This window comes from Arachis hypogaea, chromosome 13 (genome assembly GCF_003086295.3).
Source record: "Arachis hypogaea cultivar Tifrunner chromosome 13, arahy.Tifrunner.gnm2.J5K5, whole genome shotgun sequence".
NCBI lineage: Eukaryota > Viridiplantae > Streptophyta > Magnoliopsida > Fabales > Fabaceae > Arachis > Arachis hypogaea.
Window position 1 is genome coordinate 125,011,579 of NC_092048.1, and position 72,089 is coordinate 125,083,667.

At 33.3% G+C, this 72,089-nt stretch overlaps 5 protein-coding genes and 1 non-coding gene across 9 annotated transcripts in view; 5 read left to right on the forward strand and 1 right to left on the reverse strand.

Moving 5' to 3' along the window:
- The first annotated feature begins 7,778 nt into the window (after positions 1-7,778).
- On the forward strand, positions 7,779-7,886 carry LOC112738873 (small nucleolar RNA R71). The gene has a single exon (XR_003169825.1). It is a non-coding gene; the product is annotated as a small nucleolar RNA R71 (small nucleolar RNA).
- A 24,543-nt stretch (positions 7,887-32,429) lies between these two features.
- LOC112733163 (probable mannitol dehydrogenase 1) lies at positions 32,430-36,315 on the forward strand. Its single transcript, XM_025782033.3, has 5 exons — positions 32,430-33,105; positions 33,279-33,392; positions 35,020-35,530; positions 35,631-35,784; positions 35,877-36,315. The coding sequence occupies exons 1-5, from the start codon at positions 33,029-33,031 to the stop codon at positions 36,083-36,085; spliced, it is 1,065 nt and encodes a 354-aa protein (XP_025637818.1). The 5' UTR covers positions 32,430-33,028; the 3' UTR covers positions 36,086-36,315.
- A 1,077-nt stretch (positions 36,316-37,392) lies between these two features.
- On the forward strand, positions 37,393-38,391 carry LOC112733164 (citrate-binding protein). Its single transcript, XM_025782034.2, has 2 exons — positions 37,393-37,838; positions 37,906-38,391. Exons 1-2 carry the CDS (start codon positions 37,581-37,583, stop codon positions 38,284-38,286), a joined length of 639 nt encoding a protein of 212 aa, XP_025637819.1. The 5' UTR covers positions 37,393-37,580; the 3' UTR covers positions 38,287-38,391.
- Positions 38,392-38,448: 57 nt separating this feature from the next.
- LOC140177712 (egg cell-secreted protein 1.4-like) lies at positions 38,449-38,805 on the reverse strand. The gene has a single exon (XM_072210860.1). The coding sequence runs from the start codon at positions 38,803-38,805 to the stop codon at positions 38,449-38,451; it is 357 nt and encodes a 118-aa protein (XP_072066961.1).
- A 2,563-nt stretch (positions 38,806-41,368) lies between these two features.
- LOC112733165 (uncharacterized) lies at positions 41,369-45,425 on the forward strand. 3 transcript variants are annotated; one of them, XM_025782036.2, is made up of 9 exons: positions 41,369-41,771; positions 42,509-42,782; positions 42,856-42,958; positions 43,055-43,162; positions 43,246-43,355; positions 43,461-43,568; positions 43,648-43,693; positions 43,944-44,075; positions 44,852-45,425. In XM_025782036.2, the coding sequence occupies exons 2-9, from the start codon at positions 42,574-42,576 to the stop codon at positions 44,933-44,935; spliced, it is 900 nt and encodes a 299-aa protein (XP_025637821.1). In that variant the 5' UTR covers positions 41,369-41,771; positions 42,509-42,573; the 3' UTR covers positions 44,936-45,425. The 3 variants fall into 3 exon arrangements, with proteins under 3 accessions (XP_025637821.1, XP_025637820.1, XP_025637822.1); XM_025782035.2 differs by having other exon boundaries at positions 41,371-41,771; positions 42,499-42,782; XM_025782037.2 differs by having other exon boundaries at positions 41,409-41,771; positions 42,438-42,782.
- A 26,658-nt stretch (positions 45,426-72,083) lies between these two features.
- Positions 72,084-72,089, forward strand: part of LOC112733168 (cellulose synthase A catalytic subunit 2 [UDP-forming]) — a 6,661-nt gene continuing 6,655 nt past the window's right edge. For both annotated transcript variants that reach the window (XM_025782039.3, XM_025782040.2), the window contains exon 1: positions 72,084-72,089. This exon is cut by the window's right edge and continues 749 nt beyond it. The gene's annotated coding sequence lies outside the window, so the exon portion shown is untranslated.

A 72,089-nucleotide genomic window follows, 5' to 3' on the forward strand; every position in this document is an offset into this window, starting at 1 on the left:
TATTTCCGTCGCTGCTCTGTCGCTGCTCTGTCACTGTCGCTGCTCTATCGCGCTCTGTCGCAAGCGAATCGATGGAATTCAACCCAATCCCAATCGGTTCCTGCTCCAAAGAGAACCAGAGCATCTACCAGCAATTGTTTAAATTACGCTGATTCAGGTATGCATTGTTTAAATTACGCCGATAAACCTTAGGGCTCAATTTTTCTACGCCAGTTTTAGCTAGGTTTATCATACTCTGCTTTTGTGGCTCAATTGTTTAATGATTCCAACTATTGCCATGCTTGTTGGTTCTTATGCTCCCATTGTTCTATTGTTTAGGCAATTTGCAAGATAGAATCAGTTATACACTATACACTAAAAGAGTTTTGATTTCAATGCTTAAACTACTTTAACTGTAGTAGGCAGATAGAATTTCTCTTCCTCTTTTGAATATTATCCGAATCTGGAAAGTGGAAGCTTGGTTCTTTTACTTGTCATAAGAAACATATCAGAGACTCAAGCTAGTTCTTTCTTTTTGCTGCTTTTCAAAGATTCTATCTCTGAATGTGCAAAGCAGGACAAGATGGAAAGTAGAGGGAGCAAAGCAATGGCTGCACAGAAAAATGGGCATTGATCGAATCAAGAAAGGAAAATGGCTTTGATACAAGATGTATGTGATAATTTATTAGTGAAATAAATTTTCAGTACATAGAGTAAATTAATGTTTTCAAACTTGACAGGTTGATAAATTGAAGAGAAAGTTGAGACATGAAGAGAATGTGCATAGTATACTTAATACTTGCTTTCTTTCTTGTCAGGTCTTAAAAAAAAAAACTCACTCTTACGAAGAAAGTATAATTAGGAATTTAGGATGGATGAATTAAGTTTTAACTAAAAAAATAATTTTGTGCGGTTACTAGGATCAATACATGGTGTTTATTATTATTCTATCAAATATTCAGGAACAAAGTCGAAGTGGCTGCGCTAGAACAGAAAAGGCTAGGCATTGGCGATGGATCAGTTGGGATGTTTGGTGCACGAAATTGTGATGTCCAGGCTCGAACAATCCCTGGCAACGTGAGCAACTTGGTACGCGTAATCGTAATTACACTTTAATTATGTAAAATTCATGGCTCTTTCTTTCCCCGGCAACGGCGCCAAAAACTTGGTGCACGAAATTGTGATGTCCAGGCTCAAACTATTCCTGGCACGTGAGCAACTCGGTACGCGTAATCGTGATTACGCGTTCATAATTTGTCACAACTTCGATACAACTAACCAGCAAGTGCACTGGGTCGTCCAAGTAATACCTTACGTGAGTAAGGGTCGAATCCCACGGAGATTGTTAGTATGAAGCAAGCTATGGTCACCTTGTAAATCTCAGTCAGGCAGATATAAAGTGATAATGGTGTTTTCGAATATTATATAATAAAATAGGGATAGAGATACTTATGTAAATCATTGGTAGGAATTTCAGATAAGCGAATGGAGATGCTTTTCGTTCCTCTGAACCTCTGCTTTCCTGCTATCTTCATCCAATCAGTCTCACTCCTTTCCATGGCTGGCTTTATGTGATACATCACCACTGTCAATGGCTACTTTCGGTCATCTCTCGGGAAAATGATCCAATGCCTTGTCACGGCACGGCTAATCGTCTGGAGGCATCACCCTTGCCAATGGCTTCATCTTATCCTCTCAGTGAATAATATGCTCACGCACCCTGTCACGGCACGGCTATTCATCTGTCGGTTCTCGATTATGCTGGAATAGGATTTACTATCCTTTTGCGTCTGTCACTAACGCCCTGCAATCGCGAGTTAGGAGCTCGTCACAGTCATTCAATCATTGAATCCTACTCGGAATACCACAGACAAGGTTTAGACTTTCCGGATTCTCTTGAATGCCGCCATCATTCTAGCTTACGCCACGAAGATTCCGGTTAAGAGATCTAAGAGATATTCATTCTAGCTTATTTCATGTAGAACGGAAGTGTTTGTCAGGCACGTGTTCATAGGGGAGATGGTGATGAGCGTCACACATAATCATCACCTTCATCACGTTCTTGGGTGCGAATGGATATCTTAGAAGTGAAATAAGATTAATTGAATAGAAAACAGTAGTACTTGCATTAATCTTTGAGGAACAGCAGAGCTCCACACCTTAATCTATGGAGTGTAGAAACTCTACCGTTAAAAATACATAAGTGAAAGGTCCAGGCATGGCCGAGATGGCCAGCCCCCAAAACGTGATCAAAGAATCATAAGGTAATCCAAAGATGATCAAAAGATACCTAATACAATAGTAAAATGTCCTATTTATAATAAACTAGCTACTAGGGTTTACATGAGTAAGTAATTGATGCATAAATCCACTTCCTGGGCCCACTTGGTGTGTGTTTGGGCTGAGCCTGAGTGTTGCACGTGTAGAGGTCCTTCTTGGAGTTGAACGCCAGCTTTTGTGCCAGTTTGGGCGTTCAACTCTGGTTTTGGCTCCTTTTCTGGCGCTGGACGCCAGATTTGGGTAGAAAGCTGGCGTTGAACGCCAGTTTACGTCGTCTATTCTTGGCCAAAGTATGGACTATTATATATTGCTGGAAAGCCCTGGATGTCTACTTTCCAACGCAATTGGAAGCGCGCCATTTCGAGTTCTGTAGCTCCAGAAAATCCACTTTGAGTGCAGGGAGGTCAGAATCCAACAGCATCAGCAGTCCTTCTTCAACTTCTGAATCTGATTTTTGCTCAAGTCCCTCAATTTCAGCCAGAAAATACCTGAAATCACAGAAAAACACACAAACTCATAGTAAAGTCCAGAAATGTGAATTTAACATAAAAACTAATAAAAACATCCCTAAAAGTAACTAGATCCTACTAAAAACATACTAAAAACAATGCCAAAAAGCGTATAATTTATCCGCTCATCACAACACCAAACTTAAATTGTTGCTTGTCCCCAAGCAACTGAAAATCAAATAGGATAAAAAGAAGAGAATATACTATAAATTCCAAACTATCAATGAAACAGAGCTTCAATCATATGAGCGGGACTTATAGCTTTTTGCCTCTTGAATAGTTTTGGCATCTCACTTTATCCATTGAGGTTCAGAATGATTGGCATCTATAGGAACTTCAGATTTCGAATAGTGTTATTGACTCTCCTAGTTCGGTATGATGATTCTTGAACACAGCTTCTTTATGAGTCTTGGCCGTGGCCCTAAGCACTTTGTTTTCCAGTATTACCACCGGATACATAAATGCCACAGACACATAATTGGGTGAACCTTTTCAGATTGTGACTCAGCTTTGCTAAAGTCTCCAATTAGAGGTGTCCAGGGTTCTTAAGCACACTCTCTTTTTTTTTTTTTTTGCTTTGGACCTTGACTTTAACCGCTCAGTCTCAAGTTTTCACTTGACACCTACACGCCACAAGCACATGGTTAGGGACAGCTTGGTTTAGCCGCTTAGACCAGAATTTTATTCCTTTAGGCCCTCCTATCCACTGATGCTCAAAGCCTTGGGGTCCTTTTTTATTTGCCCTTGCCTTTTGGTTTTAAGGGTTATTGGCTTTTTGCTCTTGCCTCTTGGTTTTAAGAGCTTTTGGCTTTTTCTGCTTGCTTTTTCTTTCTATATATTTTTTTTGACTTTTTTTTTCTTCTGCAAGCTTTGTTCTTTGCTGCTTTTTCTTGCTTCAAGAATCATTTTTATGATTTTTCAGATTATCAAGTAACATGTCTCCTAGTCATCATTCTTTCAAGAGCCAACATATTTAACATTCTTAAACAACAACTTCAAAAGACATATGCACTGTTCAAGCATACATTCAGAAAACAAGAAGCATTGTCACCACATCAATATAATTAAGCTAAGTTCAAGGATAAATTCGAAACTCATGTACTTCTTGTTCTTTTGAATTAAAATATTTTTTTCATTTAAGAGAGGTGATGGATTCATAGGACATTCATAGCTTTAAGACATAGTTACTACTACTAATGATCATGTAATGAAGACACAAACATAGATAAGCACATAACATAGAAAACGAAAAACAGAGAAAGTAAGAGCAAGGAATGAATCCACCTTAGTGATGGTGGCGTTTCCTTCTTGAGGAACCAATGATGTCCTTGAGCTCTTCTATGTCTCTTCCTTGTCTTTGTTGCTCCTCCCTCATTGCTTTTTGATCTTCTCTTATTTCATGAAGCATGATGGAGTGCTCTTGATGTTCCACCCTTAGTTGTCCCATATTGGAACTCAATTCTCCTAGAGAGGTGTTGATTTGCTCCCAATAGTTTTGTGGAGGAAAGTGCATTTGAGGCATCTCCGGGATCTCATGGTGATGAGCTTCATATGCCTCTTGAGCTCCATGAATGGGCTCTCTTGCTTGCTCCATCTTTTTCTTAGTGATGGGCTTGTCCTCTTTAATGAGGATATCTCCCTCTATGTCAATCCCAGCTGAATTGCATAGATGGCAAATGAGGTGAGGGAAGGCTAACCTTGCCATAGTGGAGGACTTGTCAGCCACCTTGTAGAGTTCTTGAGGTATAATCTCATGAACTTCCACCTCTTCCCCAATCATGATGCTATGGATCATGATGGCCCGGTCTATAGTAACTTCAGACCGGTTGCTAGTGGGAATGATTGAGCATTGAATGAACTCCAACCATCCTCTAGCTACAGGCTTGAGGTCCAATCTTCTTAGTTGAACCGGCTTGCCTTTGGAGTCAACCTTCCATTGAGCTCCTTCTACACATATGTCCATAAGGACTTGGTCCAACCTTTGATCAAAGTTGACTCTCCTTGTGTGGGGGCATGCGTTCTCTTCCATGTATGGCAAGTTGAACGCCAACCTCACATTTTCCGGACTAAAATCTAAGTATTTCCCCCGAACCATTGTAACTTAGTTCTTTGGATCCGGGTTCTTACTTTGATCATGGTTCTTGGTGATCCATGCATTGGCATAGAATTCTTGAACCATTAGGATGCCGACTTGTTGGATGGGATTTGTTAGAACTTCCCAACCTCTTCTTTGAATTTCATGTCGGATCTCCAGATACTCATTTCTTTTGAGTTTGAAAGGGACCTTAGGGATCACCTTCTTCTTGGCCACAACATCATAGAAGTGGTCTTGATGGGCTTTGGAGATGAACCTTTCCATCTCCCATGACTCGGATGTGGAAGCTTTTGTCTTCCCTTTCCCTCTTCTTAGAGGATTCTCCGGTCTTAGATGCCATCAATGGTAATGGAAAAACAAAAAAGCTATGCTTTTACCACACCAAACTTAGAATATTGCTCGCCCTCGAGCAATAAACAAAAGAATAGAAGAAGAAGAAGAAGAAGAAATATGGAGAGGGAGATGTGGTTTCGGCCAAGAGGAGTGTAGAGGGGTGTGTTGTGTGAATTTGATGAAGAATGGAGGTCTTTATATAGGGAAGGGAGGGGGGGTTAAGGTTCGGCTATATGGGTGGGTTTGGGTGGGAAATTGGTTTTGAATTTTGAAGGTAGGTGGAGTTTATAAGGTAGGTTTATGGGGAAGAGTGGATGGATGTGAGTGGTGAAGAGGTGATGGGGAAGAGAGATTGAGGTGATTGGTGAAGGGTTTTTGGGGAAGAGTGTTTATGGGGTTGTGTGAAAGAGAGTGGTGAGAAGAAGTGAGTGGAGGTAGGTGGGGATCTTGTGGGGTCCACAGATCCTGAGTGGATTCTGTGGGGTCCACAGATCCTGAGGTGTTCAAGGATTTACATCCCTGCACCCATTAGGCATGTAAAAATGCCTTTGTACCCAACTCTGGGCGTTCAGCGCCAGGTTGGTGGCCATTTTGGGCGTTCAACGCCCATTTGTGTGCCATTTCTGGCGTTGAACGCCAGAACCATGCCTGTTCTGGCGTTCAGCGCCCAGAAGCTACCCATTTTGGGCGTTCAGCGCCAGAACCATGCTCTGTTCTGGCGCTGAACGCCAAACAGATGCTCCTCCAGGGTGTGATTTTTCTTCTGCTGTTTTTGATTCCGTTTTCAATTTTTATATTTATTTTGTGACTCCACATGATCATGAACCTAAGAAAATATGAAAAACAATAAGAATTAGATAAACATTGGGTTGCCTCCCAACAAGCGCTTCTTTAATGTCAATAGCTTGACAGTGGGCTCTCATGGAGCCTCATAGCTGTGCAGAGCTTTGTTGAGACTCTCCAACACCAAACTTAGAGTTTGGTTGTGGCCTCCCAACACCAAACTTAGAGTTTGACTGTGGGGGCTCTGGTTGACTCTGCTTTGAGAGAAGCTTTTCATGCTTCCTCTCCATGGTTGCAGAGGGAAATCCTTGAGTTTTAAACACAAGGGAGTCCTCATTCCATTGAAGGACTATTTCACCTCTGTCAACATCAATCACAGCTCTTGCTGTGACCAAGAAAGGTCTTCCTAGGATGATGGTTTCATTCTCCTCCTTTCCAGTATCCAGGACTATGAAATCAGCAGGGATGTAAAGGCCCTCAACCTTTACTAAAACGTCCTCTACTTGTCCATATGCCTGTTTTCTTGAATTATCTACCATCTCTAATGAGATTCTAGCAGCTTGCACCCCATAGATTCCCAGTTTCTCTATTACAGAGAGGGGCATGAGGTTTATTCCTGAACCAAGGTCACACAGAGCCTTAAAGATCATGGTGCCTATGGTACAAGGTATTATGAACTTTCCAGGATCCTGTCTCTTCTGAGGCAATGTCAGTTGATCCAGATCACTTAGTTCATTGATGAACAAGGGAGGTTCAACTTCTCAAGTATCAATGCCAAATAATTTGGCATTCAGCTTCATGATTGCACCAAGAAACTTGGCAGTTTGCTCTTCAGTAACATCCTCATTCTCTTCAGAAGAGGAATACTCATCAGAGCTCATGAAGGGCATAAGGAGGTTCAATGGAATCTCTATGGTCTCTAGATGAGCCTCAGAGTCCTTTGGTTCCTCAGAGGGAAGCTCCTTATTGATCACTGGACGTCCCAGGAGGTCTTCCTCCTTGGGATTCACGTCCTCTCCTTCCCTTACAGGTTCGTCCATGGTGCTTATGTCAATGGCCTTGCACTCTCCTTTTGGGTTCTCTTCTGTATTGCTTGGGAGAGTACTAGGAGGGATTTCAGTGATCCTTTTACTCAGCTGGCCCACTTGTGCTTCCAGATTTCTAATGGAAGACTTTGTTTCATTCATGAAGCTTACAATGGCCTTGGATAGATCAGAGACTAGATTTGCTAAATTAGAAGCATTTTGTTCAGAGTTCTCTGTCTGTTGCTGAGTGGATGATGGAAAAGGTTTATTATTGTTAAACCTGTTTCTTCCACCATTGTTAAAGCCTTGTTGGGGCTTTTGATCCTTCCATGAGAAATTTGGATGATTTCTCCATGTTGAGTTATAGGTGTTTCCATAAGGTTCACCTAAGTATTTTACCTCTGCTATTGCAGGGTTCTCAGGATCATAAGCTTCTTCTTCAGAAGATGCCTCTTGAGTACTGTTGGATGCAGCTTGCATTCCATGCAGACTCTGAGAGATCATATTGACTTGCTGAGTCAATATTTTATTCTGAGCCAATATGGCATTCAGAGTATCAACTTCAAGAACTCCCTTCTTCATAGGCGTCCCATTACTCACAGGATTCCTTTCAGAAGTGTACATGAACTGGTTATTAGCTACCATGTCAATGAGTTCTTGAGCTTCTGCAGGCGTTTTCTTTAGGTGAATGGATCCACCTGCAGAAGTGTCTAGTGACATCTTTGATAGCTCAGATAAACCATCATAGAATATATCCAGGATGGTCCATTCTGAAAGCATGTCAGAAGGACACTTTTTGGTCAACTGTTTGTATCTTTCCCAAGCTTCATAGAGGGATTCACCTTCTTTCTGTCTGAAGGTTTGAACATCAGCTCTAAGCTTGCTCAGCTTTTGAGGAGGAAAGTACTTGGCTAAGAAAGCCGTGACCAGCTTATCCCAAGAGTTCAGGCTGTCTTTGGGTTGAGAATCCAACCATAATCTAGCTCTGTCTCTTACAGCAAAAGGGAAAAGCATGAGCCTGTAGACTTCAGGATCTACTCCATTAGTCTTAACAGTATCACATATCTGCAAGAATTTAGTTAAGAACTGAAAAGGATCTTCAGATGGAAGTCCATGAAACTTGCAGTTCTGCTGTATCAGAGAAACTAATTGAGGTTTCAGCTCAAAGTTGTTTGCTCCAATGGCAGGAATGGAGATGCTTCTTCCATGTAAATTAGAATTAGGTGCAGTAAAGTCACCAAGCATTCTCCTTGCATTGTTGTTGGGTTCGGCTGCCATCTCCTTTACTTGTTCGAAATTTTCAATCAAGTTGTCTCTGGATTGTTGTAATTTAGCTTCTCTTAATTTTCTCTTCAGAGTCCTTTCAGGTTCTGGATCAGCTTCAACAAGAATGCCTTTTTCTCTGTCCCTGCTCATAAGAAAGAGGAGAGAAAAAGAAAAGAAGAGGAATCCTCTATGTCACAGTAAAGAGGTTCCTTATTGTTAGTAGAAGAAAAGAAGAAGAAATTCGAACACAGATAGAGGAGGGGGTTCGAATTTGGTGATGATGTGAGGAAGAGATGTTAGTAGATGAATAAATAAATAGAATAAGATGAGAGAGAAGGAGGGAATTTTCGAAAATTATTTTTGAAAAGGAGTTAGTGATTTTTGAAAATAGTTTTTGAAAAATGTCAGTATTTTTTTTTCGAAAATTAAGATTTAAAAATTAAAAATCAAAATAATTAATAAATTAAAAAGAAATTTTGAAAAAGGGGGAAGATATTTTTGAAAATGAGAGAGAGAGAGTTAGTTAGGTGGTTTTGAAAAAGATAAGAAATAAACAAAAAGTTAGTTAGTTAGTTGAAACAAATTTTGAAAAGATAGGAAGTTAGGAAGTTAGAGAAGATATTTTGAAATCAAATTTTTGAAAAAGATAAGATAAGAAGATATTTTTGAAAAGATATGATAGAAATTGTTTTTGAAAAAGATTTGATTTTAAAATCACAATTAATGACTTGATTCACAAGAAATCACAAGATATGATTCTAGGACTTAAAGTTTGAATCTTTCTTAACAAGCAAGTAACAAACTTCAAATTTTTGAATCAAAGCATTAATTGATTATGTTATTTTCGAAAATTTGATATAAAAATAAGAAAAAGATTTTTGAAGAATATTTTTGGAATTTTCGAAAATAACTAAGAATTTTGAAAAAGATAAGATTTTCAAATTGAAAATTTGATTTGACTCATGAGAAACAATTTGATTTTAAAAATTTTTGAAAAAGTCAACTCAAATTTTCGAATTTGATGAGAGAAAAAAAAGGAAAGATATTTTTTTGATTTTTGAATTTTTATGATGAGAGAGAAAAACAACAAAAAGACTCAATGCATGAAAATTTTGAATCAAAACAACGAATGCATGCATGAATGATATGAATGTCAAGATGAACACGAAGAACACTTTGAATGTCAAGATGAACATCATAGACATAATTTTGAAAAATTTTTAATGCAAAGAAAACATGCAAGACACCAAACTTAGAATTCTTTAATGCTTACGCACTAAGAATTCAAGAATGCATATGATAAACATGAAAAGACACAAAACAAAAAATCATCAAGATCAAACAAGAAGACTTACCAAGAACAACTTGAAGATCATGAAGAACACTATGAATGCATGATATTTTCGAAAAATGCAAGATGCATATGCAAGTGACACCAAACTTATGACATGACTCAAGACTCAAACAAGAAATACAAAAATATTTTTGATTTTTATGATTTTCTAATTTTTTTGGATCTTTTTTTTTCAAAAATTATATGAAAAAGGAAAATAAGGATTCCAAAATTTTTAATATGAATTTCAGGAATCTTGCATTCTCAGTCTAAAGCTTCAGTCCAGGAATTAGACATGGCTCACTAGCCAGCCAAGCTTTCAAAGAAAGCTCCAGTCCAAAACACTAGACATGGCCAATGGCCAGCCAAGCTTCAGCATGTAACACCAGAGTATATTGCTCTTGATAACAAATTGGTGCTCATCATTTATCAAGTATGTGACTTACCTCTGATGGTTTGGAAGCCTCAGTCCAAAAGAATTTAGACATGGCTTTACAGCCAGCCAGGCTTTACATGCTTCATGAAACACTAGAATTCATTCTTAAAAATCTTGAATAAAATTTTTTAAAACATTTTTATTTTTTTTTTCGAAAACAGATGAGAGATTTTTGAAAATATTTTTGAAAGATTTTTTGAAAACAAAACGAAAAGAAAATTACCTAATCTGAGCAACAAGATGAGCCGTCAGTTGTCCAAACTCGAACAATCCCCGGCAACGGCGCCAAAAACTTGGTGCACGAAATTGTGATGTCCAGGCTCGAACAATCCCTGGCAACGTGAGCAACTTAGTACGCGTAATCGTAATTACACTTTAATTATGTAAAATTCATGGCTCTTTCTTTCCCCGGCAACGGCGCCAAAAACTTGGTGCACGAAATTGTGATGTCCAGGCTCAAACTATTCCTGGCACGTGAGCAACTCGGTACGCGTAATCGTGATTATGCGTTCATAATTTGTCACAACTTCGATACAACTAACCAGCAAGTGCACTGGGTCGTCCAAGTAATACCTTACGTGAGTAAGGGTCGAATCCCACGGAGATTGTTGGTATGAAGCAAGCTATGGTCACCTTGTAAATCTCAGTCAGGTAGATATAAAGTGATAATGGTGTTTTCGAATATTATATAATAAAATAGGGATAGAGATACTTATATAAATCATTAGTAGGAATTTCAGATAAGCGAATGGAGATGCTTTTCGTTCCTCTGAACCTCTGCTTTCCTGCTATCTTCATCCAATCAGTCTCACTCCTTTCCATGGCTGGCTTTATGTGATACATCACCACTGTCAATGGCTACTTTCGGTCATCTCTCGGAAAAATGATCCAATGCCCTGTCACGGCACGGCTAATCGTCTGGAGGCATCACCCTTGCCAATGGCTTCATCTTATCCTCTCAGTGAATAATATGCTCACGCACCCTGTCACGACACGGCTATTCATCTGTCGGTTCTCGATCATGATGGAATAGGATTTACTATCCTTTTGCGTCTGTCACTAACGCCCTGCAATCGCGAGTTAGGAGCTCGTCACAGTCATTCAATCATTGAATCCTACTCGGAATACCACAGACAAGGTTTAGACTTTCCGGATTCTCTTGAATGCCGCCATCATTCTAGCTTACGCCACGAAGATTCCGGTTAAGAGATCTAAGAGATATTCATTCTAGCTTATTTCATGTAGAACGGAAGTGTTTGTCAGGCACGTGTTCATAGGGGAGATGGTGATGAGCGTCACATATAATCATCACCTTCATCACGTTCTTGGGTGCGAATGGATATCTTAGAAGTGAAATAAGATGAATTGAATAGAAAACAGTAGTACTTGCATTAATCTTTGAGGAACAGCAGAGCTCCACACCTTAATCTATGGAGTGTAGAAACTCCACCGTTAAAAATACATAAGTGAAAGGTCCAGGCATGGCCGAGATGGCCAGCCCCCAAAACGTGATCAAAGGATCATAAGGTAATCCAAAGATGATCAAAAGATACCTAATACAATAGTAAAAGGTCCTATTTATAATAAACTAGCTACTAGGGTTTACATGAGTAAGTAATTGATGCATAAATCTACTTTCTGGGCCCACTTGGTGTGTGTTTGGGCTGAGCCTAAGTGTTGCACGTGTAGAGGTCCTTCTTGGAGTTGAACGCCAGCTTTTGTGCCAGTTTGGGCGTTCAACTCTGGTTTTGGCTCCTTTTCTGGCGCTGGACGCCAGATTTGGGTAGAAAGCTGGCGTTGAACGCCAGTTTACGTCGTCTATTCTTGGCCAAAGTATGGACTATTATATATTTCTGGAAAGCCCTGGATGTCTACTTTCCAACGCAATTGGAAGCGCTCCATTTCGAGTTTTGTAGCTCCAGAAAATCCACGTTGAGTGCAGGGAGGTCAGAATCCAACAGCATCAGCAGTCCTTCTTCAACCTCTGAATCTGATTTTTGCTCAAGTCCCTCAATTTCAGCCAGAAAATACCTAAAATCACAGAAAAACACACAAACTCATAGTAAAGTCCAGAAATGTGAATTTAACATAAAAACTAATGAAAACATCCCTAAAAGTAACTAGATCCTACTAAAAACATACTAAAAACAATGCCAAAAAGCGTATAATTTATCCGCTCATCAATGTTCTCCTCACTTATTGTTCGCGCATGCAGGTAATTCGCTAGTCGATAATCAATTCCATTCACTTTTCTCATTGCATCCCCTTTCCTTGTTCTCTTTGCTTTCCTTTTCCTTTCTCTTTTTTGTTCTGATTAAGCTCTGAATGTCAAATTGAAACATGATACTATTTTACTTCTGTAAGAAGGATACTGTTTCTTTCTTTGATTTTAGAATTTGCTTGATTGAAAATAGAAGGATTCATGAACAGAAGGATTCATGAACCTTTATGCTTGCTCTTTACTTCCTTTCTAATTCATGTAGTGCAATAACCAAATTGTGCTTTTGCTTCTGCTTGTGGGAGTGATATAATATGACATTAGACTTTATATCAAAGTCCCTAATGAAATTATCCTTGGTTTTTGATGAATCTGATGATGATATTTGTGGATCCTCAACAACAAGAATCTCTTTGATTACTTCAGGCATGCTTTGCCCTTTTATCATCTTCTTCCAATATTCTCCCACCAACTGGTACTATATATATAGATTAATGTTACAAGTTTACTTGTTCAGGCTTTAGTGAATTTCCCTTTTAAAGTTTTAAACAATCTAATTGAATCTCCATTTTGATATGTTGATGCTATTTGACGTGATCAGGCAGGTGATGCATGGTTTCTAAATACTCCTGAACAATCATTGAGCTTCATCCTTGCAGATCAAGGTTTTGATGTATGGATAGGAAATGTGCGTGGAACACGCTGGAGCCATGGTCATAGGTTTTATTCAATGAAGAATAAGGTGTGTGGCTCTTCTTTGACCTATAGAGATGCTGACGGCGTATGTGATTAAACTGAAAATAATATTAGTGCATAAAGTTCAGTGCTAAATAATTATGAGTCAAAACTAAGAACCAAATGTTCATTTATTCTGAATTTGAATTGGGGGAAAATATTTGCAATTGATATGAATAAGGTCACACTTTAGTAGGTTTTATCATTCAATTATTTAATAGTAAAAGGGTTTGTGCCGAATACTATCAAGCCTTTTCTATTTACTTTGATATGTTTGAAATAAAAATTATTAAATTGTTCTCAGTGCTGAAGCTACTTATATTCAGCACCAAATTGAGTTCCACAGCACTGTTGATGATCACTGATCTTGAGAAAATATTCTAAATTGTCATGATACTTATATTTTCATTTCACTGTCATTTTCAGTGTATATTATTTTTATTGGAATTGTTAGAGCCAGAGTTTGTACAGTGCATCATGTGATTGATTCAACTTTGGTCCCTTGATAGAAATTCTGGGATTGGAGCTGGCAGGAATTAGCCCTGTATGATATGGCAGAAATAATCAATTACATATATTCAGTAACAAATTCAAAGCTATTCATAGTTGGGCATTCACAGGTAGTTATGATTCTGGACATCATCCTTTTCACTTGCTATTTGGTGGTTGTTGTAGTATGCATTTTATTCATTTCTCTTATTTCCGGGGAACAATTATGTCTGTTTGGGAATACCTATTTACCTTTTGATTTTCTTTTTTATTACACAGTAGAAAAATAGTTGGTATGGTTAAGTGTGGATCTGTTGTGCTGTAACGTGTTCATCATCCTTGCAATTTGGTTTCTTTTAGTTTTACTTGCTACTTCATTCATTATTTATCCTGTTTTATTTATGCACACAAAAGGAATTATTTTGTCCGATGTCTTATCATTCTCTCTGCTCTCATTTATGCTCTAAATTTGTTTGTTTGATGTAATATATTTATTTTTTGTCAGTATCATGGTGGGACTAACTTTGATAGAACTGCTGGTGGACCATACATTGCCACTTCATATGATTATGATGCTCCTCTTGATGAATATGGTAAAATTACATTGATCAAGAAGAATCTCTATTTCCAATATTTTTCCATAAATGATCCTTGAGTAATTAATTAATTATTGTATGTAGGCAACAAAGCTCAACTAAAATGGGGTCACCTCAAAGAACTCCACAGGGTTTTGAAGTCAATGGAAGAGAGTCTTACAAACGGGAACGTTTCCCAAATTGATTTTGGCAACTCTGTCACGGTACCAAAATACATGAAAACAAAATTACAACTCTACATTATTTTTTTCCCTCTAATTGAATTAGAGCAATAATGAATAATTACTTTTCAAAAATAATTATTTTAGGCCACTGTGTATGCCTCAAACAAATCATCAAGTTGCTTCTTGACCAATGCCAACACTACCACCGATGCTACTGTCTCGTTTAGAGGAAGAACCTATGCAGTTCCAGCATGATCTGTTTAGCTTGGCTTGGCTTGGCAAATATACACGCCAAGAGATTTTTTATTCCATAAGATTTGACTACATACTCTTTTAATTAAATATTTGTTTGTGATGAATTATAGTTGATGTATCAACACACTTTGATGTATGGTTGTTACTTAATATTATAGTTGATGTATTAATACACTTTGTTTATGTTTTGAATTATATTAATTTGCTTGTTTATAGTACTTTTTTTTTAGTTTGATAATACGATGAATTTGTTTATTTTTTGAAATATTATAAATATTCGAATACAAAATAGATTAAAAAAATTGTATTTATTAAATTTATATTTATTTTGTATGAAAATAGGTTTATTTTTGTAATAGAAAAATAAAAAAAAATATTTTACCTTACCGACGGATTTACAGACGGATATTTTGTCTGTAATCAGAGTGTAGATGATTTTTCAAAGTTCAAATTACAGACGGAAAATCTGTCGAAAAGTTCGTCGCCTTCGAAAAAATGGATGCAGAATTTACAGAGAGAAAATCCATCGGTAACTGGTAAAAATCCGTCTGTAATTTTCCGACGGAAAAAAAATCCGTCGGTAAATAATTTCCGACGGGGCTTTTACAGAGGGACAAAATCCGTCGGTAATTTCGTCGTTAACCAAAAATCCGTCTGTAAATCTGTCTGTATTAATCCATTTTCTAGTTGTGCAAAATTATATTCTAATAATGATGATGATGATGACGATGATGATGATGATAATGGATTGTCTCATAATAATAATAATAATAATAATAATAATAATAATAATAATAATAATAATAATAATAATAATAATGACAACAATATAATTAATAATAATAATAACAAAAACAATAATAACAACAGTATAATAACAACCATAAACAAATAAAATTATTTATGAATAAAATAGTAAATATACTTATACATTGAGAATTATGCAGATCTTTAATAATATGCTCGTTAACTGATGTAAAATCACAAATTATTTTAATAAAGTTAAATTTCCATCCAAATAAATTTTACATCTTCTCTTACTACAGATATTTTTACTCTCCTCTCTATTTTAATAAATTTTGTGCTTCTCCTCTTATTCTCTTTTTCTTGCACAAAACATAGACAGAATAAATTATATAAAGGATAAATTTGTTCTCCTCACTCATACGTGTCAAACATGTACGTCCTTACACACCTGTAAAATGTAGGTTTTATTTTTTTTAGACACTACAAAACACAAGCTATATTTCGATGGCTTTAAGATAAGGAGAATATTCATATGATAACTTCTTTATATGAAGATGATATTATAAATTTTTAAATAATTAATTAAATATATTTAATCAAACATATTAATTTATCTAATGATCTATAATATTATTTTAATGTAAAAATATCATCATAAAAGTATCCACTTTAAGACAAAAAATGACCAAAACAAATAGAATTTGTATTCTTTATGATGATACATGTTTCAATGCGTGTTGAATCCATCGCTACAAAATACAATTTACGTTTTGCATGTCATTTTTTGTTTTCTTCTATCTACTAATCGTAATTTGCGTTTTGCAAGTATGTGAGGGATTAGTTTCATTTTTGTATAATATAATATGATACAATAAACGTGGATTACACCATTTTTTATGAGGAATAAGTGTAATAATTTGTGTCATATATGTGATAAGATTAAAATTATAATTTTAAATTATTCTATTAAAATTAATTTAAATTGTAATAATTTAATTAATAAATAAGTAATATGATGTATATTGTCTATTTTTTTTAAATTTGGTATTAAGTGTATTAACTCGAATGTAGCTATTAAATATATAAGAATTATGTTTAAATTATGAATTCTCTAAATGAAATTATCTCATTTAAAATATTTAAATTATGATTTCAATCATAAATTACAATTATGATTTAAAAAAAATTGATATGATATTACATTTTTTTCCTATTTCACTATTAATATACTGATATTATAAGTCTAAATTACAGTATTTTACTGAATTTTGGCTGAAAAAGAAAATAGTTATGTGTTTCTATCATTCAATTTATTTAATACACTATGTGCTAACACTAACGATATTTTTTAAAAAAATATATTGATAAAAATAGATATAATATGATTACAAATATAACATAAATAAATAAAATATATAAATAAATGCTAAATCAATTTGCTTACCAATGTCTTTGTTAAATTTATTAAATTAGAGAATAATTACATATTCGGTTGTTTGGTGATCATATAGATGATCAAGTAATTAAATTGTAAATTGATATCACAGTGTGCATCTTATTTTTTCTCATTTTTGAATGAAAGCGAGAATTGAGAGAAATAAGTAATAATATATAAAGAAAAAAAAATATTTTGCACTACAACTAACACATAATTATTACCAAAAGAAATATTCACATCAAAATATAAAAATTTTTCATACTGCAAATCATGAAGATCAATCACAATGTACTGGTCACTTCTTCCTATTTTTGACCATGATATAAGTTTTTCTTTTTCAGTCTAGAGTCTAATAACATCTAATTAAACAAAAAATTAAATTAAAAGTACCAAATTAAGAACAACTGAGTGATTAATATAGGAAATTATAACTTTATATGTGTATAAAATAAAGAGAATTTATTAATTTATTTTATATTAAACGATAAAACTAATAGTAGTATATTAATAAAAGGATATACCTTTAAAAAAAATTACAATACAACAACAGCAACAACAACAAAGCCTTGTCCCGCTAAGTGGGGTCGGCTACATGAATCAAACGACGTCATTGTGCACTGTCATGTATCATGTCTACAGAGAGACCGTTTACATGTAGATCTCATTTGACCACCTTATGGATGGTCTTCTTAGGTCTTCCTCTGCCTTTCGCCCTTTGTCCATCTTCCATCTCATCCACCCTCCTGACTGGATGTTCTATCGGTCTTCTTCTCACATGTTCAAACCACCTGAGACGCGATTCAACCATCTTTTCCACAATGGGTGCTACTCCAACTCTCTCCCTTATATCTTCATTCCTTATTTTATCCAATCGCGTATGACCACTCATCCATCTCAACATCTTCATCTCTGCCACACTCAACTTATGTTCGTGCTCCCCTTTAGCCGCCCAACACTCCGTACCATACAGCATAGCCGGTCTTATAGCGGTGCGATAGAATTTACCTTTAAGTTTTAAAGGCACTTTTTTGTCGTATATAAAACCAGATGCACTCCGCCATTTTGACCAACCTGCTTGGATCCTATGATTTACATCCTGTTCAATCTCTCCATTATCCTGTATGATGCACCCAAGATACTTAAAACTTTTAACTTTCTTTTTGTAGGATGTTTTCTCCAATCTTCACCTCTATATTGGGGTTTTCTCTTCTCAGACTGAACTTACATTCCATATATTCCGTCTTGCTACGGCTTATGCGCAGACTATACACTTCTAGAGCTTCTCTCCATAACTCCAACTTCTTATTTAGGTCTTCCCTTGGCTCTCCCATAAGGACGATATCATCGGCAAAAAGCATGCACCATGGCACAGGCTCTTGGATGTGTTCTGTGAGTACTTCCAAGACTAATGTGAAAAGGTATGGACTTAAGGATGATCCCTGGTGTAATCCTATACCAATAGGAAATTCCTCTGTCACACCACCTTGAGTCTTCACACTAGTTGTGGCCCCATCATACATGTCTTTAATTGCCCGAATATATGCGATCCTTACTCTCCTCTTTTCTAAAACCTTCCATAAGACCTCCATTGGTACCTATCATACGCTTTTTCCAAATCAATAAACACCATATGTAGATCCCTTTTATTACTACGATACATCTCCATCATCCTTCTTAATAGGTATATCGCTTTAGTGGTAGATCTGCCTGGCATAAATCCAAATTGGTTCTCTGTTACTTGTGTCTCTTTTCTCAACCTCCATTCTATCACCCTTTCTCATAACTTCATAGTATGACTCATAAGCTTAATCCCTCTATAGTTTCCGCAACTTTGTATATCCCCCTTATTCTTGTAGATAGGTACCAAGGTGCTCTTTCTCCACTCATCAGGCATCTTCTTTGACCTTAAAATCTTATTAAAAAGCTTGGTTAACCAGTTGATGCCTTTTTCTCCAAGACCCTTCCAAACCTCAATCAGGATATTATTAGGTCCTACTGCCCTGCCATTTTTCATCTGCTTTAGAGCCTCTTTTACCTCGAAGTCTCGAATCTTTCGATAGTAGTCAAAGTTTTGGTCTTCTTCCCTTGTGCATAATCGACCAAGGCTCGGAAGAGTCTTCTGTCCCTCATTAAATAACTCGTAGAAGTAGTTCTTCCACCTTTCATTAATCTTCTCCTCTTGAAACAACACCTCTCCATCCTTATCCTTTATGCACTTAACCTGATCCAAATCTCTCGTTCTTCTTTCCCGACTCTTTGCGATTCTATATATACCTTTTTCTCCTTCTTTCGTGCCCAAAGACTGGTAGAGACCCTCATATGCTCTTGTTCTTGCTTCACTTACAGCCACTTTTGTCTCTTTCTTAGCCGCCTTATATTTTTCCCAGTTATCTGCATTGCGGCATAAAGACCACTCTTTAAAGCATTCCCTTTTTATCTTTATCTTTTCTTGTATACTCGCATTCCACCACCAGGACTCCTTGTCTCTTGGTCCTATTCCTTTAGATTCACCAAAACTTTCTTTTACTGTTCTTCTAATAACTTCTGCCATCTCCCTCCACATCTCTTCCGCGCTTCCATTTCCATCCCACTTTGCCTCTTCTCCTACCCGTCTTAGGAAGCTTCTTTGTTCCTCACCTTTCATCCGCCACCACCTCGTCCTTGGGTTCTTCGTATGATGTCTTTTCCTCAACTTTTGCTCAACGCGAAAAATTCATGACGAGCACCCTATGTTGTGTTGTCAAACTCTCTCTTTACAGTTAATGCAAAATTTCCGGTCGACTCTCCTCAACAAGAAGAAGTCGATTTGAGAGCTTGTCATGCCACTCTTATAGGTTATAAGATGTTCGTCTCTCTTTTTAAAACATGTATTTACGATGAGAAGATCAAAAGTTGAGGAAAAGTCCAAAATAGTTTTACCCTCGGCATTGATCACCCCAAAACCATGGCCTCCGTAAATACTCCCATATCCAGTCACTTCTCTCCCAACATGGCCATTTAAATCTCCTCCTAAGAAAATCTTATCTCCCAAAGGTATGCCTTGAACCAAACTCTCTAGATCCTCCCAAAACCTTATCTTGTATTGTTCGTCCGAACCCACTTGCAGTGTATAGGCGCTAATCACATGGAAAGCACCTCCCTCTACCACAAGTTTGATAGAGATGATCCGATCTCCCACCCTCTTGACATCCACTACGTCCTTCTTCCACTGCTTATCCACAATTATTCCAACCCCATTCCTATTCTTCACCTTTCCTGTATACCAAAGTTTGAAACCAGAAGTATCTAACTCCCTAGCCTTTGCACCAACCCATTTCGTTTCTTGTAGGCACATAATGTCAATCTTCCTCCTTGTCATGGTGTCCACCACCTCCATGGACTTTCCTGTTAGAGTGCTTATGTTCCATGTCCCAAATCTCAACCTTATGTCGCTTCGACCTTCACCTTTTACTTTGTGAACTAGCTTATTTACCCTCGTCCGTTCACGAAAATGCGAGAACCCTTGCTCATTTAACACTACATCCGGGCACCGATGCAGCGGCTCTTGCTTTGACACCGTACTCGAGCCATACGGCGCGTTGCTTCCGGGCAACGACCTAACTTTAGTGCAATAATGTCTTTGATTCATGTTATGGGGTTCGGCTATATTTTTATGTTGGTTGCCAAAGACCTAACACAACCCTCCTCCTTTATCCGGGCTTGGGACCGGCTATGTACCGCAAGTGTAACATAGGCGGAGTTAAAAAAAAATTACAATACAATTTCAAATATTTTCATAAATAAACTGTTAAAATTTTTGTTATCGACAAAATGATGCTATTATATAATTTCTTGGCAAAACTTAAAATTTAAAGGAAAACAGTTTTATGTGGGTTAATATAAATTAACTACGTACCAAATAATTAGAATCGTTCATTTGTTTGTTTCAATATATCAGTACGGGCAAACAAATTAAAATTATTATCCGGAATTTTATGATCATCGACCGTATGTACTATATATGACTACTTTTTAAAATTAAAGATTTTTTGCACGTATGTACAATCGAAAGATATATTCCGCTTGATTCCTCAATCTCAAAATTTGAGAAGACATAGACCTTCTTTTCTACCAATTCATCATTCTCAAACATTTTTGTCAAATAATTCTTGATTGAATAATGAATTTTATCGTACTACAAAACAAATTAAATACAAAAGCGATTAACATCTATAAAGCTATTAAAAAGAGTTGTCTTTGATTTGTGGAATGGTATACTTATAAAATTAACTTAAAATACGAACTACAAATATTTTTAAGAATTTAATTTTGATACACTAACAGTGTGAAGTACTTTTATATGTGCATCCAATTACGTAATGACACATCAATAAAAATAACTACCTTTCACATTGACCACGTGAATGGTCATCTAAAAGAACAGATGTAATTGCACGACTGTAAAAATATTTTACACTATTAGTGTATCAAAATTAAACTCTATTTATAAACTGAACTTAGCATTACTTGAAAAAACTTAGTAAAAGAATCAACTATCATTTATTATAACTATTTCTATATAAGCCGTCTTATTCTTGTCAAACTTGGATGAGACTTCCTATAGCCTTATAATTCTGATCTTTATTTTTCATACTTTCTCGTCGTATAATCTACTATAAGTGATACTATTGATAGGATCGTAGACAGTAGCCATTAGGTATGAAAAAAAAAAATAGAATAAAGACTATGTCGAAATTATAAATTTTTTAAATGATAAATATGAAAAAAATTTACTATTACTTCTTTTATATATTAATAATATATCAATATTTTAAAAAATATACCAATAATACTAATAGTTTAAAGATAATTGTATTATATTTATAATAGATTTAGTTATTACTCTAAATAAATAATATATTTAAAAACTAAAAAAAAAAGATTAGCGGTAATTATGTTTAGAATGTTCCCATATTTTTTTTATTTCTTTTTGCTTGCCATTTCTACACCGCAATATTAGATCAAGGAAACTCTAAATTTAAAATATAATAATGAATATGTCACGTAAGAAAAAAATAATGAGTTAAAAGGGAATATATATATATATAGAGAGAGAGAGAGCAAATACAAAAAGATATGTTATCGTAGTAAAATATCACACTATGAATAATTATATTTGTCAAGTAAATTTATTTATACACTATATCTATTATATTATTTTATGTAAAATTAAAATCTACTCTCCTAACTTAATATCATATACATATTTGCTCTCAACATTGTCCAAAATTAAATTGAAATTATGTCTAAAGTCTTAACACTGTAAACAGAGTATAATTAATATATAATATTTTAATAATTAAATATCTAAAATAAGTTAATAAATAACAATAATTAATACTTAAATAAAATATCACATATATATATATATATATATATTTGATATTCTTCAGAATTAAATTGACATCATGTTCAAAGTCTTAATATCGCAATTGGGGTATATATAATTATTACCTAAAATATTGAAAAGAAATTTTTAATAAATGTGAAAAATAAAAATAAAAAGAATTAATATATAATAATAGTGTTTAAATAAAAAATTGATGAATAATAATTATAGGTAAAAATAGTATTTTTATTTTGGAGAAAAAAATATGAGAAATTATTTAATAACTCGTGCTATTCACATGATAATAAATTGTTCAATAACTTGTACCATGCACGTGATAAGGTTGAAATTATAATTTTAAATTATTTTATTAAAATTAATTTGAATTGTAATAATTTGATTAATAAAAAAATAACATGTTATGTGTTCGTTTTGTCTTAACTTAATCTAATGTTAAGTGTATCAACTCTAATATAGTTATTAATCGTTTTTGTTAATCTACTTTTTTTTTCTAAATTTATGATTAAAATAACAATTATAAATATTAATAATTAAACAAATCATTATATTATAATTATTTACATTTTATTGCCGAAATAAAAAACGTACTATTTTTTTATTTAAATATTTTTTTATTTATGCTACCACTATATATTGATTGTTTAGTCAATAATTTTTTTATTGGTAGGATATATTTATTTATTTTGTTTAAATAAAATTTAAACAATATTTAAACAAGATAAATAAATATATCCTATCAATAAAAAGAAAAAAAGATGATACATATATCCAAGAAAAAAAATAAACTTAAAAATCGAAAAAAAGAAAGAAATTTCATATTAAAAAAATTTAAAAATAACCTATCTAAAAGAATGGTCATAATATATAAATTGAGGCAACAATTTAAATTTTTCTAAAACTAATTTAATCAAATACTAATATTAAAACTAAATTATTTAAATAATATTTAATCTATTCTAGTCCTTAAATACGTATAGATTAGAGTCATTCTAGTAACAACAACCAACCGAAATAACATCATAAGATCGAATATTTAGAATTCGTATAAATTCAGACCATCTTCTTGTTAAAATTGTCAAACTAAATTGACCTTTATTTTTCTCAATGGTATTGCATTAATGCACCAGAAGGCCGGTAGTTTGCAAAAAAATCACAATATGTTATAAAATTATTTTTAATACAAAAACTTAAGAGAAGAAAATTTAAATATAGTACCAATCTTTGAAATTGCATCTTTAAATTTGACACGAATTTTCTAAAATTGAACCTAAATTAAGAAAATTCAATCTTATTATATGCTCCACTTTGAATATTTTCGGACAAACGTAAAAAGCGTGGAGGAAATGTAACTTGAACTTGACCTACAAAACTCTTTAGAAACAATTGCTCAATCAAAGAATAATAACAAATTAAAAAAAAGAATGCTTTGCCTCTTAGATTTAGACTTACAAACCGCAAAAGAAACATTATATATAATCTTTAGTAGTACAAAAATAATTATAGAAATTAATTATTGATATCAATATCAATTTACCACTATCAACATTAGTATCATATTTATGGCAATTAAATTATAAAATTATGTTAATTTTTTTATTTTTAATTATTGATATCTTAATCCTTTTAAAATATATTTTATCTTTTTAAAATATAATGTGCGTGTTGTTTAGACCTTTTCTATTATTATTATTATTATTAATTGATATCAATATCAATTTGTCACCATTAATGTACGTATCAATTTGTCACTAATTATACTTGATTTAAAATAATAAATAAAAATATTAATGATTGACAATTAGTATTATACAATTAATATAATAATTAGAAATTTGGATCCTCTAAATTTTGAATTTTTACTTTAAAGAATAAAGTATGATCTCTCACTCTTGAATAGTTTCTCTCTCATATTTTCTCTTGGTCTCACCTATAAAATAAATGGTGAAAGATCGTACTTTATCTTCTAAAGTAAAATTCAAAATTTAGAGGATCCAAATCTAATAATTAGTATCAACTTGTATCAACGTGTATATCAACTTGCATAATAATTAAGAATTAGAATTATATAAATTAATATAATAATTAGAATGATTAAAAATATTTAATGATTGATAATTAGTATAATAATGTATTAAATATTAATTTTTATATAATTATAAAAAAGACATATAAAATAAGTAAATATAAATGATTGACAATAATATCTAAAATAAGTAAATTAAATAACAATAATTAGAAAGAAATCTTTAACAAATGTGAGAAATAAAAATAAAAGAAATTGATAAATAATAAATATAAATATATTAAAGAATAATATTTTTATTTTGGAGAGAAAAAAATTTATGAGAAGATGACACCTTATCTTTATTAGTTAAAAAAACCTAATTTTAGTAAATTAAATAGATTATTATTATTATTATTATTATTATTATTATTATTATTATTATTATTATTATTATTATTAAAAAGATTTATAAGTACAGAATAATCCCTGCATTAAGTCACAAAAAAAATAACATGTGTATTAAAAAGAATTTTATCATGGTTAGAAGAATCCGTACTATTAGCATATTATTATCATATCATATCATATCATATATCTGTAATATAAATGGATCACCGTAACTTGCCACTAATAAAATTATTGTATAATGAATAAGAATAAGAATTGTATCAATATAATTAAAATTAATATAATTAAAAATATTTTTGATTGATAATTAATTTAATAATATATTAAATATTAATTTTATATAATTATAATAAAGATATTTTTATAAAATAAATTTAGAAGAGAAAATAATGCATTCATTTTGGAGAAAAAAAAAGCTCATGAAGAGATGACACATCACCTTCATTAGTTGGGGAAAAAACCAAATTTTAGTATATTAAGTAGATAGATAGATGTTAGAGGGTCAAAAGAATTAATTGTTTTTTGCCATCAAGATGTTTAAAAGTGTAGGATAAAATATGTTATTTATTATATCTATTATACATTACTAATTTTACAACTAAAATGTGTCACATGTCACTTTTTTGTAATTGAAATCAAATATTCCCCCCCCCTCTCTCTCTTACACTTATTCTATCTTTTTTATATATATCATTATCAATGATTAATTACAAATTTAACAATCAAAATATACCTAATTAGAATTAAAATTAAATTAAATTAAAATTAAAATATTAAAATATAGTAATATTATATTACTAATTTAATAACTAAAATATGTCACATAACATTCTCTCGTTAAGAGTAAGATAAAATATTTTTCTCAAAAGTTAATAAACTCTCTTCCTTCATCCTCCTATCTACCCTTCTCTATTTTTCTCTACCTTCTCCACTCTATCTATAACTTATAATTTATATTTTATATTACTAATTTGACAAATCAAAATGTGTCACGAAGTATTCTTTCATTATAATTAAAATAAAATTTTTATTCCAAAATTAACAAACTCTCTCTCTCCTTTTTCTTTATCTTTCTCTTTCTTTTCTCTTTCATTCTCTATATCTCTCTACTTTTCCGTTTTACAAAAAAAAAATTAATAAAATAATATAATATAATTCAAATAAATTCATAAAACTATAAGAAATATATTAAATTTATAATTAAATATAATTAAAAAATAATCTAATAATGTTATTCACATAAAAATATATTATTATAATATGTATACTTTTTTAGTTTTTTATTTAATTTTAAATTTTATCACTTATCTTTTTAATTTATATTTTCAATTCTCTTCCTTCAAATATTTATTACATAGAATTTAAAAAATACTAATGATACGATTAATAATTAGAATCAATATTCAATTGTTTCAAAAAAATATTCTTAAGTTAATTTTATAATTATCAATATAATTTTTTATACTAATATTTAATTATATTTTTAAATATAGAAAGAGAAAATATATTATTTTTTAATAACAAGTATAAAATTTAATTATGTTTATTTGTACAACAAATATAATACTTAATCATATGTAAAAGTATACACATTAAATTCTTTCGAGTTTTAGATAATAAATGTTAAAATTAATTATTAATAAAAAAATAATTTTTTTCACATGAAAATACAGTAACTAAAAATCTTATTATTTGATTTTTTTTTATCTATGGAGATAGGATCTTCTTAGCTTATAAGAACTTTTTTCTATATGATCTTTTTGTAAAAGTAGTTTGATATTATAATCTTTAATTTTTTGTCATAATCTATAATGTCAAGACAAAATCAACATAATTTCAAAAAATTTATATTCCCGTAATATTATTACGGGTAAAAATACTAGTATATTATTAAAATTACAACCGAAATATATATACCACATATTACTTTCTCATTACAATTAAAATTCAATCTTTCTCTCTAAAATTAACGAGCTCTCTCTCTCTCTATATATATATATATATATATATATATTGAAGAAAATCTCATGCCCTAAGCTGTTCAAGCTGTGATGTTGATGCTTTGATGAACCAGAAGGGATCAAGAGAGGGAGAGAAATAAGTTCTTCTCATTGTTGGAGAGAATGAAAAATCCCCCTTAGAAAATATTTGTTGAGTTATTACACCTGATATACTATGTACTTTTTTATGTACTCTCACTAAAAAATAATTACAATGGTAAACCTATTATTGATAAAGAAATAATCTAGGTAACACCCTCCCGCAAGCTAGAATTGTGTAAATCTAACAATCCTAGCTTGGAAATATTAGCAAGAAAAGGACCCGGTGGCAGAGCTTTGGTAAGAAAATCAGCAAGTTGATCCTTGGAACGAACTGGCATAAGATGAATGAGACCAGACAAATGCTTTTCACGAACAATGTGGCAGTCTACTTCAATGTGTTTAGTTCTTTCATGAAAGATAGGATTATTGACAATGTGAATGGCTGACTGGTTGTCACAGAATAGAGTGATAGACTTTTGAAGCGGCAAGCCAATGAAATCCATTAAGAAAGATAACCAACTAGCTTCACAAGTGGCAACAGCAAGAGACCTATATTCAGCTTCTGCAGAGGACTTGGCAACTGTGGTTTGCTTCTTACTCTTCCAGCTAATGAGCGAGTTCCCAAGCATGAAGCAATAACCGGAAACGAGCGACGAGTATCGGCACAGGTAGCCCAGTCAGCGTTGGCAAATCCAGTGAGATGCAGATTAGAAGTAGAGGAGAAGAAGAGACCAGTTGCAGGTCGGCCTTTTAAATATCGGAGTACACGAAAAGCAGCCTGTAGGTGAGAAGTGGTTGCACAGTCCAAAAATTAGCTCAAACGTCCCACATCATAAGAGATATCGGGTCTAGTGTTTGTGAGGTAAAGGAGTTGGCCGATGAGCTGTTTGTAAACAGTGTTGTCTGTTAAAATGGTACCTGATTTCTTTGAGAGTTTCTGACTATAATCAAATGGAGTAGAGAGAGGCTTGCAATCTAGATAGCCAAAATCTCTGAGAAGGTCCATGGTGTACTTCTGCTGATAAATGTGAATTCCAGAGTTAGAGTGTGCTACTTCCATTCCCAAGAAGTATTTGAGATCACCAAGATCCTTTATTTTGAATTTGTCATCCAAATCTTGCTTGATGGAATTGATTTCACCAATGTCATTCCCGGTTAAAACCAAGTCATCAACATATACTAGAATGGCAGTGAAGCTTTCAGATTGTTTCTCGATGAAGAGTGAATGATCATAAAAAAACTGCTTATAACCAGCATCCACAAGAGTCTGAGTGAGCTTAATGTTCCATTGCCTGCTTGCTTGCTTAAGTCCATATAGAGATTTTTGTAATTTACAAATCAAATCTGGTTGTGACACAGCCAAACCGGGTGGTATCTTCATATAAACTTCTTTGTCCAAATCTCCATGAAGGAAGGCAGTGTTGACGTCCAACTGTTTCAAATGCCATTTCTTTGCCGCTGCTAATGCTAACATTACTCGTAGGGTAGTCATTTTGACAACTAGACTAAGAGTATCACCATAATCTACTCCTTGCACTTGAGTGAATCCTTTTACAACTAGCCTCGCTTTGTGTCTCTCTATGGTGCCATCGGAATTGAATTTTACCCGAAAAACCCATTTGCAACCCACAGCCTTCTTGTCTTTTGGGAGTTCAGTGAGACACCAAGTTCTGTTCTGATCTAGAGCTGTCAATTCATCTTGTATTGCCTTTCTCCAACATTCATGTGCAGCCGCTTCCTCATAAGTGCTAGGTTCTTGAGTTGAGGTGATGGCTAGAGAAAGTGACTTATATTTTAGGGTTAGTTTATCATATGACAAGTGTTGTGAGATAGGATATAAAGAATTAGAGTTGGCAACGTTGCTAGAGTGAGCTGTGTGGGTTGTCATACAATGATAGTCCTTCAAATAAGCAGGCGATTTATTGACTCTTTCAGACTTTCTAGTAATGCAGTCATGTGTGATGTCAGAGTGTTGTGATGCAGGTGCATTATTAGTGTGTGGTGTGGTAATGGGTGCAATGGTGTGTGAGAAAATTGGTGAGTGCATTGAGCTTGAGAAATGTTCATTTGAATCTATGAGTGTGGTATGTGTGGGTGATTGCAAATGATGTGTGGATGGTGTATCATATTGAAAAAGATCAATGCATTGTGGAGTACGAATGGGTACCACAGAAATGTCAGTGCTAGTGGAATGTAAAAATGGAAAATGAGTTTCATAAAAAATTACATTTCTGGATATAAAAATTTTCTTTGATTTTAAATCAATAAGTCGAAAACCCTTTATTCCTAATTTAAAACCAAGAAAAGCTGTTTTTCTGGCTCTTGGGTCTAATTTTGTTCTTGAATTTGTTAATGTGGAGGCATATGCAAGAGAACCAAATACTCTTAAATATGAAAGGTCAGGTAAGTTACCATACAAAAGCTTATAAGGACTAGCATTATCCAGGTTAGTGCTGGGCAGCCTATTAATTAGGTGAATGGCATGAGCAACTGCGTATTGCCAAAAATAATGTGAAATTCCTGATTGAAATAGTAGTGCTCTAGCAACACCTAAATATGCTGGTATTTTCTCTCTACAATCCCGTTTTGCTCTGGTGTTTCTACACAAGAAGTTTGGTGTAAAATTCCAGTTGATGCAAAAAAGGATTTTAGAGTGAACTCTGGCCCATTGTCGGTCCTTATACACTTAACTTGTTTTTCAAATTGTACTCTGACAAAATTCACAAAATTAATAACCAATTGTGATGCTTCAGATTTGGTTTTCATAAAAAAAATCCAAGTGAATTTGCTCTTGCCATCCACCACAGTAAAAAAATACCTATGTCCTTCATTGGAAGGGACAGAAATAGGACCCCAGATATCCATATGAACTAAGTCAAAACAATCTTTTATTTTAGTTGTACTAAGATTAAAAGATAATTTCTTTTGTTTTGCAAAATGACATGAATCACAAGGAAATTTTGAAGCAATACAATCTATAAAAGGATAATACTTCTCCAGAAAAATCAATTTATGCATGGGTATGTGTCCTAATCTAAGATGCCAAATGTTGTTGTGCTCACTGTGTGAATGTGTGGTGGGATGAGTAGTAGTCGTAGTTGCCGCCAATGAAGCTTGCTTTGTTGGAAAAGAGGGAAAGTGAGAGAATTATGGTTCTCTACTCATTGTATATAACCCTTCTATACACTCAGCAATGCCAATCATTTTTGATGTGGATCTATCTTGTATCTCACAATACTTATCATTAATATTGATTAACAGTTGACAATGTAAGTTTGAGGTTAACTTTAACATAGATATCAGTTTAAAATCAAAAGAAGGAATGTATAAAACATTTTTGAGAAAAAAATTTTTAGAGAATGTGATTGTGCCAATGATGGTGCTAACAGTTTTGGTTCCATTTGGCAATATCACATTGATTGGATCAATATTTTGAAAACTTGCAAAATCTTTTAAGTCAAAAGTCACATGATCTGTTGCACCGGAATCAATGACCCATAATGCAGATTTTGGAGTGATAATGCTCATAATTCTCGCATTAAAATATAATGCAATGGTTTTACCTGGAGTGGAAGTTTGAATGGAATTAGTCAAAATTTGATTTGCATTATGAGGTTGTTGCTGCACACTTTTGTCTTTGATCAACTCTAATAAGGCAAATCTTTGCTCTGGAGTGAATCCAGATCTTGATATTCCAGTGTTCTCTTGGAGACAATTGAGCTGGAATTGTTTATTTATCACTGAGTATATCATCATGCCCTTCAGTGATCACGTGATTGATGGTAGTGTTATGTTGCTGCCATTGATAGAAATGGGAGGAGTATCCATGCTTCTTATAGCATACATCTTCTGTGTGGCCTTGCTTGTTGCAATGAGAGCAAGCCAATATAGCTCCACGACCTCTGCAATGGGAGGATCTGTTTGCCATGTTTGCTATTTTGAGAAATCAATGAATCACAGAGTAATAGGGATTCAGATCTTCTTCCTTCCAACTCGTTGATCGGAACAACTATGTTCACCAAGAAAGAATCTTGCGAAATAGCCTCTCATCAAACTCTATTGGATGAGTTTGAAGGAAGAGGTAAGAATGGGGAAAAAAATGTCGAAAGAAAAATTAGGGATAGAAAGAAAATGGTAAAATTGGATTGATCTCAATTCACAACTTTTTTTTTTTTTAATAATTTGATTCACAGCTTGGTTGCTCTCCACGCTCACCGCACCATAAAAAAAATCTCATGCCCTAAGCTGTTCAAGCTGTGATGTTGATGCTTTGATGAACCAGAAGGGATCAAGAGAGGGAGAGAAATAAGTTCTTTTCATTGTTGGAGAGAATGAAAAATCCCCCTTAGAAAATATTTGTTGAGTTATTACACCTTATATACTATGTACTTTTTTATGTACTCTCACTAAAAAATAATTACAATGGTAAACCTATTATTGATAAAGAAATAATCTAGGTAACATATATATATATATATACTATGTACTTTTTTATGTACTCTCACTAAAAAATAATTATAATGATAAACCTATTATTGATAAAAAAATAATCTAGTATATATATATATATCATTCCTTGCTTCACCCATTTTAAATCTCCTATATATCATTATCAATAACTAATTACTTACAAATTATAAATTTAATAATTAAATTATGAAATATAACATTATCTAATTATAATTAAAATTAAAATCGGGATATTGAAATTAAAATTGAAATACAATTATATTATTTTACTAATTTAACAACTAAAATATGTCATATGACGCTCGCGTTAAAATTGAGATGAAATATTTTTTTCCAAAACTAATACTTTCTTTCTCCATCTTTTTATATACTTAATTCTGCTTCTCTATTTCTCTCTACCATTCTCACTCTATATATAACTTATAATTTATAATTTATATTATTAATTTGACAAACCAAAATATGTCACGAGATATTCTTTCATTACAATAAAAATAAAATCTTTCTCCCTAAAAGTAACAATTAACTCTCTCTCTCTCTTCCCTTATTCTTCTTTATCTTTCTCTCTCCTTTTTCTCTTATTCTTTCTCGCTCTATATTTTTGTTCTACCAAAATAAAATTAATAAAATAATATAATTCAAATAAATTTATAAAATTATAAAAAATATATTAAATTTATAATTAAATATAATTAAAAAATATTCCTTAATATTATTCACATAAAAAATATATTATTATTATTATATACACACTTTTTTAATTCTTTATTTAGTTTTAAATTTTCACAACTTTTCTTTTTAATTTATATTTTTAGTTCTCTTTCTTTAAATATTTATTACATATAATTTAGAGAGAATAATAATGTACGTTGTGATTAATAATTAGAATCAAGATTCAATTGTTTCAAAAAATATTTTGAGATAATTTTATAATTATCAATATAAACTTTAATTTTTTAGACTAATATCTAACTGTATTTGTATATATAGAGAGAGAAAATATATTTTTAAATAATAAGAATAAAAATAAATTAGTTTTGATTGTGCAACAGAATTAACACCTAATCAAATATAAAAGTATAACCATGAAATTTTTTTAAATTTTAAATAATAAATATTAAAATTAATTTTTAATAAATAATTAAACTCTTTCATATGAAAATAATAACTGAAATACTTATTATTTGATTTCGGAGACCTGGATCTTCTTAACCAACATGAACTTTTGTCCTCTACGATTTTTTTATAAAAGTAGTTTGATTCTATAAATTTTTTCTCTCATAATCTATAATGTCAGGATAAAGTCAATATAATTTTAAAATATTTATTTTTCCCGTAATGTTATTACTTATTACGGACAAAAAACTCTAGTTGAATTACTGAACTAAAAAATTGGATCGATCATTAAAAGTGATAATAAAAAATAATAAAATTGGATGATTCTCTAGTTTTTTTTTATTCTTTTTTAAATTAATTTCTGTACGTCGGTATGTTGAATTACTGAACCAATACCAAAAAGAAAAAAGAATTATGGAACCTCATATATTATTTAAAAAAATCATTAATCGTATCATTTAATATTATTGAAGGATTCATTTAATTAAATGTAATAAAAAAGAAGAAGAATTCATTTAATTCGACGGGTGAGGATAAATAAAAGACAGATCGGCACCGGTAGTGATATTTATTGCTGTATTTGACTACTCCTTCACTTTGATATTCTACCTTTTCTATTTCAATATTTACCTATTACTTTTGAGAAATTCTTACATGGATTCGTTCGCACAGATCACGTGAAAAGTTAGTAGAGTTATATGTGCATTTTTTTTTATTAGAAAACGAATTATAATCAATGGTAGAAAAAAAAATTGCATAAAAAATTAATTATTAAATTAATTATACATTTATGATGTAAGAATTGTATTTGTGAAGAACTTAAAAAAATGGAGTAGCATGTGAGATAGGATGAATATGGGTTATAAATAGTGGGCGGCATTGTGGCAAGGAAGCTTCGCATCAGAATCGAATGAAAAATGGGCTCATCAAATGCCTTTGGCTGGGCTGCAACAGATACCTCTGGTCAGCTCTCTCCCTTCCATTTCTCAAGAAGGTATCTTCTTCTTCTTCTTCTTCTTCTTCTTCTTCTTCTTCTTCTTCTTCTTCTTCTTCTTCTTCTTCTTCTTCTTCTTCTTCTTCTTCTTCTTCTTCTTCTTCTTCTTCTTGTTGTTGTTGTATAGTTGTATATGTCTCACTACTTAATTACTATTACTATTATGTTTGCAGGGAAAACGAAGCTGATGACGTCACTCTCAAAATCCTCTTCTGCGGGGTTTGCCATTCCGATCTGCACACAATCAAGAACGACTGGGGTTTCACTACTTACCCCGTTGTCCCTGGGTTCGTTCTTTTCTTCCTCTTTTTCATTTTCCAATATACTCTCAAACTTCCAACTCTTTCTCTACCTATCTTACTCCTCCACTCTTTCTCTCTCTTTAATTTTTTCATGCTTAATCCCACCAATCACCAACCGTTCTTTTCTTTCCTGGCTTCAATCTTTTTTAAAAACTGCAGATGATCAATATTATATAAAATATAGATATAAATAAGAGTAAAAAATGCTTACGAATGCTGCCCCAAAAAGATCCTCTCTATTTGTCACCTAAAATTCAACAAAAATAAAAAATTTATCTTTTATAAACGATAACTAATTTTTGTATCTTACAAAATATGTATGCATTTGATTTGTAATTTTATAAGAATATTTAGATAATTATTTTAAAATTATATAAAAAAATTACTTTGTTAAAATTATCATATTTTAAAGATAAAATATGTCTTACCTTTTTAATCCGATTTTTAAATTATCGGATCATCATCGTCATCATAGTTTGAAATATTTTTATTTTTATTTTTATAATTTAAAAGTACTTTTCAATAATTTGAAAGTGATTTTTTTGTTGGTTTACAACAGCAACTTTATTAGTGTTGTTGGAGAGAGAGAGAGAGTGGGACACACATAACCGTTGAGTCGTTGCCATCATTAACAATCTCACTCTCCTGTCTCCTCTTTGGTCACCCTCGGGCCTCCGCCAGGGACTCCCTCAGTCGGTTCTTTTTTGGATTCATTTCTTCATCCACATAAATCTCTTCTTTTTTGGATTCATTTTTTGCCACAGTATTTATTATTGGAAAAATATCATCAATAGTTAAAATAATTAAAATATCAGTATTCTTGATATACTTAAAATTTTTTTTTTATTATTTATTATTTAGGGTTAACTGCAAATAATCTCTTCTTTTTTTTTTTTTGGTATTCTAACATTGGATTTTATTAAATATGTGAATTGACCCCAAAATTTCTCCTTATTAAAGCATTTAGTGAAAATAAGTGTGTCGTACTCCTTTAATTTTGGATTATAAGAAAATTTCCTTTTAATTATTGTTATTTTTAAATATGAAATTTTGATGTCATAAGCTTGATACCGTTGTCATAAATCCTGTTTTTGCTCCCATCAAGGGGACCACTCTATCCACATTGCACTGATAGTGATAAAAAACAATTATTATCACAACAGTAATGATAGATAATAGAATATGAGTTGATTTTGTGCAATGTAATTAGTATGATTCACAATGGATTTATATAGTAAGAAGAAGATTTTTTAGATGTGTCTTTATCGTAACTCTACAGGGCTAAAATAATAGCATTAACACAAACCCTTTTTAAGCGGCAGAAATCCTTTCAGTAAACAGGAACCTAAACTAAACAAAACAATAGAATCTAACTCCTCAGGGTACAGACAAATAAATAAGACTACAAGCCAAGCAAAACTAAAAGTAAATTGGTTTGTTTATTTATTTTAGGTATGTGATTAGTGCAAACAATTTCTTTATAAGGTGGATTTTATATGAAATAGTAGTAAACTTGAATAACGAATAATAATAGTTGGAGGCAAACATTTCTATTTGTGAAGGATGCAATATGATTTCAGGATGTGAGTTTAAGTTGCATTGTGTTTTGCAGGCATGAAATTGCTGGTATTGTGACAAAAGTTGGAAGTAATGTGACAAAATTTAAGGAGGGGGATAGAGTTGGAGTTGGTGTAATAGTGGACTCATGTAAGGAATGTGAGTGTTGCCAGCAGGATCTGGAGAATTACTGTCCTAGAACTGTGTATACCTATAACTCTCCTTATAAAGGGACACGAACCCAGGGTGGCTACTCCGATTTCGTGGTTGTTCACCAGCGCTTTGTGCTTCGATTTCCCGACAACTTACCCCTTGATGCCGGTGCCCCTCTTCTGTGTGCTGGGATTACTGTGTATAGCCCAATGAAGTATTATGGGATGACAGAGCCCGGCAAGCATTTGGGAGTGGCCGGCCTCGGCGGCTTAGGCCACGTTGCCATCAAATTTGGCAAAGCATTTGGTCTCAAAGTTACTGTCATTAGTGGCTCTCCCAACAAGGAAGCTGAGGCCATTCACACTCTAGGGGCTGATTCTTTCCTTCTTTCCTCTGATCCTGAAAGAATGAAGGTGAGGTAGCGTGTATCACAAGGAATTAGCCAACCATGTTGTTGTGTACAAAAATGGATGGCAACTCAATTTATGTTATTTTTGCACATGATTCATGCAGGCTGCCATGGGAACAATGGATTATATCATCAGCACGATTTCCGCCGTCCATCCGCTGGCTCCCCTGCTTGGTCTGCTGAAGCTGAACGGAAAGCTGGTCAATGTAGGGCTGCCTAGCAAGCCGCTTCAGCTTCCTATCTTCCCCTTGGTTGGAGGTAAGTAATCAGGAAACCAAGAATTCACATTTCTAGTACTATAAACCTGTATGGATTTAGTCATTGGAATGAAAAGTGTAAGTCATGTGCAGGAAGGAAGCTTATAGGGGGAAGCAACTTTGGAGGGCTGAAGGAGACTCAGGAGATGCTTGATTTCTGTGCAAAGCATAACATAACTGCAAATATTGAGCTGATTAAGATGGATGAGATCAACACTGCTATCGAAAGGCTCAGCAAATCCGATGTTAAATATCGCTTTGTTATTGATGTTGCAAACTCCTTATCTTCCAGTAACATGTAGAACAAGCTTCCTTCAACTCTTTCATGTCTCAACTTTAAGCGTCTCAGTTTGTGGTCATAGAATAAACCTTAAGTGTGCTGTTTTGTTGACTGTTTCTTATTTAGTTGTATCATGCTATTGTTTCTTTAGTTGTTTGGACTATTGAAAAATAAACCACAATCTACTTTTGTTGACCACCGGAACCCGACTAAAGCTTCATGAAGAGTATATACAATGCCATTGTTGAGTTATTCTGGAAGCATTCCATAAGTATTAATTGAGTTCTATTCTTTTCTTTTTGGTTTTTCACTGTATATCCTCTAACCCGGCAAGTCAACGATTAATCTGTCACGAATTTGATCTCTATTTAAGAGTCTCCCCTTAGACAATAAATTGCACCATACACAACGCGGAATCGAACCATCGAGTTCTATTCTGGTTGAGACTTTTTCATTTAACTATTTAGTTCAATTCTAATTTGCAAACAAACTTTCTTATTAATGCAGCTTTGCATTTCCTATTTATCTTTGCCATGAGTTATCTGTATACGACGAAACGTTCTCCTATTTGAATGAAACAATGGGGAGAAGTTGATTAGTTGAATACCCAAAGAGGAAAAAGAAATAGGTGGGTACTCCCATGAAGATATTATAATTATCTTCATGTGATGATTTTTCTTTTTGACCCTTAGATGATAGAGTGTAGGGTTAGATTTTGATATGTTATAAAAGTGTTGTTTTTATTTGAAGTGTGGCCAAATCAATAAATCACATTTTTATACAAAGCATCTTCATAAAAAGATGTTTTTTGCATCTTCATTTGAGTAGCTCCCAAAGAAATATATGGAATTAAAGTGTACTATACCCTTACCAATAAGGCAATGTAATAAAAGAGTTGTGCTATATTCTTTTGGGTAGGGGCGTACGGGAGAAGAAAAAGAAAGTCCACAAGCCTGTAATTTATGCCTTTTTCTTTTTGTGCACGGCGGCGGATCGTGATAGTCATGGTCAATGAGCCATCCATTATATCTACACAAATAGTCACATAATTGGAATTAATAGCTGTTCACATTTTCAATCTATTTTTAATTTAGTTTAGTACATCAAAAGCAAGTATTTAAATCCCTAAAATCACTCCAAAAAACGAAGAAAAATAAAATACCGGCAATAAACATTTTATGTTATCTTACAAGATGGACTTTGCTAAAAAAATAACAATAATTGCACACCCTAAATACAAAATTATAAATAAATAAATAAAAGAAGCTAGTTTGATTTATTAACTATTGTTTTCATTCTAATATACCGCATACATATACCTATTTTAGAGTTGCCAATACTTTTCAACGAAGAATGGAGTAAGAATGTCAAAGAAGAAATCATCATTATCCGCAGCACGTTGGAGTATTTTGCCCTTCATCTCCATACATTATACATATATATAGCCTCAGGCATCAACCATTGAATTCCAAACCTTGCAATAAACATTTTGGAAATACAACCTCCAACCTGCAGCAATGGTGCTGCTACCCATCTTGCATGTAACCCTCTTGCAATTAACACTGGCCTCATTTTCAGCAGCCATTGATCCAACACAAGGGTTCACCCAACTCCCAATAAGCAACTCAAATTTCCAGGTCCAAAAGCCTTACGATGTTCCACAAAACCAGCGTTACACCTTCATAGATGGGGTTCATAAATTCTGGGTGTACTCCACCGACAAGCCTTTCGAACCATCCAGCACCACCCTGCCACGAACCGAGATTCGCATTACGGTGAGTTAACATGAAGTCATTAACATTATAATAAGCAGGCTAATTAAGTTGATTAATTAATTTTCAGGGATATGATTATACATCCGGTGTGTGGCAATTTGAAGGGGACTTTTACGTGCCGAGTGGAACAAGCGGTGTGAGCATCATGCAAGTGTTCGGTGGAAGCTCCTCTGCCACAACGTTGCAGCTTAGGGTGTATGATGGTTCTCTTAAGGCTTATAGGGATCCTGTTGTGCTGGACAACATCTACAATAGATGGTTCAGGCTGAATGTGATTCATGATGTTGGTGCCAACAACGTCAAGGTTTACATTGATGGGAATCTCAATTTTGATGGTGCTGGTCGTGGACCCGGTACTTTCTACTTCAAGTTTGGGGTTTATACTCAGAATGATCCTTCCAACTATATGGAATCTCGTTGGAGGGATATTAAACTCTTTAGAAAGTAGTAATAGTACTTGCTTTTAATTTGGTGTTTACATTGAATAAGAAACAAGAACTACTTGTTATATGTTACCAGCTTTGACTATTAAATAATATATTATATTATGTAAGTTCCATTGCTCTTACACATAGAAACACTATGATTGATGATTGAGCATTGTTGGTAGCTAAGTCCTAAGTGAAATTTGAACATCAGGGGAAGGGGAAGGGGCGAAGGCAGGAGAAGAAGCAGAAGCATCACAGTAGCCACGTAAATAATGGGCTTCCTGAGGAGTGATGCCCAAGGAAGTGAGCAACGCAGGCCAGCAATTATGCGTGATGAGGGTGATTGCAGAGCAACATTTGTAGCTAATATGAGTGACGCCGCCATTGCTGAAGTAAAGGAGGATTTCATTCGAACAAGATCTCAGCTCCACCAACGACTTCAAGCAATCCGCCTGCTCCACTCCTCCTCCGTCCTTTGATGCCGTTCCGTACACGACAAGACTCAATACCATCAACAAAATTCCCTCTTTCAGACCCATATATGCTGCAAAATTCGGATTCACGTTTTTTCCTTTCTTGAGTGCACATGCAAGATGGCTTCTCTCACCATCTACTTATATAACTATAGTCAACCCTTCTTATGGATTGTTAGGATTTGGTTGAATTAGTCCCACATTGCTTAGGATAGCAAATGGAGTGGGTGGCCTAGGCTATAAATATGAGGCTAAGTTCTCCATTTGTTTTTGCACCAGTCAGAAACACTTTAAGCTTGTATCTGATTTTTCTTTTCCTCTGTACTCTTTGATTAGAGAGTGTTGTGAGGTGTAGTTAGATATTTGCTTTGAAAGAGTGTGGGTGTACTGGGGTGCCGGTGAGAGAAAGAAGTCTATGTGTTGTAACAATTTTCACATAGTGATATTCTCTGGTTGTCATTTGACAACGGCCGTGGTTTTTTCTCCGGTAATTGGAGTTTCCACGTTAAATTCTTGTGTTGTGATTGTGTCTATTTTATTTCTCTGTCAAAGGTGTTTTCTCAAGGGGGAATTGTGTCTTATTCCCAACAAGTGGTATCAGAGCTTCGGTTCGGTGGGATTTATTCTTAGTATGCTCTGTGGTTGCAGCCTAGTCTAATCTCTTTGGTTGCTGTTGTTGTTGCTGGAAGGCAGTGTGACTCTGTGAGAGTGCAGTTTGGAAAAGGTTCTGGCTAAGGAAAGACTTGGTATTTAAGTGTGTCCATTGTGACCCACCTCTCTTTCCTGGGGACCCTTCCTAGTGCACGGTCTACAGTTGAGTTATAATATTCCAGTATACGGTTGCAACAATGTCAGGATATTCAAGTGCTGTGAAGCTTGAAATAGAGAAATTTGATGGAAGAATCAATTTTGGCTTGTGGCAAGTACAAGTCAAGGATGTGTTGATACAATCAGGTTTGCACAAGGCGTTGAAGGAGAAGATCTCTGGTTGCTCTCTCTATGAGAGAAGATGATGTTCTCTAGAAGACAAGAAGTATCCTCATGGTATTACCGCACTGCCATGGATAAGGATGAGTTGTGGCAATCAGGTCCACAATTGCACACGGGCATTGGTTGGCGTTGAGATGCAAGGTGTGTGGCGGAGTTAGGTCGATGGCTGAAGAACTTCCAGGAAAAGCCAATTTGGAAGTTGCACCATGAATTTTCAGCAAGGTTTCGATCTGTACCAAGGCGAAATTCTTGGAGTGGTCTAATTCCAAGTGAGTATACTTTCATGGTGGAGTATGATAGTTCTCTGAACTATGATTGTCGGTATAGACAATGGCAGCAAAGAATTGTCGGTGTTGACAATGGAAGCTGAAGATGTGTGACTATTTCAATCAAGGTGGAGATTGTTAGGATTTGGTTGAATTAGTCCCACATTGCTTAGGATAGCAAATGGAGTGGGTGGCCTAGGCTATAAATATGAGGCTAAGTTCTCCATTTGTTTTTGCACCAGTCAGAAACACTTTAAGCTTGTATCTGATTTTTCTTTTCCTCTGTACTCTTTGATTAGAGAGTGTTGTGAGGTGTAGTTAGATATTTGCTTTGAAAGAGTGTGGGTGTACTGGGGTGCCGGTGAGAGAAAGAAGTCTATGTGTTGTAACAATTTTCACATAGTGATATTCTCTGGTTGTCATTTGACAACGGCCGTGGTTTTTTCTCCGGTAATTGGAGTTTCCACGTTAAATTCTTGTGTTGTGATTGTGTCTATTTTATTTCTCTGTCAAAGGTGTTTTCTCAAGGGGGAATTGTGTCTTATTCCCAACATGGATTGTAACTCCCAACTTTCAGGCTTCAGGGGAATACAGAAAAGATCCACTATGCACATTACATAAATACATAATCAATTGCGTTTAATTTTCCACTAATATGCCACTATGCCACCTTTCAATCTTCCATCCAATTTAGAATCAAATAAAGATATCAAAAATAAAATCAGCCAATATCTAAGACCAGGTTTCGGTCAAGACAAATTCAGTTTCATCATGTCTATAAATATTGACGACACCATCCCCCCAAAAAGAATTTTTTTTTTTTTTTTCTCTGGGTTTTTGGTGTTTTAGGTGTTGCTCTTTTCTTTTATTAGACTTGTAAAAGAGAAAAAAAAGGAGTAACCAGACCATTTTTTCATTTTGCTTTATTAAACGTATTAAGGATTTAAGTACCAAAAAAAAGGTATTAAGGATTTAAGGCCGACTTGCTTAGGCCATTTGTTTATAAGATGAACAGTTATTGGAAATGTGTTATGTCGAAATGGGCTGTAGCCCAAATCTTAAATGGAGTGGTGCTGACTGCTGAGGCAGGGAACGGGTGGCTGGCTAGTGGCGACTGCCTACTATCCAGTCAGTCAGTCACCAGTGTTATCAAACTCGAATAGACTCAGCTGAATCGGCTGGAAATCCAGTCACTCGTTCACTTGGCCGAACTGAGCCACTCTTTGAACGGTCTTTTATTTTTTGGACTGAACTTAACTGTCTAAACTCTAAAATCTAAACATCAAGCCCGGTGGAAACCAGATCGACCCGTACAGGTTTTAGCAAATTCGGTGACCCGTACGGTTTAAATAACCCGGAACCCGGAAAGGATCATGCTTAATTTTTTTTCCGAAAACGGTGTCGTTTGTGAATGCCCTAGCCCTCAGTCTCTCTTCTCTCGAGTCACCACTCTCGCCACCGGCCTCAGAGTCTCTTTTTCGTCACCATCTCTCTCTCGACCTCAAGCTCTCTCCCCACTCTCACGGCAGGTGTTGTCGCACTCAGGCTCTCTTGGCTCCTGTCTCGCTCACTCACTCACTGTCTCGTACTCAAGCTCGTCGTTGCGCTCTGTGTCGTCATCTCCCACTCAAGCTCGTCGTCGCGCTCTGTGTCGTCAGTCGCCGGCGGCAGAAGCAGGCGGAACAAGCATCTGGTCTCTCGGCTGGTGGTCGTTCTCGTCTTCTTACTTCGGCTCGCCTGGTCAGCTTCCTTTACCGTCAGTTGGTCCCTGGGCAGGTGAGTTCCAACAAATTGCCCTGTTTTTCGTTGTTGTAAATCATCACTACACCTTGCTTTAGTGCTGAAAGTTGAATCTGTTGCTGAAAATATCACTGAGCTAAGTTTCTTTTTTGCTGAAAATCATCACTGGTGGTTGAATTTGTTGCTGTGTTGCTGAAATAATGACTTAGCCAAATCCTTTCTTGCTGTAAATCATTTTTGGAGCTAAAGTTTTTGTTGCTGAAAATTATCATAGTTGAATTTGTAGTTGGAAATTATCAATGAGCCGAATTTGTTGCTGAACATAATGAACATATCACTGAGCTAATTTTTTGTTGCTGGAAAACATCACAGAGTTGAATTTTTGCTGATTATCATCACCGAACCTTAAATTTATGGCTGTCTTGCTTAAATAATCACTTAGCTAAATTTTTTGTTGCTGTAAGTCGTATGTGGAGCTAAAATTTTTGTTGCTGAAAATTATCATAAATGAATTTTTTGTTGAAAATTATCAATGAGTTGAATTTGTACTAGTGACTAATTTATTAGTTATATCTAAGAATTGATACTTGATTGTTATTAATATGTTTGTGAGCATATGCATTTTTATTTTAATTTTATTTTTGTAATTTTATATTTTTATTTAATTATGACTGGATCAACGGGATGAATCGGTTGAACTAGTGACCCAGTGACCACCGGGTCAATTACCAATTCGTTCTGATAACTATGCTACTACGGCTAGGGGGAGTCAGGATTGTGATTGGTGAAGGAGATTGAACTGAACCGAACGCAAGGTCGTGATAGGGTTTTGGAAAGAATGAGCGTGGAAGATCTTCCTCGGAAGGAGGTGAACGTGCTGAAGGGGCACGAGGGCGCTGTGCTTGCCGCGAGGTTCAACGCCGACGGCAACTACTGCCTCAGCTGCGGCAAAGACCGCACCATACGCCTCTGGAATCCCCACCGTGGCATCCACATCAAGACCTACAAATCCCATGGCCGCGAAGTCCGCGACGTCCACGTCACTTCGTACTCTCTCTCTCTCTCTCTGTCTCGTACTCCTTAGTAATCAACACAATTGCATGTTAATAATTTGATTTAGGGACAACTCCAAGCTATGTTCGTGTGGTGGAGATCGCCAGATATTTTATTGGGATGTAGCTACAGGCCGTGTAATTCGAAAGTTCCGTGGTCATGACGGTGAGGTATTTGCTATTCGCTATTTAGCTCCCTGCCCCTCTATTGTTTCACTTCAATTCGTAGCTATAGACACCACTCTTGTAATGTAGTTTCTTTCATAGGTCAATGCTGTGAAATTCAATGAGTATTCCTCTGTGGTAGTATCAGCTGGCTATGATCAATCCTTGCGTGCTTGGGACTGCAGATCCCACAGCACCGAGCCTATGCAGGTCAATTCATTTTAATAATGCTCATTTCCTTTCCCCGCACACCAATATTACTAATAAAGTCTATCCTATCAATTGATGTTCAGATTATTGACACATTCTCAGATAGTGTCATGTCTGTTTGCTTAACAAAGACTGAAATCATTGGAGGAAGTGTTGATGGAACTGTTCGAACCTTTGACATTCGCATTGGCAGGCATGTAGCAGCATATTTCAAATTGAAAGAGAAACACTCCCGATACGCACATGTATTGTTATCTGCTTCGTGAAATCTACTAATTTTTTCTTTTGTACACACCAGAGAAACATCCGATAACTTGGGGCAACCTGTTAACTGCATATCCATGTCCAATGATGGTAACTGCATTCTAGCTGGTTGTCTCGACTCTACTCTGCGTCTTTTGGACCGGTACGTGTATAACTTTCTGAGGAAATTTAGCATGGATCTTACTCCCTGCTAATTTTTTTTTCATCCTTTCTTGTGGCAGATCTACAGGGGAGTTATTGCAAGAGTATAAAGGACACACTAATAAGGTTAGTTCTCAGATGTTAAATCTGTTTCTATTACTTTCTTCTATTACAAATTTAGCTACAAGTTAAGATTCACCGTCATTTGTATATTTATCTATCTGGCGTACCACATTTCCATTCCGACATTTGTTCATTCTAAAAACATAAATTTTTTTTTTGGTGCGTTTTAAGCAACTATACCATGCCCTTGCAAGCTTTATGGCTTAGTCCATCTTATCAGGTTTAATAATAATTTCTAATTAGTTATCCTCAGTCTTTTAAATTAGATTGCTGCCTTACCAATACGGATGCTCATGTAACTGCTGGCTCTGAGGATGGCTACATCTATTTTTGGGATCTTGTAGATGCATCGGTCGTGTCAAGATTCAGGGCTCATAACTCGGTGGTAAACTCTTTGACTACAGCACCCTTTCTACATGGAAGTTCTGTTAGAAACTATGTTGATACTAATTTACTAAGTCCAAAAGGACATTATAGACCTTTCATTGGCTAATGATATTTTTGCAACTATGATTGTGACTTCCTCAAGTTTTTAGTTCCTCCTTAAGCTTGACAAAAGAAAATGAATTCCTCTTAAGTTTGAATCCCAAACTTGATATCGTTTTACAAAATGCTGTTTCAGTTTATGCTTGTTCATCCATTTAGATTATATGGTTCCACAGGAAGCGGATCATGTTTTCAATTGAGCCCTCCTTCTCTTTCCTACTGGCTACTCTCCTAAGTCCTATCCTTTTGTGTTGGGTTGTTGGGGCCACCAATGTGAAAATTTGTTACACCAACAAACAATAATTTCATGTGACAATTCAGTTTTGATACAGTTTTTGTCACCTGTACACAACATCTTGAACAGTTATCAAAAAAATATCTGCTGCTGATTTTCTTCGAAATATTTTCTGTTACTTTGTTGTCAAATTAATTAAAGCTCTTAATGCCGCATCTTATTATTGTCAGTTTCAATTCTCTCTCCCTTTTTTCTTTTTGTTGTGAAAAGAGTCTAAGTATTGCTCTGCCATAACTGATGCCATTTTGGGTTATATAATGTGATAGATACTATAATCTTAGAGATGTAAGTATTTGTTCTTAGTTTTGTTTGGATTTACTTCTTATGGAAGGATAAGACTAGTCGACAATGATACAAGTCACGTGAACTTACTTGCTCAGGTAACAAGCGTAAGTTATCACCCAAAGGAGAATTGCATGGTAACTGCTTCTGTGGATGGCACCATTCGAGTGTGGAAGACATAGGAACAAAATGCAAGCAGGAAGCTTCTCTTGTGTCTACTCGGCCCATACCAATGCCCAAATAGAGCAATAATGACTTGTCCAACACCATATGAAGCCCACAGAAACCGTGTTACTTCAGCCTATATTATATTAGTATATGCATGTTCCTAGAACTGCATGTGCATTTGATTTGGAAGCTAGTTAATACAAGGTGTGAGTCTTAGCTACTGAATCTCTGGTCTCCTGTCAAATGTCAGAAACAGTTTTTGTTTTTTCACCAAAAGAAATAGGGGTATCAGGGTATGGGTTAATCCACTTGTGGCCATGCAGAGAAAATGAGTTGTGTTTCTACTTTCTATTCAATTATTATGCAGTCAAGTTTATTCTGTTATCCTTTTCATTGGGCAAGCATTAATTAAGGATTGTGGAACTTGGATTTTTGCTAGTGAAGTTGTTGGTGAATAAGTGGATGTATACGTTTGTTTTAGTGATATGATTCTTCAGTCTTCAATTCTTTATTATTGATTTCCCATTATTCAATTCCAACTCAAATTGCAAAAGGATGAATTCTAAGTTTTACCTCCATGTAATGTCGTCCTCTAAACTAAAGATAGTTGAAACATGAGAAAGTGAGGAATTAGAACTGCTGATATTTTATATTTTCACATTTTAGAGTATCGAAAATCTCTGTCCCTAGTATTAACATATTTAATGACAGAGAATTCAACAAGTAGACCAAATTGAATTTAAAACTTGTAATCACAATGTTGTGCGAAAAAACACAAGGATTTTGATCTTGCCAAATGGAATATATACGAATATATATGCATACATGTCGGCGTTGAGCAAACCCCTTGTGCTTAAAAAAAGAAAAAAAAGAAAAAAGAAACTCGATTTAGTTGTTGTTGTTGTTGTAGTAGCAATTACGTGTGGGTCTTGCTGTCACAGTTTCGCTGCAAGATTGAGTCTCTTATACATGTGGCCTACAATTATAACAATGATCATAATATCGGTAGTTATTGTCATTATCATCGTCATGATTGCATCTCTCGGACCTATATTTAATCTACTTTTGTATTGAACATTAAAATATTTTTTATTATACATGCCAAATTAATGCGGTTTAAGCATCAATTTATTTGGTTAACTTGAGTTATCTCCAAACTCAATTCGCTAACAACCGTATTTAATCACAATTTGTCCATCCGGCGATGGCAATTGTACCTAACTATGCTATTTATATTCTGATGCCTTTTCATGGTGTTTGTCGGTAAAATTATTGTAGTATCAAAATGTTTGATGCGTAAAAATATGTTTGATGACGGATTGATATTTAAGTATCAAAAATTACAAATGTAAGGTATATACTTATTTTTTTATTAACGAAAATTGAATAAAACATGCATTTTATTAAATACAGGTATGAACATGCATAAAAAGAATGAATCTTGATTTCAATGCATGTCATGTTCCTCTAGTCAATAAAGAATTATAGATAAAATATTTGTTGATGTATATGTTACACCAATCTACCTTTGTATTATTGATTTTGATCAGGTATTACTATTCATATAGAGTTGTTGGTCTGTCAAATTATATATATATTTCATTTTCTTTTTTTAATAAACTAGGGGGAAAGGAAGACTTGTATCTAGCGATGTCCCATTTTATTAACACAATACCCTTTACTTGCTACGGTGTATAACCTTTGTATACTAATTTAAAGCAAATCCAAAAGAAAAAGATATATTTTATAAAAAAAAAAAAAAAAAGGGAGAGAGAGTAGCACGAAGCCACCGACAGTTTTGATAGGCAACAAAGAAGCGAACTAGATATATGAATTGACCAGTCTTACATGTAGTAATGTATCCACTTTACAAAAATTAAGTAGCTACCACACTTGTGGTTGATACAAAGAAAGGAAAGCATTCAAACCATGTAATTGATGCGAATATCCGTACCCAAAAATAAAAAAGAAAAAAGAAAAAAAGAGTAAAGGTTGCAAGATTTTGCAACGCACGAATTGAAATACTGGTGTGTTATAGTGCTAGGCTGGAGCCACTGATACGAACATGTCCAAATATCTATGGCTTCCGACAATGGTGGTGACCCAATTTGGAAAGTTAAGTGTTTGAGATTTTGGTTGTGGTTAAGTGTTGTGTTAATTGGCATATCATATGGTTGAGACTTGAGTTACTCACTTCTCTCTCACCGCATCGCCAGCTGTTTACTCCTGTGGACCCCACCCTAAATTATGGTTTTGGAACTTGCTAGGTTGTCCTTTGGCCCCACCCCTCACTCACATGCATTTCAACGTGGCATGTTCTTGTTAACACACTCACTACCATCGACTACTACTTTACTTAGACTAATTAACAACTAATCACATACAATATTATTTTTTACGTTTAATATTAAAAAAAATTCCACTATAAAACTAATATAGTAGTACAACATGTATAATGGATTGTTTATTTAGTTAATATGAGTTAAAAATAAAAATTATCCATCTCTATTCTAATTTCAAAAATATTGTTCATTTTTATGTTAACTACCATTATACATATTGTACACCAATTACATTGGCTTCCTATATTTTTTTAAAAATAATTAGTAAATATAAAAAATTATTATATTTTAATTATTAGTATAAAATATATATTAAAATATAAAATATATATTAAAAATAAATTAAATTATATATATTTATATATAATATATAATCATTGTTTTAACTTATAAATAATATTTAAAAAAAAAATACACGAACATCATTCGTATCTCTTCTGGTTTAACCCAATTTATGGGCCATTATTGTGATTTGCCCTTCTCCTACCTTTGTACCTCTAATCTTAACCAATCACAAATGCACCTTATTTTCAGGTGGGGATTATATCAATAACAGACTAGTAACGAGTTTTTTTTTTTCTTTTTCTTATTGTTTTAAAATATTTGTGATTTACTACTTTTCCTATATAAAAAGAACGACCTATTTCTGGCTTTATTATCTTTATCGTCAAAAAGTGATTAATTATTTAATATCATCATTAAATTATGCAGTAGTGATCAATGTATTTATCAATAATAATTGTCTCTAGCAGAAAGAATTACTAGTGATTTGTTAGCCTTTTATGATCAACTACAATTTTAAATGTTACCGTTTTATACTTAATTATTAATCACATTTCAAACGAGATTGTCACCGGTGAACGGTGATGAGACTTTGTTAAACTATTAGTTTATTATCAAAATAATGCCATGACTATTTTTTTTCCTTTTTCATGTCATTTAAAAAAATAACAAAATATAATTTACTAACATACTTTATTTTTCTTCTTTACCTTCCGCTTTGGAAAATAATTTTGTAAAGTAAAAATAATTTATATCATATATGAGTGTTATTATTTTAATTTAAAAATAATTTAATCACATTAGATATATATTAAAATCAGCTATTAAAAATATAAGATACATATTAAAAATAAATTAAATTATATATATTTATAACAAATACATAATGATTGATTTAGTGATTGATTTTTAATTTTTTTACATAGCACTTTTGAAAATAATTAAACTCTTATTTCTTTATTTTACTAAATTTTCAATATTTTGTGACTGATCTTTGAACTCTCTTCCGTTTCCGTTTTATTTTATTCTTGTAGTAGAAGGTGGGGGAACTGCAATATGTATGGCCAATAGCTTTTTCTGTTTCCTTTATCAAAATAAATTTTTTCTACTAGTTGCATCAAAGACCATTGCTTAAGTTTAGAATTCACGTTGCAAAAGACAAAGGATAAAGGAAACGTTTCGCTAAGGAATGGAATATATTGACGACCGAATAACAAATTATTTGCGGTGGGACGAATGTACCAATCAAGCCCATTTTAATTTTAATATATATGCCTTTGCATTATTGCTTCTCTTAATTTCATTTAGAATAATATTGTATATCTAGATTTTTTTATCAATTAAATTAAACAATAAAATTTAGAATAATATTAGTCATAATTAATTTTGGATAAATCACTTATTTAAGTCAATGAGAATTCAAAATTACACAATTCAACAAAAAAAATATCTATATAATTCGAATTTGCCCTAATTAAAATTGTTGAGTGCGTGCAGTAGATAAACTCGTGAAATATCTATGCGATGTAACGCATAAAACTTGACAAAAACCATTCTTTCAATTAAGCTTCTCATTTATTAATTAATTGATGAAAGTATCAATCATATAACACTAACAATATAAAAGAAAGAAGAACACAGACAATGCATACGGTTTTGCGATTGATTCATGACTTTTTATGTTATTGCCGCATATCGACCAAGAATTTGGGTCAGCTTGTGAGGATTATAATTTCAGCTTGTGCCAAATAAAGAAGTGAGGATGGGACGTTGAGAGCAACTTGTGGTCAAAATTATACCCAGTTCCATAATAATAGAGATTTTAAAGATGTAAAACAATGTATAAAATCAAATTTAACAATGAATTTTATTAAAAAATTATATTAATAAAAATTTATACTAACAATGTAATAAATAGAAAAATGTCACATCAAATTATGTTTTGGTTCAATCTATTTATTTAATAAAATAGACTAAAATCAACTACTAAATCAATCATTAATTATATATATATATATATATATATATATATATATATATATATGATATATTTTAATTTATATATTTTTTAATTAAATAATCAATCACAAAAATAATCAAATTTGTCATGTAGAATAATTAAATAGGTAATAAATGAATAATTAGACTTACTTATAGTGGCATAATAAAAAAAATTATAAAATGTCAAGTACTATATATTTTTATACACAATTTTTTTTATGTATACTAGTATGATTGTTATTTAATATACTGGATAACAACCGTTAAACCTTTTAAAAAAAAATAGCTCTTCATTTCCGTTTTTACTTTTTAGTATTTAATTGTATTTACAATTGAGGATTAGGTAAATATTAAGATATAGACTTACATCTAATTGTTTGCGTAAAATGCGAAATTAAATCAAATAGAAGAAGAAATTACACATTTTTATCAAAGTAAAATTTGTTACTTGGATCACTCAAAAGCATATTTTAACGTAATTTGAACGAGACTCATTCGAACTAGGAAAACCAATAGTAACTAGAATTTGACCAATTCGAATTATGCATGCATTTAGTCTTAGGGTAATTCGAATCAGCTCGATTCGAATTATGCATGTATGTTGTGTTAGGGTAGGTCGAATCACACTGATTCGAATTATACAAGGAAGCAATGACATAGTAGTTCAAATGACGGTGTTTCGAATTATGAAGTTCCAGACGTGTATAAATATGGTGTGAACGTGAATTCCTCTCATTAGAGTGAAACACAATGGCTAGTGAGGAGAGTTTTTTAGTGTTGGTGTACTATAAAGGGTCGATTAAGAAGAAAACACGTTCTGGTATTAAGTTTACCAATAAAGATCCCTTTAGTATTTTTCTGAAACCTACAACAAGTTTTGCTGAGTTCCTAAATTCCATAATACAGAAACTGAGGTTGCAATGCGTGAAACGGGTTGAAAAGTTATTATATCGCATTCCGATTTCAGTTTTGCGAGATGATGTGAAATACGATTCGATTGTCATAGGGAGTGACGAGGATTTGGCGGTTCTGTTCCATTGTCGTAGGCAGTTTTCCGAGGTTAGGACACCTGAGCTGTTGGCAAAGCTTGTAGATGTGGTTTCTAGCTCAGGTGGTTCGAATCGGAATACCGAGACTCCAGCAACGGTAGCCTGTTTTAGTTCGAGACCTGTTGGTACATCTTCATCCGTGCATGTGATTACACCTCAGGAAATAGTGGTTGCTTCCCCATCCTTCGCAGTTGATTTCAACCACAGTGGTGACAGAGAAGTTGATATCATTGATAGGGCGCCGATTTCATTACAGCGTGGGGCATTGGATGGTATAGACAATGCATTGCCGGATGATGATGACGCTGATGATGTGGAGTCGGACATGATTGCCGATGATAGCGGTGATGACATAGCAGTGAGTAATCGAGCTGGTACTGATGAAGCATCCAGCTCAGGGACTCAGCAATATCCCCCTCACTTTTCATGTTTGGACTTAGATACCATGAGAGAGCAGGGGGTTCTTGGGGAACCTGCTGGATTTGGCGCTAGAGATACCCAGGGTACTTGAGGCCTATCAAAGTTTCAGGTTGGTCAGCAATTTCAGGATAAAGAGGAGGTTGTGTTAAGCGTGAAGACATATAGCATCCGACGCGGGGTACAGTACAAAGTGGTGGAGTCCGATTATCGCAAGTACCTTGGAAAGTGTACCGAATTTGACAACGGGTGCACATGGTTGATTAGGATCAGTCTTCACCAGCGTAGAGGTATTTGGGAGGTAAAAAGGTACAATGGACATAATGTCCATCGATCGACAACCCTAACTGGTATGCCACGTCCTGCAATGTAATCGTGCACTCCCCGAACGGCATATGAAAGGTGTGCATCTCTAGCCGCGAGCGCTCCACGAATGCACTGACCAGTGGCTCATCCAACCTAAACCAACTCTCGTTGAGTCTCACAAGATGGTATAAACCTGCCATCTGCAAGTACGGAACATACCTCTCGTCGAAGCGCATACCCTGCTATCATCACATGCTCGTGATACATTGATTGGGTTGCAAAAAGAACGTATCAAATTGTCTCTTAGCTCGGAACATATTTATACAATATTATTCACTATTGCGTATCCTAATCCAAATAATACAGCTTGTACTCTAACTAATAATGTTACGGATTAAAATAGAAAATAACATCATATATACATCAAACTGGGACTAATAAAAAAATTTTCGTTAAAAATTTTTTCTTAAAAATAGTATAATATTAAAATATAAACTTTACCTCAATGATTCCTATTCATGAAAATCTTACTCTTACTAAGTTTCACCTCCGTTATTCTTACTATTCATACTTTTCTATTTATTTGTACTCACTAATAAACCAATAATATAACCACTAATATAACAACTCTATCTAACTAAATAACGGTAAATGACAACTATCTTTATAACAAACAAAAGACATAAATATAAAAACTACACATTAAATCATATTTTAAAAGGATAAGTGCGCACTAACCTCTTCATTGATGACACCAGTTATGTGGGCGACCCCATCCAACCGATATAGTCGGTTCGGGTTATCCCCCATCAGCTGAATGTGATGTTGAACACTTTGTTGGAGTCGTACGAAAAGAGTTTTCTCTAGGATTTGGTGGGGTAGAGGTTTGGGATTGTAGTTCGAATGAGCTCAATTTGAACTCTATTTATAGGGTAAAGCTTTGTAATTCGAATGAACATCCTTCGAATTACCATGTGCAGCCAAATCCATGTGTAATTCGAAACACCTTGTTTCGAATTACTATGGGTGTCAAAACGGTGGGTTGGTTCGAATCAGCCTAATTTGAGTTAGTGTGGGTCACGTTTGTATGTAGTTCGAATCAAGGTAATTCGAATTACTCTTTGGATTCAATACATGCATAATTCGAATTGATTCAATTCGAATTACTTTGATATTGGCTAATTCGAATTTAAGTGATTCGAATTACTCTTGTTATAGCTAATTCGAACTAGTCTCATTCGAATAACATAATAATCTACTTTTGGATGATCCAGGTTACATTTTTGGTTTTGGTAGAATCGTGTAATTTTTTCTTCCAATTGGTTTAATATCGCATTTTATCCTAATTGTTTTTATGTAAAATTAATAATTAAAAATTATTAAATGATTTAATTAAATTATTATCTAATAATTTTTAAGTATAAACTTTATATAAAAATAACTGTATATAAATTTTTATTAAATGTTAATGTAAAATAACTTTTTATACTCTTGGTACAAAAAAATGAATTTTTTTGACTGTCAATAGTTTCGACCATAAAAGTAGTATTTCGACTACAGAAATAGAAATGGGCAAGTCGGAGTCGATGAAAAGCCTTCCTTGAGCATCAAAGCTTACCACTCGACCTTCAAACTAAAGAAGAGAACATAAGAGCGAAATTTGAGGAGCAAGCTAGGACTTGAAGACCAAGAAAGACGTGGTTGTCAAAACTTGAGAATGAAGATTCTTCATGGTCAAGGCAAGGTCGTGACTGAGAAAAAAGAGGAAATCGGATCGTGGACAACATACTTTATGATCAGTCAATCTCATGGTCTATAAATAGTAGAAAACTCAGAAGAGTTCTGGATTTTACTGAAGAACACTAGATCATCACATAAACTCATAGGATTCCCAATCTCCGTGACGCAACGGAAGAACACGGAGTGCAAGTGCATGTGAGTGTCAGAAGTCAATTTTTAACTTATTTTCTTTTTCTTATTTGATTCATTGTCATTTATTTTCTTTATATTTTATTATTTCTTTGTTTTAATCAATATTTTACACTTTCATTATCTTTTCTATTTAATTATTTATTCTTATGTCATTTATCATCAATTTACCGCTAGCAATCTAAATATAAATTATTTTGACACTAATTAATTAATTTTCAGGTCGAGCTTATTCTTTTTTCAGAGGAGTTGTATTTGCTCTTCGATACTTGAGATCTTGATACAAGTTCATTTTGATACCACTTGTCGAAGTCAACAAAAAACGAGTGAAACAAATTGGTACGCCCGGTGGGATCCTGGGTTAAATTCTTGTTGAGTGGTGTATGCAATTCCGAAATAGTAAGCTAATCATGACGGATAGAGCTTCAACTTCGACAGACATGTTGAACAATGATAGTGGAAATTCCACTAAAAATCTTGAAATAGAAGCAATCCCTTCGACCAGTCTTTCGAGTCAACAGTCGATAGAGGACATTCCGATGGCCATACCTGTCGCATGGCCTCAATATGAACTACCTCCAAATTATTTACCACCTTTGGAGAATCCTAGTGCTATATATGCTGGAGATATGAACATTATAAGAAATAATTCTTTGTACAATCTCACACCTCCTTCGAATTATCCTCTAATGGGTACACATAATCAATACTACCCTTACATGGCAAATTATAATGCCTATCAACCCTTAATAAATAACTTTCCATATCTGGGATGTACCCATGTGGCAATCAAATCCTACAGTGTCGAATATCATTTTGACGCAGGATATAGGATCCCCTAGGGTGTTAATAGGAGGAATCCGTACTTCAATATTTTTCGAAATGTCGAGGCAAATTCCTGTAGGAAAATCTTCGCCTAATACAATCAAATTTTTGGCTGTATTTAAACAACAAATCGAAGATAGTCATCATAATTTAGTAAATATGCTGACACAACAGATGCTACAGTATTAAATCCAATGTTAGAAAATAATAATGCTCGAATAGAGCAAGTTGCTCGACGCATCGATGATATTGTGGGATCAATTAATCAACCACTCGCCCAACTTTTTGAGGAAGTTCACGTTAATAACCCTCCTGTCATTTTGAATAGGGGAGATGACCCAAATAAGGTATTAAACGAAGTTAGAGAAAATAATGCTGCTCAAACTTATGGTCGAAATATAACTCAAGCGGTCGAGCAAATCTTGAAAAAAGCTCATAGGGGTGTTCATGGATTAGATCCCATTTGCACATCCGCGGTATTTATTCGAATCCGATCCAAAAATTGCTGATATGGATCCGATCCGCAAGGCTATCAGATCGAATATAATCCGATCTGCACACTAATAGGATCGAATTGTGAATTTTATATAGGTATCCGCATATCCGTGTATCCGCAAAAATAAATAAATAAATAAGTAAATATTCTTTTTATGTTTTATTTTAACTAATAATTATCATATATGTTGTATTATTTTAATTTATTATTTAATAAATGTATGTTTAATATTATTTTAAGAGTAAACATATTTAAAAGAATAGAGAAAATAAATTTTATTGATATTTTTTTAACAAAAATAAGCTTTTAAAAATATTTTTCTGTTTTGCAGATATATTTGATATTCGATCTGCAAATGTGCGGATCGGATCCAAGCTTAAAAACTACGAATATTAGATCCAATCCGATCCGATGATTTAGTGCGGATTGGATCGAAATTTTGGCCATATCTAATCCGATCCGATCCGCGTTCACCCTAGTAAAGCTGGATTGAATGTTGGGGTAACTAATCAAACTTATTTTATATCTCTCTTTCTCGATTATATCTTGCAAGCCGAACTCCCAAGAGGAGTCAAAACTCCTAAATCCCTCACAAAATTTGCAAGAAAAAGTGAAGAATCGACTATAGAGCATGTTGCTCGTTATTCGGTCGAAATAGGTGAGTTGGCCAATAACAAATATTTAAAAATGAGATATTTTCTCTCTTCATTAACAAAGAATATTTTTACTTGGTTTTTAAATTTGCAACCAAACTCGATCCTTAGTTGGGTTTAACTAGAAAGAAGTTTTCATAATCAGTTTTTTAGGAAAAAAATGAAAGTAACATTGTCAGACTTATTCATGGTGAAAAGAGAGAAACCCGAGTCAATCAACGACTATGTCATCCGGTTTAAAAATATGAGAAATAAATATTTTACACCTATTATTGAACCTGAAATAGTTAAGATGGTTATCAATAGGCTTGGATTTAACATTCGAAAGAAATTGGTGAATCAACAATTTTTCGACTTAGCCCAGTAGGCTGATAAAGCACAGCAAATTGAAAAGTTAAATAAAGAAAAAGATGAACAAGAGTTGAATAAAAGAAAATTCTTTTTCAATAAAAAGGTTAATTATGTTGACTGCATGAGCGAGGACGAGTCAAATAGTGAATCTGCTTTTGCTGTAGAATTAAAAGATGGACCTTTTTATATGTGTCGATCTCTTAATCCAGCAAAGGATACGACTCCCTTGTCATGTGGAAATAATTATTCCTTCGATTTAACAAAAATTTGAACAGATCTTCGTCATGTTGCTAAAAGATAAACAACTTGTACTCCCTGAAGGAAAAAAGAATGCCATTTGTTTTTGAAATGAGAAACAAAAAAATTTGCAAATTTCATCAAGCTTCTGGACATTATACTAACAATTGTGTTCGTTTCACGGACTTGATACAAAAGGCTATTGATGAAAGTTGTATGGTAGGTCGGTTAACGGACATTTACGGATGCTTGTCGGGTGCAAAGGTAGGGCCTAGTCTCAATTCGGGCTTGGAATGCGAGGGGTGAGGGTCGCCGACTTCCCGAGCCCCTTGCGAGTTGAGGGGGGTGCCACCTGTAATGACACTCCAACGCTCACGTTAGAAGGGGGTGCAGGTGATATGAGGATAAAGAATATGTGACGTACCTTGGGGGAGGGGTAGGACCCTCCCCTTATATATCCTGTCAGTAGGGCGAGCCCCACTGGGGAAGGCCTCCTTCCAGGAAGCTTCTTGCCCTACAGCTGTCGTGTCAGCTGGCAATGAGGGTGAGTGTCCGGGTTGTGAGGCCGGACGGGTGGCGCGCGTTGATCCAATCACGTGGATCGGGTCTCCCGTGGGCCGGGTCGACCGCCCCACCAGCTGGGCTGGGCCGTAACAAAAGTCGACTTAAGTTTGCTGATAAGCTTGAAATGAAGGTGGGTTCCGATAATTTTCAGGTCACCTCAAATTTTGTTGAAATAGATGAAGTGGCATTCACAGTAAACATGGATTTTGTCAAACTTATAAAGAAAGATGAACTGTTCGAACTAGACATGTTAGAAGCGGAAAGGTCTATTTATCCAAAGACAGGAGAAGATCTGCTAGATTTTTTGTTAAGACAAAGGAAGGAAGAAGAAAATGTAGCTATATGCCCACGATATAGTGTCCTGTTCAACACTTCGGCTGCTAAAGCTTTCGACTTGTATAAAAAGAGTAGAGAACGTGTCCATTAGGAAGAATTAAGACAAACTTGACTGAAACAAGGGACTAAAGGTTGAGAGGTTGTGGCTACTCCGGTCAAACAACACATGTGCACGGTGGTAACAGTTTACCAGAAATCCCAAGGGGTGTCAAGTCGAACTAGAGTTCCTCCATCTAATGTATCAAATAACAAGTGAGTACAGAACAATGCCCCAAACTACTCGAGGAACTACAATTTCAACGTTCTCAGAGGAGATTTTTGGAAATTGGGCTGGAGCCCAAAAAAGAAGAGGCTTTAGACGAGGAGCAAGTAGAAGGGGTAATGGTCGAGGCAGGTATCGATGCAGACACGCAGTTTACCAGAAAGAGCTCCCTTCATTCTAAGGGCTGTGACCCGAACACAAACATGTCGATACACAGGGGCCATATCCAGAGTTGACCAAAGAAAGTAAATCACCTCAAAAGAAGGAACATGAAAGAGACAAGGTATTTGAGGAATCGAAGGAGATATTGCCTGTCAAGTCGATCCCAAAGGGAAAGAAGAGGAAGAGGTGCTGACAGAAACCTTTTATTCTGGTTTCGAGGATGATCTAGATGTGATATTTGGAGAAAATGGTTTTGGATATGTTGCTACAATCTTGGTCCTTCCTTTCGATTTTTAGGGTAATCCTGAGGGACCTTGGAACTGTCTTAAAGGAGATTGCGATGATACAATTTTAGGAGATGAGTGCCAATTTTTCAAAAATGGCATGATTAAGGAATGATTATTTAAAGACCCGATGAGATCACTAAAGGTCATCTTCAACCGTTTCACATTAAGGCAAAAGCCGAAGGATTTGTGATTAATCGCATTTTGGTTGATGGTAGAGCAGCAATTAATTTATTTCTTGAAAGTATACTTCCATTATTCCAGAAAATAGTTGAAGATCTGATTAAAACAAATCTGGATATCATTGGATTCAATGGTAAGTCAACAACTATCCTGAAAATGATTCGGCTCAGGGTTAAAGTCGGAAGCGTCGAATGACCCATAGTATTTATACTGGTACCAACTAAGGCAACTTTTAACATGCTTTTTTGGATAGTGAAAGATAGTTGCTTTTTTGGATCTGGATTGACTTTGGACAAAAAACAAATGTATTAAGCCATAAGAGCAAAAAAGTGATGTGTTCATTGTCAGTAACAGGGTCGTCCTCAAAACCCATGTCGTTCTGAATAAAATCTGACACAGAAGTCGAGTCGAAATTAATGTAAAAAACATCCTCGAGATATGGAGTTGTCCAGCAGACATCTTCTCCAGCAAGAGATACAGCAGCTAAAATGATAAAATCGAGTAGAGTCGGACCCATCATCTCATAAAGAAAGTGAAAATTATTCGTGGATGGACACTAAAAGTATAAGCTAGCACCGAGCATAGGAGCAGTATAAGAAAGGTCGTAGGTGGATAGTCGAAGAGCAGATAATATACCTAGAGACTTACAAAGGGACTTGTAAGTGGGAGAAAGCCTTGACATCCAAGTCAAAAATGATGAACTCGATTCTTTTGGGGTTGCAGTCCTAAAGACTCGACTTGTAACGATTTAATTACTCTGTCGGTCCTTATAGTTTTACTGAATTTTCAATTAGGTCCCTATACTTTTTTTCTTTTCAATTGAGTCCCTATACCATATTAGATTTTGTAATTAAGTCCCTACCGTGACAAAAATGATAGAACTAATAGAATATGCCTAACACTTTATTGAATATTCTATATAGTTTAACAGAATATTCCGTTAATTTTAATATTTTTGCCACAGTAGGGACTTACTTACAAAATATGATATAGTATAGGGACCTAATTGAAAATTCAGTGAAATTATAGGGACTGACAGAGTAATTAAACCACTTGCAAAATACGTGGCTTTAACATTCTTACAAAAGATCAAAGAACGGTGTTCGGGGGGAGATGGAAAGAAAGAAGAAATCGACTCGACTTGTTCTAAGGTAGAGATGAGACCTAAGAATGAATATGTGACAGTGGAAACTTGAAATAAAAGTAGTACCTGGCTACACCATAAGGCGGTAGTTTCAACATCAGGGTTGGGAGCTCTTAAAGTCCCATCATCGTTATAAAATTGTGACACGTTGGCCACCAAAAGTGGAGGACCTACGACGTGAATGCCTTTATCACCTTCTTGGGATGAAAAAGCAGGAGTGGTAGAGGCACCACCTGGAGCAGAAGTAGCAACTTTGACAACAGAAATAAAAGCAGACGCCATAGTTGTCTCTGTAGTCGAAGTGGTAACAGAGACGTTAGTAGTAATGATTGCAGATATAGTGATGGATGAAGATAAAGCAGCCGTAATGGCTGGAGTGCTACTGGAATGAAGATCGGATTGAGTAGTCACGGAAATGAGATTTTCAAAAGGTGAAGGGTTTGCAAAGAAAGCAAGAGTATTGAGAAAGACGAATTTTTGGAAAGTGTTTATGAAAGTATTAAGTAATGATAAGGACTTGGGATTATAAAAGGAGTTTAAATCAATGAAAAGCTCATTAGAGCCCATTAGAAATGTTAACATTCCCAGAAACATGCAAACCATTTCATTTTTCTTATAACCATTTTTCAAATTTTTAGCATGTGAGGAGCACGTGAGTTAATAAACATTAATGTAATACGTGTTAGAAGAGCAAAATTGAGACTTCTGTGAAGTTGAAGAAGTTTTTGGATGTTTTAAAATAGGAGTTGTTGTCAATGGTAATGCATATGAATGAGATACGAGTAACATTCAAACCACGCATATGAAAAAGGAGTATATCAACAAATATTATTGTTAACAAAAATAAAGAAAGTCGAAAATACTAAACAAAGTAAGGACAACTAGAGCAAGCTCCTTAACATAAGTTTCAGATCCCGTTGACGTTAGTCCAGAGTTGAAGATTCTTGTGCTGCTTCCTGAGCATTGGAGGCTTGAGTGATGGCTTCAATTAAAGTATCTCTACTCGAAAGCTTAGAAGCATGAGCCTTCTCAATCGTTTCCAGTCAAAGAGAAAGGGCAGCATTCACGGATGTAACTTTGTCTCTTCCTAATTTTAGATCAGCTAACTCTATCTCCAAGATTGTAATCTTCGACACTATTTGTTGTTCTTTTGCCCTACCCTCTGATAAAACCTCAGTGACTTGAAACTTAGTCGTTCATATTTTGCTAGCTGAGTGTGATAATTGGCTAAGGTCTCAAGTGATGTGTTTAGTTCTTGATCAACATCACAAATTCTAAAAAAATAGGAGGAGACGTCCTCAATAAATGAACCAAGGGCAAAATGCATATCAAAGAAAATATGCTGATTGAGAAAGGCAAGTGCATCAGTAAGTCAAACCATTAGAACAGCATTGTTAATATCTTCAATTGAATGATTCAGGCAGTCCAGAATGACATTGATGTTGTTAATGACTTGAGGATCTGGATTCATGGCCACAAGGTGAGTAGATTTCTTTATAACTTCTTCTTCTTTGATCGACTCTGCCTGAGCTGATTTTTCAGTTATTTTCAACCCTGGGTTAGAAGACACTAACACTAGGGGTGTTCGCGGTGCGGTTTGGTTTGGTTTTAAGGGAAAAAGTCATCCGAACGCTTAATTTATGTGCGATGCAGTTTGGATTGGATGAAATTTTTTTGGAAATCCGATCCGATCCGATCCGATGACAAGCGGTTTGGATCGGTTTGGATTTTTGATTTTTTAAATAAAAAAATTAAATACATATAACAAGTCTCAACATCAAATTTTAAATAATCAACAATGACATAACAAGTTTTAACAATATCTTAAAAAGCTAACGATAACATAACAATAGAAATAAAGTTATAGGTTAGTTAAAATAAATAAATAAATAACAACATAAAATATTTATTAAATAATAATAATACATGAATAATAGAAAAATGTATAATAAATTGAACATATTATAAGTATAATTGTACATATAATAATAAAATAATAATATTATAGCACATTGTGCGGTTTGGATTGGATTGGATCGGTTATGAAAAGTAGATCTGAAATCCGATCTAATCCAGCGGTTTGCAAAAAATAGAATCCAATTAAATCCGAATTAGTGCGGTTTTAATCGGTTTTCGATTTGGATCGGATTGGATGAGCGGTTTAATTTCGATCGGTTTGGATTTGAACACCCTAAACTGCCACAATTCCTTCAGAAGAATAGACTTGTCGAGCCTCGGACAAGAGATTTTTCAGGTCGAAGTCGATATCATTAGAATGCAAATTTGCAATTCTTTGAGAAGGAACATGGTCGACGAATTTCTGTTTCGATGATATGGAAGTAGTGTCTTTGGTGACGAATTTCTGTATCAAAAATCCAAAGAAGAAAAAACATAAGGTCAAGAGGTAGTCAAGAGGAACTTAACATAAAGTCTAAGTAAAAGCGGTACCAATGAAAGGAGAAATTGAAGTATAAGCTACTGGATTCTGAGTCGGAACAGGGGCAGATGGAATGCCAATCGAGGTAGGTTGAGTAGGTTGAAAGAATTCTATTTCAACACAAACTGGCTAATCTATTTCTTGATCAGAAGGGTCGTTGATGCGTGAGCATCTTTCCTATCTTTTTCTAGTGAATTTGCATTCAATTTATTGAGTTTAATCAAGAATTAATTATCTTTTAACCACTATGAATGCTACTTTGAGTCGTGTGGAATTCTGTTTATTTTAGGTAGCATTTGGTTGGATTTGATGGAGCTTCTGCAGAAAAAGAGAAGAAGGCCATATAGGGCAGGAATTGCTTAGAGGATGGAGAGGAAGTTTGCACAAATGGAAGAAGCACAAGAATTAAAGGAGATGACCAGCGAGGAGCGACGCGTGCGCGTGATTTGAAGATTTGCACAGCGACGCGTTCGCGTACCTGACGCGTACGCGTGACACGCGAAGAAGACCGTACGCGTGACTGACGCGTACACGTGACATGCGCCATGTGCAGAAAACGCTGATTATTTAATTAATTCTTATTTAAACTTTATTTTTATTTTAAAATAGGAAAATATATTATTTTAATTTTAGAAAATAGATTTTAAATTAATTAGGATTAGATATAAAAGAGAAAAGAAACTTCTCTTCTGGGGATTCCATTCGAACATTATTCCACTTTTCATTCCACCTCAGCCCAATTTACAGTTTACCAGAATCCTTATTTTCTCTTTGAACCATGAGCAACTAAACCTCCATTGTTAAGGTTAGGAGCTCTGTCTATTGTATGGATTGATACTATTATTTTTCTATTTTAATTCATGTACTGATTTATAATTCAAGAATTTTTTTCGTTCTTTATCTTATGAATTTGGGTGGAACGGAAGTATGACCCTCTTTCTAATTGAGTTCTTGTATAACTTGAAAAAGCTCTTTACTTGAACAACAGCTTGAAACATATTCTCCTAAATTTCTAATTATCTGGACTTAACGGGATACGTGACATATAATCCTCTTATATTTGGGTAATTAGAATTTTTGTGGCATATAAACTAGAATTAAGCTTCACCCTCTAATTGGAATCAAGTGACCAAAGAATTAGCGGTTGATGAATTTTAGAGGAGACTAAAAAGGTCTAAGGAATTAGGGTTTAGTCACATATAGTTTGCCATGAATTAAATCTTGCATGATTAAAATAGTTAGTAAGAAAAATCAATCAGGAAAATAGATATCTCTGAAGCCTTAACTGTTTCCTCATATATTATTCACTTCAATTTACTGCTTACTTTCTGATATTCTGAATTTATTGTTAATGCTTTTGAACCTTCAAACACCATTTTCTGCTTGTCTAACTAAGTAAATCACTTAACCATTGTTGCTTAATCCATCAATCCTTGTGGGATCGACCCTCACTCACCTGAGGTATTACTTGGTACAACCCGGTGCACTTGCCGGTTAGTTTGTGGGTTATAAATTCCGCACCAGTCGTCGATATCGTGACTCGAGAAGAAGCCTTTTCTGAGAATGCTTCAATTGCGTTATATTTAAAAAATTGCAAGTGAGATGAAATTATAAAGTTATGATAGACATCATCAAATATATACCTTCGAGGTTGTAGGTTGAATCTTTTTAGGCTTTGGTGTTTCAGTTCTCGTTACAACATTAATAGGCCCACACTTCTTTGAAGAAAGAGTTGTACCAATCAACCTTTCTTTGCTTTGACTTCTATCATGTGGGTCTTTTTTGTTGATACTATATCTTCATCAATGTCTAAGATTTTTCCAGCTGGTTGTGGGCCAGCAGCAATCTAAGTGATAGGTGTGTGTCAAGTAACTAGAAAAATTGAGTGTCGAAAGAAAATACTAAGTACTTAATAGAAGATTTCTTTTACTTACCTCTAGTTTTCTTTGATGCTTCCTGTGCAGGAGAAAAGACCATATTTGAGAGAGCTTGATCAACAGAAGTGCAATGAGCAAGAAAGTAATTTGACCACCATTTTTGAAAGTCAGGAGTTGATAGGAAACAATATGTGATATTAAGATGTTAGTATTGAGTCGACATCCTCTGGTGGTTCTTTTCCAATATTTTGTCGAATTCTTATATCTCTGACACCTCATAGTGAATATTTTGAGTTTCAGGATCGAGAGACAAAGGAGAAGATAAGGGTTGGGTTAAACCAAATTGTCGAGCCACATACTCGGGCAAATAAATAACTAGTTTCTTTTTGAGAGTCCAGGTTGATTTATGCGGTAAGCCAACAGGAAGGATTTGAAGAGTTAAGATCCTAACCCACATATTATCGATTGATGTTTGAAAACTGGTAAAAGAATGTAGACATGAAACAAAACTGGGTCGAAATGAGAATGGGTGAAAAATATGAGACATTATTGTCCTCATTGATGTTGAACAAGGTTCTAACAAAGTGTCAAAAGGCGCCAATAGAGGACATGATTTTTGGTTTTGTCCAGAAAAATTGAGAAAGACGAATGCCATCAATAGAAAATTTTCGATTTAGAAATTGTGAGTCAAGACTCCAAAATAGCTTTGAGCCATAGATTTACAACACAAAGGGGGTCAAAAGGGTTGATTGAAGGATCCCCTTGACAGATTTCACCAACAATTAAAAAAAGAGTTTCAAAAAGTTGACTCAGAATTAAGGTAGGAAGGTCAATGAGTTTTCTATGATGAAGCATAATGGCCAGGGACAAGTAATTGTTCTTTTGAATTTGAATTGACTTAGAGAAGAAAATGAAAGAGTTGAGTCAAAGTAAGAGAAAGGCTACATATTCATTATCAGAAACAGGGTCTTCGTTAGAATCCATGTTGTTTTGAATAAAGCTCGATATGAAATTCAAATCAAAGTTGATATCGAAATCATCTTTAGGACAGTTAGTCAACATGACACAAATTCACCATCGACTGGTAAACCGGTCAGGGCCGAAATGTCCATCAAGGTCGGCCCCATCATTCCATAAGAAAAATGAAAGTTATTAGTGACTGGGTGCCAGAAGTACAGACTGCCCCTAATAAAGGAGCAATGTAAGAAATATCAAAGGTAGCTAATTCTAAGGCATGTACAATATTTAGGGATTCCCAAAACAGCTTATATACAAGTGCTAATCGAGACATCCAGATTGAAAAAAGAGGACTCAGATCCTTAGGGGGAACAGTTCTGAGCACTCGACCAGAAAAATATGAAACCTTGATGTTCTTACAGAAAATTAATGGTAGATATTCTGAGGGTGATGGGAAGAAAGAAGAAATAGAATCAATTTGTTTTTGGGTTAACAAAGGACCCAAAAAGAATACAACTCTCCATTAACTAAGAATGGCAAAAATACCTGGCGATGTCAGAGACTAGAGATTTCTACATTTGGATTTGGGGCTCTCAAAACTCCATCTTTATCATGAAACTGTGTTGTTTCAGCTACTAGTGAAAGAAGAGGAAGGATTTTGTCTTCTTTTCCGCGAGAATGAGAAGTGGCAGCCATGGATGTTGAAAAAAATGTGGTGATGATGGTTGATGTGAAGGTTAAATGGAAGAATTGGGAGATTGTGAAGAGCACATTTCCCAGAGAGAGAAGATTAGGATTTTTAAAAAAGCAAGATTTTTGGAAAATTAGGAATGATTGGATTCAAGGAGTAATGATAGAATATTTTGTTTTATTCAAGAAAAGGCTCATTAAGACCTAGGACATTATGTATTCTCAGAAAAGTGCACGTGATTTTAAAAAAAGCGTAACTGTTTTTCAAAATTTCAAAGAATCCGAAAAGGTTACGCATGCCTAGCATGAGGAATATTAAAACTTGTATCTTTTGAACAAAGTCACAAGTTTTAAAGGGACAATTTGTTGGTAAAAAAAATATTTTTTTCGACTGTGAGTGATTTTGACCATAAAAGTAGTATTTCGACTACAGAAGCAAAAATGGGTAAGTTGAAGTCGACGAAAGACGAGACAAAGAATGTCGAAGTCGAAAGGTAGTTAGTAGCATTTCTTGAGCATCGAGGCTTACCACTCGACCTTCAAGCTGAAGAAGAGAACATGGGAGCAAAATTTTGAGGAGCAAGTTAGAACTTGAAGACTAAGAGAGATGTAGGTGTCAAAACTTGAGGATAAAGATTCTTCATGGTCAAGGTAAAGTCGTGGCTGAGAAAAAGAAAGAAATCGAATCGTGGACAAAATGCTCCTTGACCAGTCAATCTCATGGTCTATAAATAGTTAAAACTAATAAGAGTTCAGGATTTCACTGAAAAATATTAGATCATCACATAAACATATAGAATTCTCAATTTTTGCGATGCAGCGGAAGAATATGGAGTGCAAGTATATGTGGGTGTCAGAAATCAATTTTTAACTTATTTTCTTTTGCTTATTTGATTCATTATCATTTATTTTCTTTATATTTTGTTATTGTTTTGTTTTAATCAACATTTTACACTTTTATCCTCTTTTTTATTTAATTATCTAATTATTCTTATATCGTTTATTATTAGTTTACCACTAGCAATCTAAATATAAATTATTTTAACATTAATTAAGTAATTTTTGAGTTGAACTTTCTATTTTTTCAGATAAATCGTCTACTTCCTAATACTTAAGATTTTGATATAAGCTTATTTCGACACCATTTGTCAAAATCGACAAAAAAAAAAAAGAAAAAAAAGAGTGAAATAGATACATTTTAATAAAATATTTTTCAGTTGGATTTCCGATAACCGGCTCTAATGAACCGTAGAACAATGGTTGAATATAAATAAATAAAAGTTGTTTAGTCTCTAGAAGTGACAGAATTATCTTGGTGCAGGATACCCATGTGTAGTTGTTAGCTTAATTAGTTAATTACTTTGAAACGGGAATATGAGATTAGAAAATAACCCCTCCGTCTAAATTTGGTATTTGTTCCATTAAAGGACAAATATGGAACTGCTTATATACGGTGTATATTCAAATATTAAAATAGATTTTGTTACGATAAAAATTCAGGTACAGTTAATTTTACGTAAAGTTATGATAAAAATTTAGGTGCAGTTAATTTTACGTAAAGTTAATAATTGAGGGTTGTTAGATAAAAATTTAGTTAAATCAATTAAATTATTTAACGACTCTCAACTATCAATTTTACGTAAAATTGACTATACCTAAATTTTTACCTTTTGCTATACTGAGTTTTAAAAATATTGGTTAAATATATCATAAAAAAGTATTTTAATATTATTTATTGTAAAAATAAAATTTTTATGTTTTCAATATATTAAAATATTTTTTATAGTATACTTAACTAATATTCTTAAAATAAAAATAATAAAATCCTATTAAAATATCCTTTTTATTTAATTTAATAAATTAATTAAAGTCATGAAAGTTGATAATACTTGTTTATCGCGCAACTACAAGGGTAATCATACGCAAATCACGATCAAGTTGTTTTTTGGTGACGTGGACAACCTTTTATAATTTTTCGATTCTTTTTTTTTTTTCAGGTTAAAATATCACCACCGACAGTCGATCCTGGAACATGTGGGCTGTGGCATTGCATAAAAGTCATAACTATAACTATTATTATTCTAAATTCTGATTAATTAATATATATACACACACAAACCGATTTAAATTCATCGAATAGTTTAATTATTGATTTATTTAAGTAAGTGTTAGAAATTTAAATTTATCTTGTGTATATAATAATTTATTAATTAATAATAAAATTTTTAATAAAAATTAAATTTACAACAAATTAATTTTTAATATGTCGTATCAAAAATTACGATAGAAATATACATATATAAAACAAAATAGGAACAAATACAAAGCATCACATTAATAAAAAAGCAAAATAGGATGAAATGTAGCAAAAGTAGTAAACAAGTATGTGAATTATTACTTTAGTTGCCTATATTTTTTGTTTAGTCTAAGTACAAATATGTGTAAGCAGATGAGCTAGACATGTTGTTCAGCTTCTCTAAATCAATTATAATCATATAATTTGCACTTCTTATTATGGGGGCATAGCATTATAATACGTGTGATGTCTAAGAAAATAATATTTATTTTGTATTTGTCACTATAATTTAGTCCAATAACAACCGAGCATACTAACAATAAAATTGTTTAAAAGAACGAAAAAATAGATCACTTTTATAAGAAAGTTTCCAAATTAATCTACAAACTGAAAATTGCACGGAGTTATTAAAAGAAAAACGTACTAAGGGTAATATCAAGATTATTGTTTGGCTTGTTAAAATTAAATCTAATTTATTCAAAATAAGGTCTAATATGTTAGGATTAAATTCAGTTTGGACTGATAAATTTATTATTATCCATTTATTTATTTACGTTTGTCTAAAATAATTTATTGTCTATATATAAGAATACTTATACTATCATTAGATATTATTTTTTTATCATTAATAAATCTCTATTTTGTATTTTCACTTTTATTGGGTTATTTTCTTTCGTTGTTCACATCATAATAAATCTCAACAACAAAAAATAATCCCATGAAAAATTAGATTATATTATATGTACATAAAAAATAAATTATTAAATTAATCAAAATATATATTAAAATATAAAATTATACATTAAAAATAAATAAAATAATATATATTGGTTGATTTAGTAATTAACTTTTTTCCGTTTATAATTTTTTAAGCGGCATGTATACGGTTAAATGAAATAAGCCATGCTGGTGAAATTTTAATCCAGCACACGAATGGAGTTTCCTCTACCTTACTTGACTCATTTAATTTAACCACATTATTATTATTATTATTATTATTATTATAGATAGATAAATGAAATATGAACGGCTATTATAATTATTGTTGAAAAAAAATTAAAAAGTATAAGTAGGTGGTTTCGGTTTCAATAAACCCAATTAATAGTGCGTCCTTTGGTCTACGATTAGCGGTACCAAAAATGAACGGATATGATTTTTAGAGTCAAAAAAGAAAAGGACAATGTCATTCGGTTAAACATAACCAATAGCTAAATCCAAATGTTAATACACTTTGATAATAAAGCTTGTGGACCCCTAATCCCATCCGACGTACACTTTACACATCTAACTACTTGGACCCTTCTTCCACACACTAACACTATATCAAATTATACATCATACACATTACATTTACATATATACTATGGTCCACAAATTCAATATACCTAAAGCTTATGCCTTACGGTTACGAAATACTCAATTGGTTGATCCCCTCCTTAGCTTCTCCTTTTTTCATTTTCTCTTTTCTTTTGACTTTTACATTAAACTTAATTTTATTGTAACATATTAATTAAATGGGAAAAGGGTTAAATTGAATTTATTGACCGATATAGTAGTTGAATTTGATAATATGTATGTAGTTCATAATTGTGGAATTTAGTCCCTATATGCATGTATGTATGCATATTAATGTTATTCCGGAGGGTTGGCTGGTAATAATTATTCAAAAGACAACACTTATATAAAGATAACAAAAATAATTATTTTAAAGTTATTTATTTGATCGTAATTAAAAAATTTACTCTAAAAATATAAATTTAATAAAACTATAAATTATGCATAAAATTAAGATCTAAAAAAATATTATATTAATAATTCTAATTAATATTAATTTAAACGATACTAATTTTTTTAAAATAATATAAAATAATTTTTTAAATTTTAATTTCACGATAAATTTTATTTAAAGAATTCAAAAATAAATAAGAATTATTGGACTAAAAATAAAATAATTAATAATAAAAATTGGTAGATTAAAATATAAATCTTTAAAATTAGAAAAAAAATTATTAAAAGAATTATAAATAAAAATTCAACTTGTAAAAAATTATTAAATTCACACGATGAAAAAATATCAAAATATAATAAAAAAAAGCAGAAAAATAATATTATAAAATTTATAAAAAATAATAAAAATAAAACAATCCTCTAATAAAAATTTTCTTAAAAATTTAAATTTTAAAAAAAATAAAAAATTAGCATCAGAGTTAAATTAACGATTTTAAAAATATAATAATAATTTTTAATAAAGATAATACTTTTATTTTATACTACATGTCAAAAATTTAATACATAATAATTTATTTAATGGTCAAAATCAAATATTTTTATTTAAAGATATTTTAAACATTTTTGTCTGAATGTCTGCCTTATTCAAAATTATAGGTCTTGGTATTATATCACTACTAACTTTTATTTAGTAAAAAATGTGTTATATAAACAATACTACCTAATTTGAATATACTAAAGTCGCCTAAAATTTTAAACTTTTGAACAAAACAATATTGATGTTATTGAATAAATTTCACTTGTTTGTCAAATATTTGCATTGCACTTATAGTATACATTAAAATTGGTTCGGGTTAATACTGGAATATTACACATTCTTTCATGTCAAGTAGTGGCATTAAAATAAGGTTTTCACACCCGCCCTCACCGCAAATATTCACTTGTCTGATGCAATATGTTAAATATAGAATTAAAAGGTAACATGTTCTTCTTGTCGCAATGGTATGCTAATAAGCTTAATAAAGTATTGGCATGCATGTTTCATTTTATTTCTCCACTGTCCATCATTCTATGATTCGTTGTACTGAAAATTATTTTATTTAGTTTGGGTCAATGATTTTTATATCTGCCTGTCACGCTCATCATCTCTCAAAACATATATACGAAATTACGAATACTAGTTCTAGTTAGTCAATATAAGTTTATCGATCAGATTAATAAATAAAGAGTTAGTAGATGAAACAAGATCCATACCTTATGCAAAAAAATAAAGTGATAAATTAGTCAATAATCAAGCTTGCATTGGGTTATTTTTTAAAAATGTATTGTGGATCTTATATTAATTAATTACATTTAATAAAAAGTTAATGATTAATTAGGTCATAGTCAAATTAAATTTTGTTAGGTAATTAAATTTATTATTCATATAAACAAGAAACCAAACCGTGACAGCATTGAAAAACCTACGACATAATATATGTAACTATCTTTTTCTTTGTTAATACATTTAATTTAATACATAATTTTTTTAAAATTAATTTTTAATAAAAAGTTTCAGCTTCTTACTGCTGGGGCATTACTTTATCAAATTCCACTATCTTCCTCCCTAATTTCTGAAGGCAACACTGAAATTGAAGTGAGTTTATGTAACTAAACCTAGTATTATTGGAGAAATTACCAAATCGGTCCCAATTGCATTGCGTAAGCATCATCATCTCTGACAGATTTGCTTTTGATGCCAATTTTCAATTTATTTATGTGATTTGGTTCCAGTTTCTTCTTAGTATTCTTTCCACAATTAATTATTAACTAATTACTCATCACAAAATGTCAGAGTAAGGAAAACAACGTAACAAAAAAAAAAAATAATATAAAAATATTTCAAAAAATATATAGCAGAATATGTCATAAATTCCCAAGAAATTGTGATTCAGCAGTAAATATTATTTTCGTTGTAAGCTTGTTGCATGTGGCTAAAATTTTTATATATGGATAATTTTAATGTGAAATACAAAAATATTTGATGATTTTGGTGTTCTACAGGGTTGTGGTAGTAGCACAAAACGTTACTAACGTTTTGTAATAAAAAATTTTTTTTAATCATCAAAGAACAAAACGTCACTGACGTTTTGTAATAAAAAAAATATTATTTTAATTATTAAAACACAAAACGTCGCTGACGTTTTGTTAGAAAAATATTATTTTAATTGAAGAAACACAAAACGTCATTGACGTTTTGTAAATGGCCATAGTTGTGTTCAACACACAATTTGGTTCATGATAAAGGATTTCACCTCTAGTAATACAATATTAAAAAGAAAAAGTTCTGTTGCATGTCTGAATAAGTGAGTATAGGCAGAGGGGAAATAATTAGGCAAAAACAAAAGGAAGTTATATAAAAACATCAAAGGAAAGAGGATCCAAGCAAAGATGCAGAAAAGAGAATAGCATTATAGCAGGGACATAGTTGCCATTACACACTAAAGTTACAATAGTCAACGCACTGTACACATCACACAGTCCAGCAAAGTCTTTACAATATACAGCTATCGCGTATATACTTACTTGCTGTTTATTCCATTCCCAATTCCTAATTCCACAATATATATTAATGTTTAATTTTGTAAAATTTTTTGAAAAGACGTTTGTATTTTTTAAGACTATAATTTTTTTATTTTGTGAGTAAATTAAAAAGATTTTGTATTTATTTTTTAATTTTTAGAAAATAAAAGACTTTAAAAAAATATTAAAAGACTAACAAAATTTATTATTTTTAATTAATAATTAATTATCAAATATAAATATTATTATTTAAAAAAATCTTTTAGTAAATATTTTTTTAAAGATTAATTTTTATAATTTTTAATTTTTTTTACTAAACCAAGCCTAATAAATATCCAGAATCTTGCCATTTTAATCTGGCTATGAGTTGACAAATATTGCAATTGTTTAATATTTTATTCTATTAATTATTATTATTATTGACTTGTGAGTGTAAACTCAAAAATAAGTGAGAGTAAATGATGTCCAGTTCCACACCCATGAATTAACAAAAAAGCAAAATTATAATAAAATTAGGATAAAAAATAAGTTATTTTTATATAAAATTAACCGTTAAAACTATTAAATAATAATTTAGTTAAATTTATTAAATTATCTAATAATTTTTAAAATATTAATTTTACATTTAGAGAATGTGAATTTTTACAGAGTGAGAAAGGCTTTTACTGTTAAGTTTTACCCATTTCAATTAACAGAGGCCACTAAACGATTTGCCTTTTGCCGACGAAATGTGAAAAAAGATTAAAAGCAGAAATTATAAAAATGAGATGATAAGAAGAAAGAAAGAAAAGTATCCAC

Bases quoted from the DNA above. Each gene is read 5' to 3' on its own strand.
- LOC112733163 (XM_025782033.3), top strand. From the start codon at position 33,029: ATGGGCTCATCAAATGCCTTTGGCTGGGCTGCAACAGATACCTCTGGT. The intron at 33,106-33,278 runs GTATCTTCTTCT...TTATGTTTGCAG, and splicing joins CCCTTCCATTTCTCAAGAAG to GGAAAACGAAGCTGATGACG. The intron at 35,785-35,876 runs GTAAGTAATCAG...AGTCATGTGCAG, and splicing joins TATCTTCCCCTTGGTTGGAG to GAAGGAAGCTTATAGGGGGA.
- LOC112733164 (XM_025782034.2), top strand. From the start codon at position 37,581: ATGGTGCTGCTACCCATCTTGCATGTAACCCTCTTGCAATTAACACTG. The intron at 37,839-37,905 runs GTGAGTTAACAT...ATTAATTTTCAG, and splicing joins GAACCGAGATTCGCATTACG to GGATATGATTATACATCCGG.
- LOC140177712 (XM_072210860.1), bottom strand. From the start codon at position 38,805: ATGGGTCTGAAAGAGGGAATTTTGTTGATGGTATTGAGTCTTGTCGTG.
- LOC112733165 (XM_025782036.2), top strand. From the start codon at position 42,574: ATGAGCGTGGAAGATCTTCCTCGGAAGGAGGTGAACGTGCTGAAGGGG. The intron at 43,569-43,647 runs GTACGTGTATAA...TTCTTGTGGCAG, and splicing joins ACTCTGCGTCTTTTGGACCG to ATCTACAGGGGAGTTATTGC. The intron at 44,076-44,851 runs GTAAACTCTTTG...TTACTTGCTCAG, and splicing joins TCAGGGCTCATAACTCGGTG to GTAACAAGCGTAAGTTATCA.